General features: G+C 47.0%; 1 protein-coding gene across 2 annotated transcripts; it reads left to right on the top strand.

Annotated features, from left to right (window-relative positions):
• Positions 1–18,645: 18,645 nt before the first annotated feature.
• Positions 18,646–58,948, top strand: LOC119977849 (transmembrane protein 272-like). Of its 2 annotated transcripts, XM_038819096.1 has the most exons (6): positions 18,646–19,077; positions 39,523–39,590; positions 44,202–44,290; positions 51,965–52,024; positions 56,561–56,643; positions 57,667–58,948. In XM_038819096.1, exons 3-6 carry the CDS (start codon positions 44,233–44,235, stop codon positions 58,027–58,029), a joined length of 564 nt encoding a protein of 187 aa, XP_038675024.1. In that variant the 5' UTR covers positions 18,646–19,077; positions 39,523–39,590; positions 44,202–44,232; the 3' UTR covers positions 58,030–58,948. The 2 variants fall into 2 exon arrangements, with proteins under 2 accessions (XP_038675024.1, XP_038675025.1); XM_038819097.1 differs by lacking the exon at positions 39,523–39,590.
• Positions 58,949–72,089: the final 13,141 nt, after the last annotated feature.

The raw sequence follows: 72,089 nt of genomic DNA, 5'->3' as shown, positions 1-72,089 counted from the left end.
CAGGAAAACAAGCTGCATAACTCTCATTAGATCATTGATTGACTGCCTAAACTACGATCAGTTCCACGTGAGGCTATCATTTCTAGTTGTACTAAAAGGCAGAAATTGATTACAACAGGTATGTGTGAAAGCGTTAAATAGTCTCACAGAATAACATTTAAGTGTTGTTCTGTTCTTTAAATATTGCATTCAGAACAATTCAATTCAATGACTTCTCAGCTTCAAGTAGATACAATGGTTTCCTCCTGATTCCTTTCCTTCCTCTTACAAGATAATTACTTCAATATCAACCGGTGACAGTTTGAAGCTATAATTTTCTTTTCAAACAGCCAGAGAGAGATGAATAATTGAAAATCGGTCAATGCACATGTGTGTCTGTGCGTGGGTGTCTGTGGGAGGGGGCTGGAGTGGTCACCTTTTATGAAATACTGCTTTGACAAACAAAAGCTTTGAATTCTGAATAGAGCTATCATTGCCACATAAATAGATTGCAGCAGCAACGGTAGAGTTATTGTTTGACTAAAAGAGCTAATGAACATAATCCTTGAGCAATGAAGCAAGAAACACCACATTTGTGCTTTGCAATGTGTTACATTTCAATAGTACTTTTGCATACATCCCAAAATATATAAAATACATCCAAAAGTACGCCATGGGATGCAGGAAAAATGTGGATCTTGGGTGTTATGCTTTAAGTCTTTGAGATATGCAGAGATGATACACCAACTTCTATGTCAAACAAGACTTTTATTCAATGGTTTGAGGTGTCCAGTCTCTCATGCTTACAGCAGCTTGCTCAATCAATTTAGTTTGTTTTTCTAAATGGCCATACCCAGGCTTAACTAATCAGTCATAGTGAGCAAGTAACAGTCAACAGACACATGTAATCAAACACCAAACAATTGAACACTACACCAAGTGTGGGGGAAAACATGGAAATATGAAAGGTTGGGAGAGGTGGAGACTTGTTCAAAAGGAAATAAATACAGCTAGATGGATTTTTGGACTTTAGGAAAATCAAGACTCATGAAGTTCATGTGGGAAAGTGGAGCTGAGACCAACCATGATCTTATTGAATGATGGAGGGGCTCGAGGGTCTGTAAGACCTACTCCTACTCTTAGTTTTTTATGCCCTTAGAAAAGGTTTTCAAGAAATCTCTGGATATAAAGAGGGACGTGGTAGGAAGGAGTCGTGGTAGGAGTTTCCAAATGAGCATCAGAGCGCTGAAAGAGTAGCAATCAAGGGGGAGCATGGTGAGAGGAAAACCAGGAAAAAGCCAGTGTCAGAGACTGTGTGTAGAGATGCAAAGCTGGAGAAGATTTTGAGGCAGATGGAGAAAGGTCATAGAGGAATGTGAATGTCGAGATATGAATCTTGAAAACACTGCTAGGAGACAATGGAGTTTGAAAGAACGGAAAGTGCAGGATTGAAAACACATAGTGAATAAATTGTGATTTATGAAGGATGACAATTGTTGTCAGATTATGAGCAACACTGTCCAGGCCAGTGGCGGACTGGGTCTAAAAATATTGGTTGCCAGGAGACAAAGGGGGCCCACCCACAACTACAATGCTATCATTTAATTTTTCATAACGAATAAATAAAATTTTCCAAAAATACATATGGAAAAAAGGGTACAATTAAAATTTTTGTGGAAAAAATGTGTATTTCTTAGTAATTACAGTGTACATGTACTTTACATATTACTGGCAGTAGATACCAAATGTAAATACAGAATGTTATAATTGAATTATTTATTTATTTTTTAAAATTTTAAGTAATTGGTTGATATTTTTAAATAGTTTACTGCACAATTTACACATTAACAGATAGTTCAAAAGCACAATAGAGCATTGCATGCAGTCCACTAAATTAAGATCAATCGTTTGTGTTCGCTAGATGATTGTGTGAATCTGCCAATAATTGCTTCTGCATCCAATTCATCTAACAATTCCTTTTCAATGGATAGCAACATGTATGATTCCAAATTCTCCTCAGACAGCAAATTTCTTAACCTTGTCTTTATGATCTTTAGCTTTGAAAATGTCCTCTCACATTGGACTTGAGTAATTGATAGTGTGCAGATGACTTTATAAAGTTCATAAAGGTTATCATATGCCTTGTCATGAAGTCTGTTGGATGCCAGAATTTTTAGTACACACGGTGGGCAAGTGCTGCAAATTTTACAATTGTTGCAACTGGAATCCATATTCTCACCATCATTAAGCAATAGCTTTCATACATCAAAGTTTGAAGCAAAAGAAAACAATTCTAATATTACTTGATCTTTGCTGATTTGTGGAAACAGCTTAATAATACCTTCCAATGTTTCATCTTCAAGGCCCTTCTCTGCAATAGTTTTAAACTTTGCTGGGTCCAAGCAGGACAAATTTTTATACAACTGTTTGTGTTGTACAAAGGGTGATTCTAGTGACTGGACAATGCGATCCATTATTAGGTTAAACACATTTACTTGAAAATCAGCTAGAGAATCTGAGGAATTTCTTTCATCATCAATAAGCTCATCTGCCATTCTTTTCTTCTTTCTCTGCCTCTTAACTGGCAATGCTGTTTCCAACGCATCAATTTCCAATGTTTGATTTTCATCCATATTCATCTGTGAAATCCTGTCATTACATTTATTTACAAATTCCAAAGCCTTGCTGTGAACGTTATCAAATGTTCTTGTCTGTTCCTTCAACTTTGTTGTAGCTGGATCTACCAAACTCCATGCAGTAAACATATCTAAACCACTTGTCTGTAGATAACTTGATAACGGGGTTGTAGTTTCAAATATATACAAGTAAGTAAATGCTGTCAATATGGTTTCAAACTTTAGAAGACTTTGAAGTAAAACATTTACTTCATGTTTTGTTTTTGCATCAAATTTTTCTGAATCTTGTATCATTGATAAGCATGTCAATAGATTTACAAAAGTACTGGCAGCGGCATCATCAAAACGTCCAAATATAGTTGTTGCTGCATTGGATTTTCCTGACCATCTGGTCTCACCAATTAGCTTTAATCATTTCATTTTTTTCTTGTCCTAGATGTTTTCAACAACTTCTATCCATACAGCCATTCTCTTGTATGATGCTTTCACAAAAGTTGCTATATTCTGGAGCAAATTGAAAAAAGAACCTGCAGGCACACAACATTTTGTTGTTTCAGTTATCACCAAATTCAAGACATGGGCATAGCACCATATATGAACATGTTGATCAGCCACATCAGCAATTTAACTTTGTAAACCATTATACTGGCCATGGTAGCTTGCAGCGCCATCTGTGCTATCAGATAAACATTTTTGGGGGTCAATTTTAAGATGCTGTAATGTTTCAATCAATAGATCAAAAAGTCCCTGTCCTGTACCATCATTACTTGGCACAACTGAAAGTAGTCGCTCACAGATAATACCTTCAAGCACATACCGAATAATAATGCTAAACTGATCGATGGATGAATTATCTTGTGTTGAATCAACCTGAATAGAATAATATTTTGCTTGAGAAACTTCATGACTAATTCTTTCTTGTATCATATTCTTCATAATTTTGATTAACATGTTTATAGTTGTTTTACTCAGGTATGTAACAAGTCCACCACGGCCTTTACTTTGAGCCTTTCCTTGTTGCTCTAATCGTTTGATTCTTTGTTTAGACTTGTTTTGCACTGCAGAAACGTGAGCTGCCATAATGGGGTCATATTTTGCCATCAACTGCACTGTAGCTAAAAAGTTGCCATGATTCAGAACCTCATTATCTAGAGTGTAGGCCGATTCATTTATGTGACCTCGAAAAGGAAGTGCTTGCTTGCCTAACATCTTTATGATGTCTATAATCCTCATGACAATACTTCTCTGCTTCAATACATCTTATTTCCTTTTAATTAGTGATGCTGCAAAAAATGTATCTAAGGTGCCATCATTAACCACACTGATATATTGCTGAGCATTTCTGACATGTGTTGTTGTCGATTCATGTAAAGTCAAGTTCTGGCTAATACGCCTGTAGTTACTAAAGCCACGTACAAAGGGTGATGGATTACAAGTGATGGGAAACTCAAAGGCTAAGCAGTATGAACAATATAAGCATCTATTTTCTTTGTTATATGTTAGCCATTTTATTGGGACTGAGTCATTCATAATTTTCCTCTCAGACAAACGAGCATCAAATGGCAGATCATCAAGTGGCTGAAGTGGATGTTCAGCAAAAAACTGTTTTAGCTTTGCTCGTGATAGATATTGGAAGATTCCAGTAATTGATCTTTCATTTTCTTGCGTAGGTTCATTTACAGGATGTTCTTCAGAAACCAAATCATTTATGCTTGAAGGAATATCTGATTCCCTGTCACTAGTTGAAGCTATGTGTTCAGATGTTGCAACTACAGGCAGTACAGATACCGGAACAAGGAAGCCAGAAGAAATATTGGGCCTGGGTTGATTAGTAATGGATGCACTTGTATTTGTCTCTACATTCAAAGTCGCTCTTCTCTGTTCTTGTAACTCGCATGTCATTGCATCATCACCATGAGCATTGTTTCTCACTTCTTGATTATTTGTTGCAGAACTGGATATTGATGTGGATTGTGCTTGTGGTATTATAAACTCTGTAATAGGCCTGCATCGCTTGGCTGATTCCTTCCTTTCTGCTTCTTTTTGCTCTTTGCGTTTTAGTGACGCAGATTTATGCTTTTTCTTTTCCATGCTGGTAGGGGTAAGATTTCTGAAATAAAAACTTAATTAAAAATAGCCCACATTGGGAAAAATGAATATTGATGATTGCAAGAATAACTTGAAGGAACGCCAGATAAACCGCTACTTGATAAAAAATATCAAATAACTTACTTACACTTCAATAGGCTATGTTCATTAGTCAATACTACTGTGGCCTATGCAGCTTCAGAAAAGGAGACAATCCACTGTCCAGTGTTCACACCAGCAAGCAACTGAGACAACTGTTGAAACTTAGAAGTTTGGTCCGACTATAGTAGGACATTAAGAATGGTCCCACGACCAAAGTTAACATGTCCAGTTTGATACCAGTGTAGTGTTACAAGTCGCAACCCTTTGAGTTTACCGATCATGGCTTATCACTTCAATATCTTTGACCTCATGATTCACGGTCAAAGGTACCGCTTCTCCTTTTCGGTGACCTCACGACCGTATGTACTGCTTGATATCCTTTCAAGTTGCCGACCATCTCAAATCACGAACTGTAACTTTATCTTTAAATTCACACACTCTTGCTGAAAACGTGGATTTCCAACTATGTCCGACCCGGGTGAACCAGCCCCCCTCCACTCCTTTTCACATCCGTTTAACACTGCTTCGTTCCTTCATACACTGAGTGATTATTTGTTTGTTTCTTCATTGCATTTTTATTTGGTATTGCTCTTTTTAAAAACAATTATATTTTATTAAGTTAGAATACAAATCTCAGGAAAGAAGTTGGAGATTTATTTATCTAATTAATTATAATTTTTAAGGGCCCTTCAGAGATTCATGGGCCTCTTCTTGGCTCTCCGGGCCCCGGGCCGATGTACCGGCTGAACCAAGACTACTGCTTGATATCCTTTGAAGTTGCCGACCATCTCAAATCACGAATTGTAACTTTATCTTTAAATTCACACACTCTTGCTGAAAACATGGAATTTCCTTAATTATGCTCGACCCGGGCCCCCCTATTCCACATCCTTCCACTACCTCCCCTGCTTCGTTCCTTTTCATGCACTGCTTATTTGTGTCCTGTTCTCTTTTTTTCTTATTCCTTTTTATTACTAAAACAGTTGTCTGTGTTTGTTTCTTATTGCATTTTTATTTGATATAAGGGGCCCACTTCATCAGGGGCCCACTTGCCATCGGGCAAGCTGACACCCTGGCCAGTCCGCCACTGGTCCAGGCTATTCATTTATCCTGCCATTGGTCCACTGGATGTTAAAGGAAAGTTGTAACAATGAAACGGGTATCTATAGGTATAATGGGAATAATTTAACACCCAAGCTCAGATGCGTTTAGATTGGTTCTGGCGTTTTGAGAGATTTCACGTGATGTGACCATAGGAACGGTTGTGTTTTCCCGAGCTCCGACTCTGCCCACCTTTTAATCCATCTTTTTATCCTTGTGCACATTCCTTTTTTGTCTTTTCTTGGGTTACATGGTTTATACCATGCTACGAGAGTTGTTCATCGATGTTTCTACTTGACGGGCAGAGTCAGAATATTTAAATCCTCACTTGTTCGTGGTGGCTGGAAGGAGTTGAGGTGGGGCCCTGCCTTTAGTTGCTTTTGAGCAGGCTCCCGCCCTGATGGTGCGCTATGCTTCGATGGATGATGGCTGCCAATGAAGATGCTGTTCTGGCTGAAGATCTCAGCTCTGCTGTACAGCTCGCCCGGACCCAATTCCCGCAGTTGCGGGGTGTTTTCATGGAGTCGCATGAGGATGTCCTTGCATTAGTGGAATTTGATGGAGCAGATATAATCCTGACTTTGAGGCCTGAGGTTGGTGTGGCCTTCCGACCACTGGTCCTGTGTTGCCCTTTTCCAGCTGTGGGTTGAGAGGGGTTGGAGGTTAGGCGTGGCTGAGCCGGTCGAGGAATTCCCCCTCTCGATTGTTATCCTGGATTTTGGTCCCTGTTGATCACGTTGTTGTCTGCTTGATGTTGTCAATTGTTTCTGTCGACAGAGAAATAAATAATGTTGGTGTGATGGTCTGTACTGTTGAGTATCCTGATTTAACAAGATTATATCATGTCAAGCCGAATGTTGATTGTGGGACTTATGCGCAGTTTTAATCCTAAAGTTCAGATCTCTGTCCTTTCAAGGAGATGTTGAAGATCCCATGGCACTATTTGAACGAAGAGCGGAGACGTTATCCCTGGTGACCTGGCCAATATTGTTCTTCAATTGACATCAACAAAACATATTATCAGGTCATTATCATATCATATCAGCTCTTGCTTTGTGCAAATTGGCAACTAGGTACAATTCCTAGAGGGCGATTCCAGGGCAGCACGGTAGCACAGTGGTTAGCACTGTAGCTTCACAGCGCCAGGGTCCCAGGTTTGATTCCTGGCTTGGTCACTGTCTGTGCGGAGTCTGCATGTTCTCCCTGTGTCTGCGTGGGTTTCCTCTGGGTGCTCCGGTTTCCTCCCAGAATTCCCGAAAAACGTGCTGTTAGGTAATTTGGACATTCTGAATTCTCTCTCTATGTACCCGAACAGGCGCCCGAATGTGACGACTAAGGCCTTTTCACAGTAACTTCATTGCAGTGTTAATGTAAACCTACTTGTGACAGTAAAGATTATTATTATTATTACAATGGTGACTATACTTCAAAAGTACCTCACAGGGTTTGGGACCTGAGATTGTAAAAGGTGCTACATAAATGCACATTTTTTTAAAAACAAAGTTCTGGTCACTTTGGAAGCCCAACACCTCAATATGCAATTTCTGAACTCCATTGTGGTTAGGCCAGGGGGCTTTTGTCAGGGCCGGGGGGAGTAGTGGAGGGTGGCCAGGAGGTGGGCTGTGGGGTCAGGGTGGGCGAGTATGCAATACTATTACAACAGGCGGCAAGGCAGCCATGCAGCTGCGCATGCTTCCGACAGTCTGCTTTAAACCCGGTGCCCTGGGCATTATAGGTGACCCCCGGTGCCCTCTGGTCCCAGCCAGCCCATCAGCTGTATGGGCGTTCCAGCACAACCTGTCCCATCTTTTCGTCCCGATCAGTGTGTGTGTGGTGGATATATGTTTATGCGCGGCTGCAGCTTGCAGCCCTGTGAGTGTTCATCACGGACCCGGCGAATCCCGCACCATTTTTCATAGGATTCGATGGTGTTCCACGCAGCGCCGGTGCTAGCACCACACCGGCCGTGGAATTGGTGCAGGTATGGCGCCGATCTTCCTGTCGTAGACGTCCACGGATTCTCCGTTGGCGACAACACTTAGTCGCAGAAATAGAAAATACAGCCTAAAGTCTTTTAAATGCATGGTTTGCTACATTGCACTGTCCCATTCCCCTTGACAATGCTTTGCATCATCTGAGAATACAACTTTTAAAAATTACAGTTAGGTTATTGATTTAAGACACTTCAATGAGCTAAATCTGCAAATTCTCATTTCAGTCCATCACTGAAAGGTCACTCAATGATCTATAAATTGGGAATCCTCAACAATCATTTACCGTCCATCGCCAAATTAATGCCTTTTCATGTTGTCGATGACAACATAGTATTGATGGAAAGCCAACAGAAAAATTGAATGCTTTTCTGCAAAGTACAAAATAAAAATTCAGCAATGAATTGCAGTACTAAATCTTAAATATAATACTAGGGATGTTGTTATTAACTGAACTAAGCCCATTCCGAGTTCATGCAAGCAATGCATCTTTATCAGGTCTGCAACGTACTGCACTAAAAGTAAAACACAAAAACAATACAGACCATTCAACCACAATGAAAGTTCAGGCTATTTGTTTTGGTATGGTTATTCAACAAGCCAAATCTGAGAAAATGTTCACGATTAAATATTCACCAGAAAATGTTCAACATTGGTAAACAAAATCTGACAACAAGCCACATAAGGAGGCATCAAGACAGAAAGCCAAATGCTATATCAAAGCAAGGGTGGTTTTTACATGGGCTGGTTTAGCACAGGGCTAAATCGCTGGCTTTGAAAGCAGACCAAGGCAGGCCATCAGCATGGGTTCACTTCCCATACCAGCCTCCCCGAACAGGTGCTGGAATGTAGCGACTAGGGGCTTTTCACAGTAACTTCATTTGAAGCCTACTTGTGACAACAAGCAATTTTCATTTCATTTAAGGAACATGATAATGGTGCAGAGCAGCTGAGAGAGGAAATTTCAGAACTTAGGACCCAGACAATGGTTGAGTAATTAAAAATGGGGGATAAACAAGAGAGTAGAATTGGGTTACTGCTGAAATCTTGGAGGGATTCAGACCAGGAGAAAGTTACAGAACTGGAGCAGGTTACAGAGACCACTTCTAAAATCCCCTCCAAATTTGCAACATTCTATCTTGGACATATCTCTCACATCCATTGCTGCTGGAACCAAATCCTGGAACTTCATATCCAATAATTAATGTATCATCACCATAATGTTTTACCGAGGTGAGCCATCATCTTTAAGGACAATCAGGGCTTTAAGGAGAAATGCTTTGCTGTGGTTTTTTTTTAGCAACTCCTGTATGAAAAGTAGTGTTTTTAAAAATTCCACTTCAGTCTATGCAAAAATTATTTCTTCCATTCATTGCTTTAGAATGTACACTCTATAGTATGTGTTATACAGAGTATTACTTAATATTTACATTGGCAAAGCGGCACAGTGGTTAGCACTGCTGCCTCACAGTGGCAGGGACCCGGGTTCGATTCCGGCCTTGGGTGACTGTATGGAGTTTGCACGTTCTCCCATGTCTGAGGGGGTTTCCTCCGTATTGCTCCCACAGATGTGTAGGTTATGTGGATTGGTCATGCTAAATTGCCCCTTAATGTCCAGGGATGTGTGGGTTAGGTGTGGTTGCTGAGTTACAGGGATAAGGTGGAAGCCTGTTAGGGTGCTCTTTCAGAGGGTTGGTGCAGACCCGATGGGCCGAGTGGCCTCCTTCTGCGCATAATTATTGTGTTCTGTTGTCTTGCTGTTGCAATGATGCTCACAGAACTGTTGGTGACTTATTTCGAATGAAGATTTATTAGTTAACACATGGAAGGATAACATACAGAATGCTATACAGACTAGAATGCTCTGGAACTACCCGATGTGCGACTATCAGCGTGTACGCTTTACAAAAACTGGTGAGTCTGCCACATCACATGACCAAGGTCTGACGCCACCAGCTGGTTGGAGGTTGCATTACTAACTACACACAGTCTTATTCACAGACATATCACCACAGTAACTATTCGATGAGATATATAACACTGATTTTTAAAAAAGAACACTTCTGCTAAACAAAGGACACTGGCCTACAGCAGGTAATATGTTGTACTTGTGGAGGGCACAAGCTGCTTTATGGAGACACAGACTCTAAGGGGATCTCAGAGACAAAATAAACCCAGATTGAAAGCAGAGAGAGGTCATGTGACCCAGTTCTTGGGTGAAACATGGATTTGAGCTAACAGTGAGGGTCTGCCACAGGGATAGAAGGGGGGGGGGGGGGGGGGGCAACAGCCCTCTCTCTTCTTGGGAAACCTCTCGCATCCAAGCTGAACAGTTTGTGATTTAGTAACCTACCAAAATATCTCATTGCCACAAAATGAGAGTTCCACCACTGCCTCCAAGAGAGAAAGAGAATCAACCAACTACGACTGGAGCCTGGCTGCTCCAGTGAGAAACCCCAGCACCAGCAGCTACCATGGAAATTGATCCTTCAGCTGCAAACAAGCATTCGGACAAGCCGGGAATAAATTCCTGCTGACTTTATTTTTTACTTGGCCAAGTTTTAAGTTCTGATGCTCGGTAAAGCTTTATTTCTTTTTGTGCATGCTTGAGGGAGTTGTGTGCATCTGTGGTTTTTGCATTAGTGGGTATTTAATATACTTAGACATTTTAAACCTTTTTGTTAATTTTTGCATCTTTACCTGAGTGAGATTTAGCAATAAAACTACCTTCTTAATCGTTAACTTATGCAATCCGGCTGGTTTATTTCTTGCACTGATCTACACACAGTTACGTTTATGTATTCCATTGGCAAGCTTGTTAAATTCAAACTATGTTCTATGCAACTCCATGCGAGGAGTTAGTTTTCCCCTTCTAACTTGGTCATAAGAGAATACTTGTGGGTTAGCATTGCTAATAATATTTGTAGAAGATTAAAGGACCAACAGAACAAAGTTGTAACTTTTGTCAATTTGGCAGGGTCAATACTATATGTGGGTTTTATGCTTTATTACAGCTGGAAACGTCAGTGGTTTATTTCACTCCCATGAACTATACGACATTTTGAAGTTATAATTGTCTGCAAATCCATTAGAACCACATTATAAATAAACAATCAAAGTGAGGATACTAAAGAACAGAGCAGGGAGGGATTTTAAAACATCAAAGGTCAAAGATGTGTCGGAAAGTATTTCTGTACAATAGGTTATGCACAAAAACACAGCCAGCCAAACAGGAAATTAATCGAAACATGGCTGAAACAGCGCAAAGCCTCAGGATATTGACTTCTCCTTTAATAGGGAATGGCTCTTGACATGTTTCACTTCAATACAATTTGCCGCTTGCTATTAAACTTTCACAATTATTCTGACTGAAAAAAATGGCATTTTACTTCTCTCAGTAATTGTATTGAAACTCTGCTTGTCCGCATATATTGTGGCAGCTAATCAGAAAAACGAAATGGCAGGAAGACTAATGATCTGCTTTGTATTTTAGCTATGGATCACACTGTATAAGTTGCTTGTCAGTTATCCTGAATTTCTCAGTGATTTTATTAAGTGCTATAGTTATAGCCTTGGATCATTCTACATTTCTAAAAATTCATTTACGGGATGTGGCCGTCGCTGTTTAGGCCAGCGTTTGTTGCCCATCCCTAGTTGCCTTTCAGGAGGTGGTGGTGAGCTGCCTTCTTGAACTGCTGTAGTCCATGAGGTGTTGAGACAACCACAGTGCTAATAGGGAGGGAGTTCCAGGATTTAGACCCAGTGATGGTGATGAAACAATTATATATTTCCAAGTCAGGGTGGTGAGGGACTTGGATGGGAACGTCCAGGTGGTGGAGTTCGCAGGTATCTGCTGCTCTTGTCCTTCTAGAAGGTCATAGGTTTGGAAGGTGCTGCCTAAGGAACCTTGGTGAGTTACTGCAGTGCATCTTGGAGATGATACACATGGCTGTAACTTTGTCACAGTTCATCGATTGGAAGGATTGAATGTTTGTGGAAGGAGGAGCAATCAAGTGGGCTGCTTTGTCCTGGATGGTGTCGAGCTTGAGTGTTGTTGAAGCTGCACTCATCCAGACATAACTTCTCTAATTATGTCACCAATATAATTCCCTACGCACACTTTGATCGAATCTGGTTTGAATGTCTTGTGTTTAATTCAATTGAGGTCTCAGTCTGATTTCTCTTTCTACCTTTTTGTATTTTATTTGTCTTATCTTCCGACCATAAACGATTTCCACACTTTCTAAACCACATCAATAGTCTTCTGTTTCTCATTTACATTTTTGATGTTCTTTCACATTACTGAATATTTTAGAACCGATCAATTCATTTCGGAAAAGCAGTTCATTCATTCCCTGCTTTATTAGGTGGGAGGTTGGGCAAAACAGTGACGGCAAATTATTAATGGTTCATTGCCTGATATCGCAAAAACACATCAGAACGGCAATCAAATCTGAAGCTTCTGTTCTGTACATCAGAGTGCAACATCCAGTCCTGCCCACTTTAATGAATACAGCATGGGAAAGGTGGTGGTGCAGAGGTATTGACACTGGACTAGTAGTCCATGGCTCTGGGAACCCGGGTTCGAATCCTGCCACAACAGATGGTGAAATTTGAATCCAATAAACAATCTGGAATTAAAAGTCTAACATTGCTGATTGTCATTGGGCAGCACGGTGGCCTAGTGGTTAGCACAACCGCCTCACGGCGCTGAGGTCCCAGGTTCGATCCCGGCTCTGGGTCACTGTCTGTGTGGAGTTTGCACATTCTCCCCGTGTCTGCGTGGGTTTCGCCCCCACAACCCAAAAATGCGCAGAGTAGGTGGATTGGCCACACTAAATTGCCCCTTAATTGGAAAAAATAATTGGGTAATCTAAATTTTAATAAAAATTGTTGATTGTCATTGCCCATTGAATTTTGAAGATATTTCTAAATGTAGGCTGGACTGGGCAGAAACTCTCCAAGGCCCAAAAAAGTGTGGTTGAATAGCGGTGAGAATCTCACCCAAAAAGCCTGCGAGAAACACCCCACCAAACTCACCCAAAATGACACTTTGGGCTGGAATCTTCAGCCCAGCCCGCTGCAATATCGTCATGGATGGACGGGACCATGCAAAGGTTCGTTGACCTCAGACGGGAATTTCCAGTCGCCAGGCGGGCGGCGAAAAATCCTGCCCTTAGAAATGTTTTGGTTGAATCGTGCCCCATGTCTTTTGTCTTGTAGCACCATCAGGCATAATTTGGTTGAATTGCTGCTCCGACGACAAAAATAACGAATGTTCGCTGATGATCAGAGGTGGCAGGGTGGCGCATTAGTTAGCACTGTTGCCTCACGGCACTGAGGACCCGGATTTGATCCTGACCCCGGGTCATTGTCCGTGTGGTGTTTTCACATTCTCCCCGTGTGTGCGTGGATCTCAACTCCACAACCCAAACATGTGCAGGGTAGTTGGACTGGCCACACTAAATTGCCCCTTAATTGGAAAACAATAATTGGGTACTCTAAATTTATTGAAAGAAAAATTTTTGCTGCTGATCCAAATCTAAGTGGAAAGGTAAACTCTGGACACAGAGAGGCTGCAAAAAGATATAGGGCGCAAGTTAACCATTGCGTTGCGCAAGGTGTGGATTTGGGCACACGGGTTAAATAGTAGGAAAGGCCAAAATTGAGATTTGCGCTGGCCGCAAATCATTTTGATATCTAACTGGCCTGCTCCCGAAAGCAACTTCCGGATCACAACTAAATACGGTGAGCATATCATCAAACCTTATTTGCATTAATTTCCATCTCATTAGTGAGGTTGAAGTCGAATGTAACAGCCTCCTGGGAATTAACCGGCTCCTGGGCGACAAATCACACTGGTGCCGTTTAATACTTCATTTTATGGGCATGAAGCTAGTGCAAGGGCTGCTGAGGGGAACTGAGCAGTTGAGTAGCCATTTCCTTTTTTCGGGCATTTACTTCTCCAGGAGGTCAGAACCACCCTTCTGGAGCTTGGTCAGGGACTGAAGCATTCTAGGTCGGGGTCAACCCTGGCTGGGGGGGGGGGGGGGGGGGGGTCGTTGAGGGCTTTGAGACTGTAAGGCCTTAAAGCCATCCATCTGTAAATATTGTCAGTACCCATAACAGGGGCAACTACAGCTGCTGTCTGTCTATCCTACCAAATACTTCCAGGACAGAGCCCTGCTCTTGGTTCTATGCTGAAATTCACTTTAACTCTCTTTGATTGTGAGCAGCCTCAAGCTTCACAGTTGAAGGCTATTGCTAATGAGGAATTAGCCTTGTTAGTTGTGAGAGCGCGTTCATGCAGGTTGTAAATACTGCTTGCTTCGGCCGGTGGCTGCCAATGCCTGGAGGCTGCTGTTGCTGTTTCCTTCCTTTCCTGTAGCTGGAAAGAAGGACACTTTTTTCTAAGATACCTGGGTCCCGGAACACCAAGCTCACGGGGACATATGAGTCCAGAAGACAATCTGGTTTGAAGCAACAAGATGCTGCGGGACCTGGTGCACAACATTGATCCAAATGGGCCACCTGATGATGCCATTAACTAGCACGTCACCGCGAGTTAAACACATTGAAAGTCAAAATTGTTCCACTGCACCTTGAGTTCCAATGGAATATGTGGATTGGTTTAGGCGAGAATTAGCTGTGTGGAAGGCTCGGCACATCTGCGGCTCCTGGACGGAGAATGGCACTGATACATGGAACAAGTCACACATTGATGGGCAGATCATTTATACGACAAAGTTCTGCACATGATAACACATTCTCAGAGTTAGCCTCCATTTTTGTTGAGGAATCTGCGAGGGATGATTCTATGTGTTTATTTTTTTGTGAAAATTAGCTGATATAGCTTTATATTAGTACCAATCAGAAACGGTAAAGTTTCCTTATTGTTCAATGGTTAGTTTGATATGTGCAATGTTAAGTAGTAGATTTTCACATCTTTGTTACTGTTGACCGTTTAATAAACAAAATATTCTCAAGTGGCTTCTTGTTGTTGCATATGCCTTGTCTCGGACAATGATTTTTTTTTCATTGCATTTCAATCAAACTTCGAAGCCTGGAAAGTGTGTCTTGAACATGAGAAGCATCAGCACCATAGAGGCAGCAGCCAACAATCAAAAACCCAAGGGCCGGGTCCAGCATTATGGATCTTCTCGCGCCCCAAGGATGAGTGTGTGGATCAGGGAAGGGCCCCATGAGCACGGTCTCCCTAATGTTCCTGGCAGGGTTCTGGGGTCTAGGGGCTCCTGCTGTGGCTGGGGGTGAGTGTGCAGAGTGAGGGTTTCCAGCATAACTGGCTCGTTGGATGGCAGTCTGAGAGAAGGCAGGACACGTAATGGTGGGGCAGACTTGGGGGATTTGAGTGTCCCGGGGTAAAGCCCTAACTGATTGTCGGTCTCCCTGCTTCTACAATTCCTTACAGATATATCAATAGGGTTATCTATGTCGGTCCCACAGAGGCTGCCCAAGCGGCGGGGGCCAGATGCTGGAGAAGGTGACAGCAGCATCGACACAAGCTAGAGGTGGCACCCCATGTGCAGGGGGCTGCTGCACACCCTGAAGACCCGGCCACCCATCAGGCCAAGGAGGAACCCAGGGATGTTCTGCCAAGGTACACAGGTGCTTGGTCTTTCAAGGTGATTACAGCATGTGCTGTAAGAGACTCCATCTCAATAAAGAGACAGCATGACATCGTGTGGAGGAGGAGGAACCCACACCCGCTGGCCCGCAGCCCTGAAGGTTTATGCAACCGGTTCATTCCAGGGCTCGAGTGGAAAATTGTCTGACATTTCCAAAGCTACAGTCCAGAAGTGCATCTGTGAGGTCACTGGTGCCCTGGTGTGCCCGGGCATTAGACTTTGTCAAATTTGAGCTGGACCAGGCCCGCCAAGATGCTTGGGCTGCAAGATTCTCTGGCACTGCCGGGATGCCCCAGGTCCAGGGGGTAATTGATGGCATGCATGTTGCCTACATGCACCAGGACATCAGGAAGTTCCCTTCATCAGGGCAGCACGGTGGCTCAATGGTTAGTGCTGCTGCCTCACAGCGCCGAGATCCCAGGTTCGATCACGGCTCTAGGTCACTGTGCGTGTGGAGTTTGCACATTCTCCCCGTGTTTGCATGGGTTTTGCCCCCACAACCCAAAAGATGTGCAGGGTAGGTGAATTGGCCACACTAAATTGCCCCTTAATTGGAAGAAATGAATTGGGTACTCTAAATTTATAAAGAAAAAGAAAATGAAGTTCCCTTCATCAACATGAAGAGGTTCCACTCCCTGAATGTTTGGCATGTGTGTTTGTACAAGGAATGCAGAAATTAATATGGAAGTACAGCAAGCAAATAAGAAGGTAAATGAAATGTTGGCATTTATTGCAAGGAGATTGGAGTATAGAATTAAAGATGTTCTGTTAGGGTTTTAGTGAGACCACATCTGGAGTAGTGTGTGCAGTTTTGGTCTTCACATTCAAGAAAGGATATATGTGTATTGGAAGTGGTACAGCAAAGGTTCACTAAATTTGGATGAGCGGTTTGTCCTATAGTGAGAGCCTGAATAAATTGATCTTATTTTCTCTGGAGTTTAAAAGAATGAGAGGTGAAATAATTGACACATAAGATTTTATAGAATGGACAGTGAGAGGTTGTTTCCACTGACTAGGGAATCTAAAACATGGGGTTACAGTGTCAGGGTAAGGATCCAGTCTTTTAGGACTGAGATGAGAAGAAATCACTTCATGCAAAGGGTTGTGAGCCTTTGGGATCCTCTACCCCATGAGTCCCCCTTGTTGAATACATAAAGACTGGGATAACAGACCTTTGATCTCAGGGAATCAAGGGATATGGAGAATATGTAGGAATTGGAACCTAAGATCAGGCATGATCATACTGAAGACCATGTGATATATTCCTCCTCCTATCTCTCATGTTTTTATGACCAATCAAAGCCAACTTGCCAACTAATCAGCACCCGTTTTCTCATGCAGTCTAAATTATTGTTCCCTTTGGAATTTGGCATTCTTGCATCTGTCCAAGATGAAAAGCTTTGATAACATGTCTCTTTTGTCAGCAAAATTGTTTGTCAAATAGTTGTTGAGTTACGTATTTCCCTCTGACTGTCTAAGTGGGTAGATTTGGAATGAGTTCAAACCTTACCCATTGTGCCACATTTTGTAGTGCGGCATGTATATTTAGTCCTATACGTTTGGATAATGTCCAACCATCACAGCAGGAAAATGAGAAAATGCTTCAATTTTTACAGGGAAGATGCTACAAGCACTGTAGAACAATCAGAAGTGGAAGCTTTCCAAATGTAGTGAGTGACAATCCATCATTTGGGTTAGATTGCCAGTAATTTGCATTTTAGTGTGTCTCATTGAACTTTAATTTTACAACATGGCCTTCACTATAGTTGCCTTACAGTAAATAGTCAGTACTAGTCACTGACATAGTTTGTATTGTATGAAAACTAGAGATATTGCAGTAATAGGAAATACACGTAGATAGATAAAGAATTCAAATAGAAGCAGAGTATCACACATTAGATCACGATTGAGGCACACAATGCATATTCATTTTTAGCTGATGAGTTTCTCAATGTTCTCATTTAATTTCTTTGTGAAGAAAGCAGAGACTAAATGAATAGATTTCAAATCAGGAGAGGCGGGTTACATAACTTCCTGAATTATTTGGATAATGTCCCCTTCCACTCTATTAAGGGATGCAAAGTGCCTCTATCTTTTTTCTTTGCTTGATTAGCTTTTGAATTGGGATGTCAACTCACTGTCAGCGGCAGGTTCATGTGCAATTAAGGACTGCAGTTTGAGAAGGAAATGATGTGGTGTGTAACCGTCTCACATTGCGAAGTTGACAAATGGTGGAGCATTACTCTAGTGAGGTGTGAAGTCATGTACAAAAAGATGTCAGTCTGGGCTCCCTGGGCACATTCTAAACTTCCTTCAAAGTGTTTCTAATGTGAAAAAACAAACATTGTAACCATGCACAAAATATATTAAAATGCATGGGCTGGCAAGTGGAGTCCTGCTTATGTGTGATACTAAGCAAGTGTCATGGTCGAGTGTGATTCACAGCTCACAATAGAGTCCAGTTCTTACATTACTAGTGCAGTGTTACTGCTAGTGTCAGATTGTAACTGTTCAAATTAATTGAGGGCACTGATTTTTCTTAGAAGACCCAGAGAGAAGTCAGGGTGAAATTGTATTTTGCACAAGCTAAGGGTCACCCCACAGTCACAGTTGAGGTGCCCACCAATTTTCCAGCAGCTGCTGTTACCGTTTCTAAATCTAATAACATTGGAACGATCTTAAAACACTCCTAATTTTTGATAGTTCAAGTGTCCACGTGATGGGCGGCACGGTGGCACAGTGGTTAGCCCTGCTGCCTCACGGCACCGAGGACCCAGGTTCGATCCCAGCTCCGAGTCACTGTCCGTGTGGAGTTTGCACATTCTCCCTGTGTCTGCTTGGGTCTCACCCCCACATGTGCAGGGAAGATGAATTGGCCCCGTTAAACTTCCCCTTAAATGGAAAAAAAAGAATAGGGTACTCTCGATTTATTTTTAAAAGTATCCACGTGATTATTCCACTTCCATAATGCAAACAATCATTTGGGAACGTTCTGACTATTTAATACTATATGGGAATATAAAACCACAAAAGATAAAAAGGGAAGAAAGAATTCTGATGCTAAAGCAGAAAGCTGCCCTCAGGGTATGTTCTCCCATGCTACCCTCTCATGGCACCGCGCTGGCTACTGATTGGAGCAGAGCATTGGCAGTACACATCCCAGCTCAGTGTTTTGCAACCACGACTCTTTATCAACCAGAGAAATATTTGCAACAATTGCAGCCCTGTGCAAAAAAGAAAAATCAGACAACACCGAGTTGGAGGAGGGGGGTGGAGGCAGCAAGCGGAGCTGCAATAGCAATGTGAGGTCTGGAGGGCGAGATTGGAGAATTTAAGGGGACCTCCACCTTCTCGACGATGGGGGGAAGTTCTTGAGCCACTTCCCGTTGAAATGTGAAGCAAGGGCAGCTACAGCAAAACAGGCATCTCCAGTTATCGGAATCGTTGTGGATTACCTTTTTTAAAAAGAAAAACAATACCCCCGCCGCGTTTTGCCTGCAGTTTAAACTGGGAGCCAGTGAAACGTTCATTGAGGTAAGCTTTCTGATTCCAACAAGGCGCAAGAGGCTACAACGTTCCACACCGTTTGTTAACAAAACACAATTTTTACCTCAAGTTAACTTTTTAAAAAGCACGGGGACACCGTTAAACACGAGCAGATCGAAATAAGCGACTGGGTCCATAAATGTCTTGTACCTTCTCTTGCGCGCGTTTCTCTCGGTTTTTGAATGTGTTTCCATCATTGCAAATCCCAAAATCGCCAGCGCCAATGATTTGATTAAAAAAAAGAATGCAGCGTGTGTGTTTTTGCATTGCGAGGATCTCAATCCCTGTAAAGATAAGTTAATAGAAAAAAAAGGTTTCTGGATTTTTAATTCCAAAAAATGTTCCGCATTACTCTGCAGTGAGAGTGGATTGGAAGAACTTCATCTCAATTGGTATTTCCCAGCCCGCTTGTAGTCGGTGTTCATTCTGAAAGTCAACTCCTGATATTTAGAGGAACGCTGAACGTGTCCTCTCTGCCCCTCATGTACAACTGGGAAAGGAATTCCGCACGGGAAGCTCTGCCGAGGGGGTGGAATTAATTGTCCGGTTGATAGCTGCGATTGTGGTCACTTTGGTGTGTTTCACGCGGCTATGTCCCTTCAGCCGGGAGCAACACCAAGGGGCCTGCCCTCTCCCTCTGACATCTCTCAGCTCTCAAATCGATAAACCCTCAAGTGCTTGTTGAGAATAATCTGGGACAGACTACCGCAAGGCAGCCTGTCACCACAGCGCTGCACTAAAAGCTTTTCCACTGGTGTACTTGGCACACCGAGTTCCCCCGTGTCGCGGTGCTTGTTTGAATTTGCCAAGTGCAACCAGCAGAGCGCTGATTCAGAAGCGCCGGAACCAAGGTGCACACACACACACACCTTTAGCAGAGAACCGCGATTTCATTCACTTGCATCACCCTCCGGGTGTTAATCAGCGAGGATCATCCAAATACCCCTTTGTTTCTGGGTGAAAATGAAGTTGGGACTGAAGAATTTCCAGGACGCAATTTCCCGTGTTCTGTCCTCTTAGATTTTTTTTGGTTATAGCAAATGTTTTTGTATCTTTGCTGTTTTTGTATCTTTGCTGGTCTACATCATCCATATTAAATAGATTGTCTATTGCTTTTCCATATTTTCATAGTAACTTCATTGCAGTGTTCATGTAAGCCTACTTGTGACACGAATAAAGATTATTATTATTTTGGAGAATGTGACTAAGTGTACAAAGTCATGTGTAGAGCTTTTATTTACCCCCTACCCTCAACAAATTTCACTAAAAAAGCAGAAGATGCAACTGGTACAGTCATAACAAAGGGTAATCAAAGGGTGGGTATTGTGATGGGCCAGATTCTACAGTGGAGATAATGGTGAGACGTTATTGAAGTATCAATTGGGCGGCAGTTTCCAGCAACTGCACATCCGTTCAATGCATAAATTAGGAAGTGACTGCTGGAGCTGACCTGCTCCTACAGAAGCTGTGCAAGAATGGCATTTCACCAAGGGGCTCATGTGAAATTGCTGTATTGACAGCCCAGTTGGACGGTGTGGGTGTTACGGGAGGTGCTGGGCTAGGCCAAGTCCGGTGCTGTAGCTGGTGTCTTCTTACTCCCTGGGGTTTGGGATGTCCCTTCTTGAAGGCACCTATTGGGGATGTCCTGGGAGGCTTGGTATTGCTTCTTTGGTGCACTGAGTCCTGTATTTTGGTTGATATCCTGTTTTTGGGGGTGGGGGGGGGGGGGGGGGGGTGGTGATGCTTGGTTGAAAGAGCAGCTTGTTCTCTTCCTCATTAGTGGGTGATCAGTGTGCGCCAGGGAAATATAGAACCATGGTTGATCCTTTGGTTTTAAAAAATTTTGTTCAGACATTTGTAATTTTAAAAACAATTTCAAAAGCAAATATAACGCAGTGAATAGCACCCCCCCCCCCCCCCCCCCCCAACACCCATACCCAGCCAACATGGCTTACACACACACAGTTCCTCCTCCTCCACTCGCTGATCCCGGTTAAGCTATCTTCCTCCTACCCTCCCTAACCCCCCCGCCTCCCACCTTATCATTTCTGCCGACAGCTTCATTTTCTCCAAAGAAGTCGATAAGGGGCTGGTTTAGCTCACTGGGCTAAATCGCTGGCTTTTAAAACAGACCAAGCAGGCCAGCAGCACGGTTCGATTCCCGTACCAGCCTTCCCGGACAGGCGCCGGAATGTGGCGACTAGGGGCTTTTCACAATAACTTAATTGAAGCCTACTCATGACAATAAGCGATTTTCATTTTCATTCATTTCATAAACAGCTGCCACCTCCGGGCGAACCCTAACATTGATCCTCTCAGGCCGAACTTGATCTTCTCAAGCCTGAGAAACCCAGCCCTGCCACTAACCCATACCCCTACTTTCGGGGGCTCCGAGTCCCTCCATGCCAATAAGATCCATCTCCGGGCTACCAGGGAGGCAAAGGCCAAAACGTCAGCCTCTCTCGCCCCCTGGCCCCCGGGTCTTCCGACACTTCAAAAATCGCCACCTCTGGACTTGGTGCCACCTTTGTCTTTAGTACCGTGGACATGACATCGGCCAATCCTTGCCAGAATCCCCTAAGCTTTAGACATGCGCAGAACACGTGGACATGATTCGCGGGCCCACCCACACACCACCCACACCTATCCTCCACCCCTTAAAAGAACCTGCTCATCCGGGCCACTGCCATGTGTGCCCGGTGGACCACCTTAAATTGTATCAGGCTGAGCCTGGCACACAAGGGCGCGTTGACTCCACAGACCTGCTTCTCGTTCCTTGCCAAGCTCATCCTCCCATTTAAGCTTTACCTCCCCTATCTGGGTTCCCTCCCACTCCATGAGCTCTTTATAAATTTCAGAGACCTTCCCCTCACCCAGTCCTGATCCTCTGTTAACCTGTAGTTTATGTCTGGTAGCTCTAGCTCTTTTCTTTCTCTCTGTTTTTCTTGGGAGGCCCTGAGACTTGATCATAAACTGAACATGTTGCCGGTTCAAATATATGGATTGACGTTGGTTCTGTACAGGGCTTGAGACTGGGGTTAAGTTGCATTGTGTAGTATACATGTAACTCCCCTTTAGAACTGGTTTTTCGCTTATTTTATTTGTTTTCTTTTGTAAAGGTGGATATAAAGAATCCGTGATTGGTTCCTGTATGAGTGCAGATGGGGTTGGTATCCGAGGAGATGTGGCTGTCATTGGTGTATCATTGGTGCCTTTGGTACTGCTAGAGTTTTTAAACAAAATTTGTATTAACCTCTGATGCGCGGTCAATAACTACTGAAATGAAGGAGTAGTCCGAATTGAAGGCTTTAATCAACAAGATGTTTCCCCAGCAGCTCGAGTACATAAAGAGGCCGGTTGCTGGAGAACACGGGTTCTTATACCCCGCCTCACTGGGCGGAGCTACCTTACATTCTGACCAATGAAATGCAAACATTTGGGCCAATGAGCAGCGAGCCTTCTCCACCAATGGTAGCTCACACTCCCAGGTACCGTAGTACCTCTAGTCCTACCGTAACCTCCTTTTTCAATTTCAATTCAATTCTCGAAAGTGCACAATGAATAACGCCCATGAATTGTAGAACCCCTACATTCTTCCCCTCAGTTCAAATATGACCGTTTCAAGCGTCAAGAATTCCAGCAGGACCCCCCGCTACGCCAGGGCACAGGGTGGAGAGGTTGATCTCCACCCTAACAGGATCCGCCTTCAGGCGATCAACGAGGCGAAGGCTACAACATCTGCCTCCGCGCCCGTTTCCAACCCCGGCTGGTCCGACACACCGAATATGGCCTCCCGAGGGCCTGGGTCCAGTTTCACATGCACCACTTTAGAGATTATCCTACAAACCTCCTTTCAGTAATCCTCCAGCTTTGGACAGGACCAAAACATGTGAACGTGTTCCTTCCTCCTCCTCAAAGAGCCGGTTCATCCTCGCCCTCTTGAGGTGTGCTCTATATACCACCGTCAGCTTTATCAGCCCCAACCTCACGCACGAGGTGGAGGCGTTCACGCTCCAAAGCACCTCACACCAGAACCCCTCCTCCATACCCTCTCCCAACTCTTCCTCCCACTTTGCTTTGATGGTACTGCTAGAGTTGAGCAAGATATATATTGGTGCGCACCCATCATGGCGTGGTAAACTTACCCTAAACTCTCGTGGTAATTGCAAGTTGACATGTCGTGGAAGGGTGTGCACCATTTTACCATGTTTCCATGGCTTCATCCGGTTTCTCCCCTAGTCTGTGGTGGGGCTTATAGAGGCATCCAGCTATGTCTAATGATTGTATTGAGCCAGTGATAATGTTGTTCTACTGTTCTCCTCTGTATTCATGCATGTTGAGCTGTTTTTTTGCTTGTTTATGATGTATGTATTTTGTAAATCTGTTGCGTTGTTTTCAAAAATGTTTTTGTTTTTCCCTCTTTTATCTTAATCTAGTCTTTCTTTCATTCTCTTTATTTCACTTTCTGTACCATATTTTTAGGGGGTTCACTATTCTAACTGAATGGTTTGCTTCAGATTCTGCAATGTTTATGAATGATTCTTCAGTCTGATTGGTTAAGGGGATACACAGTTACTTGTCCTCTTTAGATAGGTCCCAGATGATGTGTAGAGAGTGTAGAACTTTTCTAATAATCAGAGATGCAAGGGCCATAAAAAGTCTGCAGACAAGTGCAAGTGTGGCAATGGCATTTGCCACTGTCTGCAAAATTGGGCCCTTAAATCTATGAGCTGTTGTGAATTTGGTGTGCATTATACTGAGCTGCGTAGCTGCAACAGCCCAAATCTAATAATAGATCCTCAGATAATGAAGCAGAACAAATGCAGCAAGACCTGGACAATATCCAGGCTTGGGCTGACAAGTGGCAAGTTACATTCGCGCAACACAAGTGCCAGGCAATGACCATCTCCTACAAAAGAGGATCTAACCACCGCCCCTTGACATTCAATGGTATTACCATCACTGAATCCCAAGAATCAACATCTTGGGGGTTACCAGGGGCTTTTCACAGTAACTTCATTGAAGCCTACTCGTGACAATAAGCGATTTTCATTTCATTGATCAGAAACTGAACTAGACTAATATTGTGGCTACCAGGGCAGGTCAAAAGCTAGGAATCCTATGGCGAGTAACTCATTTCCTGACCCCGCCCCCCCCCCCCCCCCCCCAAAGCCTGTCCAACATCTGCAAAGCACAAGTCAGGAGTGTAATGGAATACTCTCCACTTGCCTGGATGAGTGCAGCTCCAGCAACACTCAAGAAGCTAAACACCATCCAGGACAAAGCAGCCCGCTTGATTGCTCCTCCTTCCACAAACATTCAAACCCTCCACCACCAATGAACAGTGGAAGCCCTGTGTACCATCTATAAGATGCCCTGCAGTAACTCACCAAGGTTCCTTAGACAGCACCTTCCAAACCCAAGACCACTAACATCGAGAAGGACAAGAGCAGCAGATACCTGGGAACCCCAACACCTGGAGGTTCCCGTCCAAGTCACTCACCATCCTGACTTGGAAATATATTGCCGCTCCTTCACTGTCACCTACACCACAAGGACTGCAGCAGTTCAAGAAGGCAACTCACCACCACCTTCTGAAGTGCAACTAGGGATGGGTAATAAATGCTTGCCTAACCAGCGACGCACACATACTATAAATTATTTTTTAAGAAACATAGGCTCTGGAGTTCATCCTTGTCCCATGGTTATTCAATATGTAGTTTTCAAAATTTCTGATGAGCCTTATACTTGAGTTAGATTCTGTGGAACGAGACACAGAGTTAATGCTTCAGATGTCCTTTCATAGAGGGGATGTCAGAGGTAGGTTCTTTACCCAGAGAGTAGTGGGGGCATGGAATGCACTGCCTGTGGAAGTAGTTGAGTCGGAAACATTAGGGACCTTCAAGCGGCTATTGGATAGGTACATGGATTACGGTAGAATGATGGGGTGTAGATTAATTTGTTCTTAATCTAGGACAAAGGTTCGGCACAACATCGTGGGCCAAAGGGCCTGTTCTGTGCTGTATTTTTCTATGTTCTATTACAGCATTTCCTGTCTTTATTTCCGATTTTAGTATCTGCAGTATTTTGATTTTGACTTCGAGTTAGCTTGTGCCAAGCCGTTGAAAAATTGTTTGGAGTCAGAACTAGAACAGAATGGCCTTTCATCCATTAACTGTGGAAAGGGAGCAAATGGGAATGGACCCATCAGCTAAGTTGTTTTTCAATGAATGATCTTGGCTAACTTTTTCCTTCATTTCAGTTGTTGCAACCACATGTCATAAATTAGAGTAATATAGCAGGGACCAACTTATTCAGGTAATGAAAATCCTGTAACTCTCCCGGCAGGCTGAAGCAATTTCCTGCAGTTTTAGGTGAAAAATAAATGTTGAACTGCTATAAATCTCACATAATCCTATAAATCCTTTCTGGTGCAAAAACACAAGAAAAGTGACCCAACCATGACCAGCAAAAGAAATTAAGGGTCGTATTGATCCAAATTCATATAGAGTTGCTAGAAAAAGTAGCAAACCTGGGGATTGGGAATAGTTTAGAATCCAGCAAAGGAGATCTAAGAGATTGGTTGAGAGGGGGAAATGAGAGAATGGGAGTATATATGAACAGAGCAAGAGAAGGCCATTCAGCCCCTCGATTTAATAAGATCATGGCTGATCTGACCGTAAACTTGCAAGCAACATGAAAGTGGACTGGAAAAATTAAAAACCAGGTTTAAAAAAACTATCAGGGTGTTGGGGCACAGTGTGGGAGTCAGCAGAAAAAGACTAAGTGTGGCCTTGGCAGAGAGAATCTCCGGCAAAGTGCCATTGAATAGCTGGATGTTTCTCAGTGCTGCAGTTACCAAGAAACGCCCCACTAAATGTGGCCAAAGTCAGCCATAGATTCTCTTCTGCTTAAGTCACACCCTAAAGGCATCAAGAGATATGGGGATATCGTCAGTATTCCCGAATCATGGGGCTGGTCTCCTGGGCACCACTGTTGCAAGCTGGCTGGGTTGGCTGAGCAAGTGCTGTTTAAGTGCTGCTTGACCTTGTTCGTGAGGGGCTGGTGAGCGTGGTCCCAGCGAGATCAGTTGGCGAGCCTTCATTTGCGACGAGAAGCCAACTAATGTTGAATTGCGTTGTCGGTGTCATTGGGCTGAGTGCCGGGATGCTCATGGTAATTCCCGCTCACTACCACACTTGGAAATTTTTCCGGAGTATTGCGCCCATTGGCTGGAATCTCCGGCCATTGCGATTCACTTTTCCTGTCAGCTGCGCACCCACGCCCGCGGGTGTCCCGGCCTCGTGGGGGCGTCTTCAATGGGAAATCCCATTGACAAGCAGCGGGAAGAGGGAATCCTGCTGTCAGTGAACGGCACGGAGCCGAGAATCACGCAGCGGAGAATCCAGCCCTTTGTCATTTTGTGGGTGAATCGTGCCCTATGTTTCAATGAATTCATACCTCAAGCTACTGAAAAAACTTATGTGGCAGTGCTGTTAAAGGCAGCATCAATTTAGAAAAAATTGTGATTGCTGGTGATTTTAACGGGAGCAGGTTTCTGATGAACGTGCCACCATTTCTCTGAAGTTAACAGTAAAGTCGCAGGAAATTAGGGGGAAGGAGTAATTGCGCAATCCACTTACATCACCTTTTCTCTGTAAAATGGACACTACAGTGGTGATGGGTCAATTAAATAGTGCAAGCTCTCCAGGAAACTCTATGCCATTTCAATTCCATTTGTCCAGCAAATGAATATAGACTTTAAATAATAGAATGATTAATGTATTTCCCTGATGACCAACGTAGTAAGCTCCAGGGCAGCACGGTGGCACAGTGGTTAGTGCTGCTGCCTCACGGCGCCGAGGTCCCAGGTTCGATCCCAGGTCTTGTGTGGAGTTTGCACATTCTCTCCGTGTTTGCGTGGGTTTCACCCCCACAGCCCAAAAGATGTGCAGGGTAGGTGGATTGGCCACGCTAAATTGCCCCTTAATTGGCAAAAATGAATTGGGTACTCTAAATTTATTTTTAAAAATGTAGTGAGCTCTAATGCACCACGCCATGTAGATGTGAGATACAAAATGTTATGTGAAGCCTGTCTATTATAACTGTTTTGAAATGAGGATGGATGGTTGAATTTCCATGGAGAGGAAGCAGTGGGTACACGGAATCTGTGCAGCAAAATCAATTTTCAGTAACTTAGCAGGGTACCTTTATAACAACCTAAAAAAAATAATGTGCAGAATAAAAATGTACTGGCAATTGTGTGTTAACATAAATGAAGAGAAAAATGTACTTTAAAAAAAATTAGCACTCTTGCTCTTCCTTATGGAGGACATCAAATTGAAGCTGAATACAACAGCCTGCTGGGAGGCATGGTGGTTAGCACTGCTGCCTCACAGCACCAACGTGCCGAGTTTGAGTCTGACCACAGCTGACTCTGTGGAGTTTGCACATTCTTCCCACGTCGGCATGGGTTTACTCCGGTTTCCTCCCACAGTCCAAAGATGTGCTAGGTAGGTAGATTGGCCTAGCTAAATTTGGCCTTAGTGTCCACAGATTAGGTGGGATTGGGCCTAGGTAGGTGCTCTTTCGGAGGGTTGGTGCAGACTCGATGGGCCGAATGGCCTCCTTCTGCACTGTAGGGATTCTAACTTTTATACTAGAAATGGCTCAGGTTTTTTTGGAGAATGGGTACATGCCATAGAATTTCAGTGCAGTTTATTACGGTCCCGGACCAGACCTCAACAGTTGCTAGGATACCAGGCAGAAACCCCAATGTTTTATTTGATTTGTTAGACTGTGTGGAAAGGCTACTTCACTCCAGGAGTGATTCCACGCCCAAATATGGTATATTAAAACAAACTTAATTATTAACACAGGATTAAACTAACTTTAACATCATACAAGAAATAGCTTCAATTATCGGTTAAACAATGCTTAACAATAAAATTAAACACTTTAACTCCCAGCTGTTATCTTTTTATCTCCAATTAAACAAACCCGCCTCAGGTCTAAACTGACTTTTAACTGGAGGTAGCAGACACAGGATTACTTGCCAAACATTGGCGAGAGATCTTTTGAGCCTGCTTGAAGAGAGATCTGACACGCTGCCAGAATAATGCAGCATCTCTGGCTCTATTCCTCAGAAACTGCCTCTCCACTCAAGCCTTCCAGCCAAAAAAACTAAAACTGAAAACTCCACGTCTGACTGTTTCAGCACCTGGCTACTCCCAATAACTACATCTTCTTCATCCCACGAACTGGGGCATGAAAGCTTACAAAGGATGGATGCGATTCAGTGGACTTAAAACAAAGTCCGCTTTCGGGCATGTTTGGCGGGATTCTCAGCAGCTGCTGTGCCAGGAAACACTCCACTATGTTTTGTTTTTGGAGATTCTCCCCTCCGAGGCCAGACGTATAGAGATGTCCTGTTGGTGCGTTGACCTCGTCAGCATGAATGGATGCTCGCAGATCGGGCGCCATTTTGATTGTCAGACCTGACTTTCTCTCTCCCCACCGCCGCCCCCACCCACCCCCCGGTCCTCCCTCACTTTTCACTCTTCTAGCTTGTCCTGGCAATTTTATCTCTGGCTACTTATTTATTGATGTGTTGTCCACAAACAGGTCTCGTGACAGTCGGGTGAATGGCTCCCATGTTTTGTGGAAGTTGTCTTCCGACCCACGGATGGCATCAGTTCTGTTCTTTTTTTTAATAAACAATCTTATTGAGGTATTTTTGGCATTGTAAACAGTTACAGTGTACAGTAATGTGCAAATATCAACACCAAGCAAAAACATAGTGCAAAAGACCACTCCTCTATCAGTTCTGTTCTTACTGTTCTCGGTGAAATGGAGATTGAAACACCTGAGACACCCTCTGGGGATGAAACCAAAACACTTTGAAGATTTAAAATAAAAACAGAAATGCTGGAGATACATACTACATCAGTCAGCATTAATAAAAAACAGAAGATGAGTTACATGTCGCGATTCAACGGAAACATTTATAAGTTGATTTGTGGCGGGACTTTTAGAGAGTTTCCCGCAGGCTCTACCAGTGAGGTCCCCACCGCTATTCACTGACACTGTGGGCGCGATCCTCCGGTCACACTGTGCCAGAAAAGCAGCTCCCCACGGCGCAGTGTGGCCAGTGAAAGCCGGGAGACCCTGCTCCCGGGATCTACCCGGCTCGCAACGCCTCGTGAGACTCAATGCAGTCTCGCGAGACATTGCAAGGGGCATCCCGCCCACAAGGGAGGGATCACCTTTTAGCAAATTTTTATATTAGAGCTAGGCAGTACTCTAATGCACAGATTCCTGAAGTACCTGAGGCTTTGGGATTCAATCCCTTCACCTCGGGCGATGTCAGGCAAACGCAGTTTGGTATTGGTCCCCACAAAAGGGGACCAGACGGAACAGCACTCGTGGGGATCGAGGGCTTGCAGCTGCATAACCTTTGGGCAGGGTGGTGCCCTGGCACTGCTGATGCCATCTAGGTACCCTGGCACTACCAGCCTGACACCCTGGCTGTATCTATCTGCCTCCCTGGAAGTGCCATGTGGGTGCTGCCAGGCACTGCCAAGGTTCAAGGCTGGCATTAATTTGCACCTGCATTATTGGTCTGGGGCTGCCCAGTGAGGGTGTTGGGTGTGAGAGTGGGGGGGAGGTTGCTGGGGGACCCTCCCATGTTCCGTTCGGCTGGCGGGGGGAGGTCAGGATTTTTTGGGGGGCCTCGGAGATAAATGACATCCCGATCTCTCACTACAATGGGCAGTTCCAGCAAACGGAGCTCCCCATTTTAAAAAATAGGGCTATGTGCGGCATTAGCCGTACGTTCCCTGTGCAGGCCGCTTATTCAAAGTGAGTCACATATTCCCGGTGTTCGGCCCAGCGAGGTCAGCAACGCTATTCAACGATAATTGGTCCACTTAACGAGGCCTCACGAGCTTCTCACCGAAAATTAAGCATTGCCAGCTGATCCGCCGGGACCACGCTCGCCAGCCCCCGCTAACAAGATTGAGCTGCACTTGCTCAGCCAGCTCGCAACAATGGCTCCGATGATAACAGCCCTAAGATTCGAATACGCTGAACTGGGGAGGCTCCTAGACGCAGCGGAGGACAGGAGTTATTCCTGTTCCCTCGAGGGTCCTGAAAGGGGAACCACAGGGTACCCAGTGCTGCCTTGGACGAGGTGGCAGCAGCTGTGAGCTCGGGGCCTGTGGCCAGGAGGACTGACCTCCAGTACCGAACAAACGCCAACGACCTATGCCGGGCAGCACAAGTGAGTAGACACAAACGCCCCCCCCCCCCCCCCCCCCCCCCCCCCCCATCCCCAAGGGAGCATCCACCCACAAACTCCCCATGCAACCCCCACTTCTCCCTCCAAACCCCTCCCCCCCCCCCTTCCCACCACTTTGAATGGTTAACGAGGCCCTCTCTGTGTCTCGAGGGCCCAGACTGTCGGAGGGGTGGGGTACAAGACTTAAGAATCCTCACTCCTTCAAGGAGCCTGCCCTGGAGGAGGTGACTGGGGTAGCCGAGGCCAGATCGGTCACCCTGGCGGAGGCTGGTGGACGCCGCAGTGGTGAGGAACCACCAGGCTCCACCTGGGGGACCTGTCAAATGTGAATTGTTATTGCCGTACTGACTGCCCATCCTTCCCACTGACCAGATGTCCATTATCCCGCAGTTTCTCCAGCTGAAGGTGCCCCATCTCGGGCGGCCCCTCTCCTGACCACAAGGAGAACAGCTTGGAGGAGAGTTCCGAGGATGCAACTATTATAGTTGCGGCACAGCTGTCATTTCCACCATCTACTAGCATAGATACACCTCGGTGGGGCATGTTAGTGGACGGATTTCGGGGACACAATCTGGTGAGCACTACTAATGATCTACACCCCAGGATCCAGGGTTGCCTGGCATGGGTGTTGGGGGTTGCATTCGGGCTGGGGGGGCAGGTCGGGTATTTTGTCAAGGCCTCGGAGATGGCGGGTCCTGATCACTCACTACAAGAGGGAGATCCGAAGAACGGAGCTCCCTGTAATGATATCTGGTATATCATCTTTGTGTGCATGAATAATGTAGAATAGTGTGTAAACGGGATGGCATGTGGCGCAGTGGTTAGCACTGGGACTGCGGTGTTGAGGACCCGGGTTCGAATCCCGGCCCTAGGTCACTGTCCATGTGGAGTTTGAACATTCTCCCCATGTCTGCGTGGGTTTCACCCCCACAACCCAAAGATGTATAGGTTAAGTGGATTGATCACGCTAAATTGCCCCTTAATTGGAAAAAAAATAATTGTCTACTCTAAATTTATTTTGAAAAAAGAATATTGTCTAATTACAGCATCCAGCCACTAGATGTCGTAAGACCACATCTCAGTACCACACGTTGGTCCATGTGACCTTGGGAGTGAGTGAGTAGAGAGGGTTGGAGACAGTCGTGTTTTTTAGTAGTTCTGTGTATTGTAGTCATTTGATTTAATACTTAGCTTTTTCGGCATACTTAAGAATTCACAATTTATAGCGTAGTGTAAATAAATTGGTTTTGATTTAGTACAAAGTCTGCATGTTCTTTGTAGCAAAATTACAATCGTAGTAATATTAATTCAAACAAACAAAGGACATTGTAAAAAATGGCGCTAAGTGCGGCCTTGGCTGCGTGCTCCCCGATTAGGCACCTTACTCAAAGTGAGTCGCATTGAACAGCCATATGTTTCTCGGCACCGCGAGTGCCGGGAAGCATGTGGCTAAATGCGATTGCTCGGGGACTTTCCCTTTTGGGACGATCACGGCCGTAGGGTGCGATCCATCGGTCACGCTGTGCCCAAAAAGCAGCTCACGCAGCGTGGCCGGTGAAAACTAGGAGACCCTGCTCCCGGGATCCACCCGGTTCACCATGCCTCATTGCCGGCTTCATACCATAAATGAAGGCTCGCCAGCCGATTTGCCGGGATTTGGATTTGGATTTTGTTTATTGTCACATGTACCAAGGTACAGTGAAAAGTATTTTTCTGCGAGCAGGTCAACAGATCATTAAGTACATGAAAAGAAAAAGAAATTCGGCATGTCTGCATCGACTCTCACAAACTTCTACAGATGTGCCATAGAGAGCATCCTATCGGGCTGCATCACAGCCTGGTATGGCAACTGCTCGGTCCAAGATCGCAAGAAACTGCAGAGTGTGATGAACTCAGCCCAGCATATCACATAAGGTTGCCACCCCCACATTGATTCTGTCTACACCTCCTGCTGCCTCAGGAAAGCTGACAGCATTATCAGAGACCCCTTCCATCCAGGCTTTTCCTTCTTCCAGACCGATCCATCAGGCAGAAGATACAGATGTCTGAAGACCTGCACATCCAGACATAGGAACGGCTTCTTCCCCACAGCTACTAGACTCCTCAACGATTCTCCCTTGGACTGATCTGTTCCCTGCAAGAACACTATTCATGACGCCCTATGCTGCTCTTGCTCCTGATTGTTTGGCCTCTTGTTCCACACTGCAGCCAATTACTGTTTGTCAATATACCATTTGTCAATGTACTCTGTTGATTATTCTTTTTGTCTACTATGTACGTACCGTGTGCATCCCCTTGGTGCAAAAAAATACTTCACTGTACTTCGGTACGTGTGACAAGGCATGGGATTCAGGGCGATTTAGCAGTTTGGATCAGAAATTGGCTAGCTGGAAGAAGACAAAGGGTGGTGGTTGATGGGAAATGTTCAGACTGGAGTCGAGTTACTAGTGGTGTACCACAAGGATCTGTTTTGGGGCCACTGCTGTTTGTCATTTTTATAAATGACCTGGAGGAGGGCGTAGAAGCATGGGTGAGTAAATTTGCAGATGACACTAAAGTCGGTGGAGTTGTGGACAGTGCGGAAGGATGTTACAAGTTACAGAGGGACATAGATAAGCTGCAGTGCTGGGATGAGAGGTGGCAAATGGAGTTTAATGCAGAAAAGTGTGAGGTGATTCATTTTGGAAGGAATAACAGGAAGATAGAGTACTGGGCTAATGGTAAGATTCTTGGTAGTGTGGATGAGCAGAGAGATCTCGGTGTCCATGCACATAGATCCCTGAAAGTTGCCACCCAGGTTGAGACGGTTGTTAAGAAGGCGTACGGTGTGTTAGCTTTTATTGGTAGAGGGATTGAGTTTCGGAGCCATGAGGTCATGTTGCAGCTGTACAAAACTCTGGTGCAGCTGCATTTGGAGTATTGCGTGCAGTTCTGGTCACTGCATTATAGGAAGATGTGGAAGCATTGGAAAGGGTACAGAGGAGATTTACCAGAATGTTGCCCGGTATGGAGGGAAGATCTTATGAGGGAAGGCTGAGGGACTTGAGGCTGTTTTTGTTAGAGAGAAGAAGTTAAGATGTGACTTAATTGAGGCATACAAGATGATCAGAGGATTAGATAGGGTGGACAGTGAGAGCTTTTTTCCTCGGATGGTGATGTCTGGCACGAGGGGACATAGCTATAAATTGAGGGGAGATAGACATAGGACAGATGACAGGGGTAGGTTCTTTATTCAGAAAGTAGTAAGGGCGTGGAATGCCCTGCCTGCAACAGTAGTGGACTCGCCAACACTAAGGGCATTCAAATGGTCATTGGATAGGCATATGGACGATAAGGGAATAGTGTAGATGGGATTTAGAGTGGTTTCACAGGTCGGCGCAACATCGAGGGCCGAAAGGCCTGTACTGCGCTGTAATGTTCTATGTTCTATGTAATAAATCAAATAAATAAATAAAGCAAGGAAGCACAGAGATATGGAGGTAGAGGGACTTAAGGAGAGAATTGTAGAGCTTAGGGCTTAGATGACTGAAGCTAAAGATGTTAATGGTGGAGGGAAGATGCGAGAGCCTGGCAGATGTTTGAGAGGCAGAGTTCTGGAAGGGTTGTGGAGGACTGGAGAAGATAACAGAGGCAAAGGGTTTGAACGCAATGGTGAGGTGGGGTGTGGGAGTTAAAAATATATCTGAGGTGTTTATGAACTGGGATGCTATAAAGTTCAGAAAGCACGGCAGTGATGGCTTTGGTGCAAGTTAGGATGCAGGCAGTAGAATTTTGGATGAATTGCAGTTTATGGAGCGTGGAAGATGGAAGCTCGTCGGGAGAGCATTGAGCTGGTTGAGTCTGGAGATGACTGAGTCATGCATGAGGGTTTCAACAGCAGAAAGGTTTGGGTGGGGAAAATATTGCCGGGTACAAGTAAGTGCTCCTGACGAGGAAAAGGGGCGAATGCTCCAAACAAAATCAAATAGCATGCTGAGTTTGCAAATCGCTGGTTTAGTCTTAGACAGGGGCTGGCAGAGAGATGTAACTATTGGCATCGAGATGGAGTTTGTTGACAATTGGCTTCCGTTTTTGCAATATTTAATTGGACGGAATTGTGGCTCATTGAGGGCTAATGTGAACAAACAAAATGGCAGCACAAAGGAGGTGATGTCAATGTTAACTATAATACATGTGGATGTTCACATCATGGGCTGGATTCCCCGATTCGCAGACTAAGTGCTGCCGCCGGTGTGGGATCAGTGGCGTTTTACGACAGAAAAAAAACGGCGGAATAGCTGGACCGATCCTCCGTCCAGTGGGGGGGGGGGGGGGTGGGGGGGGGCTAGCTGCCGCGCAGCGTAAAGTCCCCAGCTTTACCTGCGGATGCGGCCAGAGAATAATTGCCGGGTCTGAGGCTGTCTGTATGGCATGCTCCATACTCCCCAAGCACGCCGTTTATGAAGGTGCGGAGCATTGCAAAAGAGGCGGCAGCCCTGATTTTGGCGCAAATGGGGATTCTCTGGCTGATCGCCGAACGCGGGTTTGGGGGGTCGGTGACTGGAGAATCCCGCCCCATGAAATCGGATGATGTTGATAAGGCCAGCAAGAAGATGAGAAATAGGATGGGGCACTCTATCTGGGAGACTGTAAGGGAGTGTTAGACTTAATCATTTAGCCTGGCTTATGCAGCTAAATACTTGCTTGAGATCCAAAACTGCTATAACTAAAATGAAACAATTTTGTTTAGATCGGGCTTGGTGCCTGGCCACTTAATTCCAGTCACAAAGCCAGTAACAATTAAATTTCATGCCCTGACCTAGATTGATACAAATTATTTTGATTTAATTGGAATTATTATTGTCACATGTATTAGTATACAAAGTATTGTTTCTTGCATGCTGTACAAACAATGCATACCGTACATAGGGAAGGAAGGAGAGACTGCTGAATATAATGTTACAGTTATAGCAAGATGTAGAGAAAAGATCAACTTAATATGAGGTAGGTCCATTCAAAAGTCTGATGGCAGCAGGGAAGAAGCTGTTCTTGAGTCGGTTGGTACGTGACCTCAAACTTTGGTATCTTTTTCCTGATGGAAGAAGGTGGAAGAGAGTATACCTGGGGTGTGTGGGGTCCTTAATTATGCGGCTGCCTTTCCGAGGCAGCGGAAATTACAGATAGAGTCACCAGATGGGAGGCTGGTTTGCATGATGGATTGGGCTACATTCAAAGATGAACAAATCAAGTTAATTAGTTAGTTAGGACTGTTGAATTATGTTGTCTATATTGACAATTTATTGGTCTACAGTAGTGGTTCCCAGTCTTTAACACCCCGTGAAGCTCTTTCATGAAAATGAAACAAATCATCGCTTCTCGGCTTATTGACTAAGATGAGCGTGAGGTCAGGTGTAGTGCCTGGATCTGGTATGTCTCCCTTGTGGGGATCATAAATTGGATTCAATTTGAATTGGTTTTTTGAGCAGGCAAGGAGCTGGATTAGGGGTTTGCCCCTGTCCACACTCTTGAGCTCTGGCTTTGTAACGCTGATAAAGGAATACATTTTTTTTTAAACAAAAATGAAACAAATCAGTAATTACGTTTCTGCTTATGGATGGGGAGAGGAGAAGTTAGTGCTGTTTAAATTAACCCCCCCCTTCGTATCTGTGACACTTTATTATACACATCCTCCCTCCCTGCTCCTGTCACCCCTTTAACCCTTCACTTATCAATTCACCAAACAATGATGGAAAGTTTCTAGCAAAACAATGGGCGCGATTCTCCGCACTCACGACGGGGCCGAGAATAGCGGGCGGCGCAAATTTTTACGGCGACGCTGGTCCGACGCCCTCCCGCTATTCCCCCCCCCCTCCCCCCACGCCCGCCCCCCGACACGAATCGCTGCTCGCCGTTTTTTTACGGCAAGCAGCGATTCTCCCCTGGCCGATGGGCCGATTTCCAAGGCCTTTACGGCCGTTTTTACGAATTTGAATACACCTGCTATACCAGTTCGTGAAAACGGCCGCAAAGTGCCGTTCTGCACAACCATGCCACCGATTGGCATGGCCGCACCACGGCCGTGCCAAGGGTGGCATGGGCCCGCGATCGGTGCCCACCGATTGCGGGCAGCGGGTACTTACCCCGCGCACTCTTTGTTACTCCGCCGCCCCGCTGGATCAGTCCGCGGGGCGGCTGAGGGGCATTACATAAGAACATAAGAACATAAGAACATAAGAACTAGGAGCAGGAGTAGGCCATCTGGCCCCTCGAGCCTGCTCCGCCATTCAATTAGATCATGGCTGATCTTTTGTGGACTCAGCTCCACTTTCCGGCCCGAACACCATAACCCTTAATCCCTTTATTCTTCAAAAAACTATCTATCTTTACCTTAAAAACATGTAATGAAGGAGCCTCAACTGCTTCACTGGGCAAGGAATTCCATAGATTCACAACCCTTTGGGTGAAGAAGTTCCTCCTAAACTCAGTCCTAAATCTACTTCCCCTTATTTTGAGGCTATGTCCCCTAGTTCTGCTGTCACCCGCCAGTGGAAACAACCTGCCCGCATCTATCCTATCTATTCCCTTCATAATTTTAAATGTTTCTATAAGATCCCCCCTCATCCTTCTAAATTCCAACGAGTACAGTCCCAGTCTACTCAATGAATTACGGACCGCGCATGCGCGGGTCTGACGCATATGCGCGGATGACGTCATCCGCGCATGCGCGGGTTGGAGTCGTCCAATCCGCGCATGCGCGGCTGACGTCATCATATGCGTCAGCCGTCGCTAACTTTGGCGCGCGTGCTTAGCGAAATTCGTTAAGCCCTTGATGCCGTAGTTCACGGGGCCGCGATGCTAGCCCCGACCGGGGAGCTGAATCGGGTCCCGGGCGGGGGCGCGGAGGCTGCCGTGAAACACGGCCGTTTTCATGGCAGCCTTCACGACTCTCCGCATTTGCGGAGAATCGTGCCCAATAACTCCCACTGTTGGCATCTAATTACAAATGTCATCCAAATATATATGCAGCATGGGTCCTTAATATTAACAGCAGCAATGATATAAGGCAGTGTTAATTTGTGTAAACCCTCTAGATGATCCCACCACAACTATTAAACAAACCAGAGAATACAAATTTTACTTCAACAACATCATGAAATATTATTAATTTGAGTGGAAAATATCCCATTAGTTATTTATAATACTGTGCAGTTGATAACATTGGTTTTGATGACTACCTCAGCCCTCATTAAAATGCCCTGCACGTTGCAGTATCTGTACAGTATTTAATTTTGTGGATATAAACCTTAAAAGTGACCCCCCTCCAACTTCCACTCCTCCACCTCCGCACACACCTCCACCACCATAACAGCCACACACCCCAACCCCTCGCCTCAATCCACACACCTCCACCCCTCACTCCATCTCCCTCGCCATCCCCCATTTAGAACAGATCCTTAATCAAGGACGCTCTCAGTTGTCCCCTCTGACTTTTGGGCACTTTGTGGCTTTTTTGGCGGGCTTTTCAAAATCAGAACCACAAAGCTGCTTGCAGGTCACAAGCAGCAGCTCAAGTAAGCTGAAAAAAACAATGTTTTTAAAAATCGGAATGATCAAGCTGATGGTTCTGATTTTTTTTTTAAAGTCTTTCTGGTCTGGTTTCTCAGTCTGGCTGCCATTACAACTGTTCTAGACACCTGGTCAGCTCTGAACAATAGATAAGAGACTAAACCAGAATTGCAACATTGTAAAGTTTTAAAACATTGCGGAAAGATCAATTTGTTCCAGGAGTGATAATATACGAAATCGGTCTTGGTTATTTTATAAACAAACTTTATTAAAACAAAAGAAAAGAAAGCAATATTTAAACTTTTAACTTCAACTCTAACAATAGCAGATCACATGTAGTTTCTTAACCTGAACACAATAGTTCCCATTAAACAGCACTTTAGAGAACATGCAGCTCTAATTCCACTTACACAAACAGGCAAAGACAATACTTGCATTTACAAAACAATTTCTCTTCTGTTAGCGACATACGTTCTGAACCCTTTTCCAAAGCCTGCCTTGGTGGCAACTTTCATGACCTACTCGGTCAATTTCTAAAGCCTTCTCTTCTGTAACTGTTCAGAACAGCATTCTCTAAGCTCCGTCTAGCCCCTCAAATAAAGGTCCTCTGATGGGGTTTGAACCCATCAGAGTTCTGGTGGCTGTTTGATTGCCCACTCCTGTCTATACAATAGAACACAGCCATGCTATTGATATGCAACCAACCTCCCATTAATGGACAAAGAGGCCACCAAACTCTGTAATGGGCTAATAGCTGATCAGACAGGAGTGTCCCGAAGAACAATGAATATGGGTCACCCTGTATGTTTCCACTAACGAGTTTAAGTCTGACCGGGACAATGTAACTCGGCCAGGTTTGGGCGTATCCCTCTGATTCTGTTCTAGCAGCCTTTTTTCCTCAGTCTGTTTAACTCCTAAACTGCCTGCTGCACTGGGGTCTCAGTTCTGAATCCAATTTCCTAATATCTCCCTCACGTAACACAACACTGAGCCCAAACCCCAGCACCTGGTGATGTGTTAGGCAGGTTGGTTCGACGTTGACTGCAACTGGATGCAGGGAAGCTAGAAACAAACGTCTGACACAGGATATGATCCAACACTGTTTTATTTAACTTGTGGACTGCTGTACATGTTCAGCTGTGGGTTGACACTCTACTAATCCAACTGATGACCTCTTACTGGCTTGACCAGACTTACTAGCTACCGCATGGTAATAGTGCTCACTAACATGTGCACTCTGACTGTCTCAGTAGCTGGGTCCTGAGAGAGGGAGAGTCTTAATGCCCTGTGGGCTTTATAGTGGTGGTGTCCTGTCTGGTGATTGGCTGTTCTGTGTTGTGTGTTCATTGATCATCCTGTGTGTCAGTCACTGCCTGTCTGCATCTCATTATATATATGAGTGGCTATTATGGCACCTGGGTCCTGGTGTTTGCCGCCATCTGCACCCCCACCATGAGCCCTGATCAAAGGCAGTCCATTCTTCTCACCTAACCTTCAGGATTTTAGACAAGTGGTTGGAAAGCGATGGGGAACACAGAAAACAGTAAAATTAAAATGCAGGTACTAACCTGTGAGCTCTACTTCCACAGGCACAAACTCCAAAGCAGAAGAGACAGCACACCACCGACGACTCTCCAGCTCCAGCTCCTGTCACGAGGTGCGAGATGAGGCGTTATTCAGGATAACAGCAATCACTAGCTAAGCAGCCTGTCAATCTGGATGCTTTACATTCCTGATTAGCTGCTTTGGACATTGACCATACTGAGTGACAAGCTACTACTCAAACCTATAGTTGAGATTAATTCTGGTGGGCAAACACTTCTGCGCCCGTCATTACAGGATTTTTCCCTTGAACCTCCTGAAACATTTTGCGAATCCCAGTTTGGGAACCATTAGTCTGCAGCGATTCTTAGGCAGACCATGTGGAAAACTCTGGGGAAATATTTCACAAATTAGAAAAAACTGACTTATTAAAAAATATATTTTTATTCTCCTTTTTCACATTTTTTTCCAAATTTACACCCACCAACAAACAATGAACAGTAACAAATACATTGTCAATCCCCTTATCAATAACAACAATCCCATCTTCCCATCAAACCCCCCAAACAACAGCCCACATGTTAACATAAGCAAAAAACAAGAAGGCTTTGGGAAACACCCATTGTCACCATTAACACATTCAGTTCGTTCCCCCAACCCCCATCAACTCTCCCAATCCCCCACCCCTAATGTTTGATGTAATCCAATTCTTGAAAGTGCATAATGAATAACAGCCATGAATTGTGGAACCCCACCATCCTTCCTCTCAGTTCAAACTTAACCTTCTCATGAGTTAAGAATTCCAACAGGTCCCCTCGCCACGCCAGGGCACAGGGCAGGGAGGTTGATCTCCATCTCAACAGGATGCGCCTTCGGGCGATCAATGAGGCGAAGGCTACAACATCTGCCTCCGCACCCATTTCCAACCCCACAAAAAACTGACTTAGTGATAGAATCAGAATCAGAGAAATACACAGTGCAGAAGAGGCCCTTCAGCCTGTCGAGTCTGCACCAACAAATGAAAAACACCTGACCTAAATATCTAATCCCACTTGCCAGAACTTGGCCCATAGTCTTGAATGGTGCGATGTGCCAAGTTCTCATTCAGGTACTTCTTAAAGTATGTGAGGCAACCCACCTCTACACCATCCCACGCAGTGCACTTCAGACCGTCACCACCCTCTGGGTAAAAATGTTCCTACCTCACATTCCCCCCCACCCCAAACCTCCTGCCCCTCACCTGGAACTTGTGTCCCCTTGTGACTAACTCTTCAACTAAAGGGAACAGCTGCTCCCTATTCACCCGGTCCATGTCCCTCAAAATCTTGTACACCTCGATCAGGTCACCCCTCAGTCATCTCTGCTCCAACGAAAACAACCCAAGCCTATCCAACCTCTCTTCGTAACATAAATGTTCCATCCCAGGCAACATCCTGCTCCAGTACAATCACTCCTTCCTATAATGTGGCGACCAGAATTGCATATTAAAAATATAAATTTCGTGAAAGTGAATTTGCCAAGGCCAGGGTCACTTATTTAGGACAGCCTGTGGGGCAAAGTCGAATGTTGCCTAGAGAAGCTAAATTTCAAGGGGTTATGGACTTTCTTGACCCTAAAACCAAACGTGGATTGTTGCAGTTCCTCAATATGTGTATTTTACAGGAAGTTTATTCAGAATTTCAGCACAGCAGCTGCTCTGTGAACAAAGTTAAGTATGGCTGGACATTGTCTTGTGAAAAATGAAATGAAAATCGCTTATTGTCACGAGTAGACTTCAATGAAGTTACTGTGAAAAGCCCCTAGTCGCCACATTCCGGCGTCTGTCCGGGGAGGCTGGTACGGGAATCGAACCGTGCTGCTGGCCTGCTTGGTCTGCTTTAAAAGCCAGCGATTTAGCCTTGTGAGCTAAACCAGCCCCTTGTCAGACTACCCTCAACAGATTCAAGACTGACTTTATAAATAAGCCTGTGTTAACTGCTCCAGATTTCAACAAATTATTCAAGGTAGCAGTTGATGTCAGTGATGTGGATACCAGAGCCATGTTGTTACCAGATGATGATACTAACATAGAGTGCCCAGTCAGTTATTTCTCTAGAAAACTTAATCCTTGTCAACAAAAATAGCCCATAATAAAGTCATTGGCCGCTTCTAGGGTTTCAAAGTAGTATTCCTGGCCCTCGTAAGTCACCCATAGTTCTGCTGGGGAGAGCACCCCAAGCCTGATCTGCCGTCGATACAGCACCACCTTGGCCCCATTGAATCTTGCACGCGTTTTGCCAGTTCAGCTCCAATGTCCTGATATATTCGGACATTGTTCCCCTCGCTTTTGCAGTTCTGCTTCTCACTGGTCCAATGCAGGGTTTTCTCTTTTTCCACAAACTTGTGGAGTCATACGACCACCGCCCTTGGCGGCTCCCCAGCTCTTGGCTTCTGCCTCAGAGACTGTGTGTTCTATTCACCTCTGGGGCCTTGTGCAGCACCCCCTACGCCACCAACTCGCCACCATCCTCGAGACATACATCATGGCACTCGTGCCTTCCACTCCTTCCAGCAGACCGACGATGCACAGGTCTGCCTTCTCATCCTATTTTTTTGCTCTTCCTCCTTTGCTCTCAGCGTCTTGCAAAGGTCTCCTAAGAGCCCCATCCCTGCCTCCAATGCCACCACTCAATCGCTGTGGTACGACATCACCCTTTCTATCTCTTGGACCTGTAACCCCTATACTTCCAAATACTTTTCAACCCTTCCTATCGAGCCCTTCAGGGGTGCCACAGCCCTTTCGATGGCCTTCGATCTGTCCTCCTGCATCTCTTTTTCCTTTGTTGACAGAACTCCTCCCTGATGAAAGCCTGCTCCATCTGGGGCCTTCGAGCTTGCACTGTCCCTTCCCCCCTCCGCCATCTTTCCAATAGCTGCTGTGTCACAGGTCTCTTCCAACTCCTTGGCCAGGTCTTTCACCTTCTTCTGCCAGGTTCTGGTAATCAGCTGACATGCCAGACACGGGGGTGGGGACACTTCTCCGACCTTCAGCTACACTTTTCCGTTGAAGTTTTTCCCATTTTCGGGTAAAAAAGAGCTCTTTTCTGTGCCTTCAAGCAGGAGTTACCCTGTGTGCGACCACTCACACCATGGCCGCCAACGAAAGTCGTAGCCAATCGTTGAAAAGGAAGCATTAAGCCTTAGTTTTGATTCTTTAACTGCTTGGAATATATATTTCCAGAAACTGTGATCTACATGGACTATTATCCATGGGCAGCACGGTAGCTCAGCGGTTAGCACAGTTGCTCCAGGGCCCGAGGTTCGATTCCCGACTTGGGTCACTGTCTGTGTGGAGTTTGCAGTTTCTCCCCTTGCCTGCGTGGGTTTCCTCCGGGTGCTTCGGTTTCCTCCGATTGGCCATGCTAAATTGCCCTTAGTATCCGAAAAGGTGAGGTGGGGTTTCAGGGATGGGGACAGGGTGGATTTGTTGTCTTAAGTGGGGTGCTCTTTCCAAGGGCCGATGCAGACTTGATGGGCCGAATGGCCTCCTGCACTGTAAATTCTATGATTCTACGATTCACTAGTTTTTCAAAGTAGTATTCCTGACCCTCGTAAGTCACCCATAGTTATGCTGGGGAGAGCACCCCAAGCCTGATCACCATTGATACAGCACCACCTTGGCCCCATTGAATCCTGCACGCGTTACGGGGATGGGGACAGGGTGGATTTGTGGGCTTAAGTGGGGTGCTCTTTCCAAGGGCCGATGCAGACCTGATGGGCCGAATGGCCTCCTTCTGCACTGTAAATTCTATGATTCACTAGTTTTTCTGGAGTTTTTGGAGAAATTCTAGACCAGATTCTCCTCTTCTGTTGTTGGAGTGTGATGCTGCAAACACTTGCTTTAAAAGTTTTTCATGTTGCAGGGAGGGATAACATAATTGGGTTCACTTTATCCAGAGTGTGAGTATTCATTTAAGCAACTCATATCTCTTTTTAAAAAATTGTTATTTTGTTATTTATCCAGCTCAGCATAAACTAATGATGGAGGTCGGAATTTTCCTGCCATTGGGATTCCCTTTTTCTGCAGGCAGGGTACCCCGGCCAACAGGTTTCCCGGTGGCATGGAGTGGATTGAATGGAAAATCCCGTTGACATGGGGCGGGAAGAGAATCCCACCACCAATGAAAGGCCAGAGAATTCCGGCCATAAATTCTGGAGTAAGAATGGTAGAATAGTAGAATGGGCAGCGTGGTAGCATTGTGGATAGCACAATCGCTTCACAGCTCCAGGGTCCCAGGTTCGATTCCGGCTTGGGTCACTGTCTGTGTGGAGTCTGCACATCCTCCCCGTGTGTGTGTGAGTTTCCTCCGGGTGCTCCGGTTTCCTCCCACAGTACAAAGATGTGCAGGTTATGTGGATTGGCCATGATAAATTTCCCTTAGTGTCCAAAATTGCCGTTAGTGTTGGGTGGGGTTACTGGGTTATGGGGATAGGGTGGAGGTGTTGACCTTGGATAGGGCGCTCTTTCCTAGAGCCGGTGCAGACCTGATGGGCCGAATGGCCTCCTTCTGCACTGTAAATTCTATGATAGTGCAAAAACCTTACACCCAACACATACTGATCCAGATGCAGGGGTGCGACCATTTATTTAAAATTCTTCAGCTGTGGTTTTAATTTAAATTTGCTAACTGCAAGATTTAAAATCCCTATGAGGCGAACAACAATTCTTTATATTGTTTTGTTTCAGAGATACCCTAGACCAGAGAAAGGGGAGAAAAATGTCTGCTGGTGTGGAAAAGGCTTGCCATCGATGTATTTCAAAAATTGCCAGCAATGGTAAGTAACATGTGGAGCTTGAATCTCCGTGGGGGAGACTATGGGCGGGATTCTCCGTTACCCGACTCTAAAACTCGGGAACAGCGATCGGGCAGAGAATGGCTCCCGGTGCCAAAATCATGGAAGACACCGGTTTGACACCGGGTTATGATGCTCCACCCCCTCCAAATCGGCATCATCGAGATGCGCGCAGTCATTTGAATATCATTAATGGGCCCCTCCGCAATGCTCCGCCTCCGATGGTGCAGGCCACATGTGGTCTCAGCGGTCATGGGCCTGCGGACAGATAGAGGGGGCGTGCGGGCAGTGTCCAGCACCTACATACTCCGCCGAGAGCCGAGCAGTTGCCCTTGGACTTGTGCCAGGGCTGGGGTAGTGGGGGGGTGGTGGCCAGGAAGTGAGCTGTGGGGTTGGGGTGGCCCGGCATGCGGTCCAGCACAACCAACGCCATCTTTTACGGCGTGATCGGTGCGTATGTTGGGGGTGTAGGCGTACGTACGGCTGCAGGTTGTCAGCCTTGCTCATGTCCAGCATGGACCCAGCGATTCTCCTGCATGTTGTACGGGTGTTTCACGCGCCACCGGTGATAGCCCCTCACCGGCAGCGGAATCGGTGTGGATGTGGTACCGACGTTTCTGCCACGGATCCTCCATTGGCGTCAGCACTTAGACGCAGGAACGGAGGATCTAGCTCTATATTCTCCCACTGGAAGTGAATCATGTGAAATTCATGCTTCCACTAGGAGTGCCGTGCAGTAAAAATTTGGTGATGCAAATGTGCCAGCACCCTGCCTACGTGAAACGCAAGTGATTCCTGGACCTGTTGGCGTCTGATTCGCTGGGGCCAGGATTCGTGTTAAAGTGCCTGACAAGCTGGAGCTTCTTATCAGCGCTCCACTCACCATAGACGGTCATTCCAGCCAAGAAGATGGTTGCACAGAAACCTGCCCCCCCCCCCCCCCCCGATTCGAGGAGTCTGAGATTTACTGAATGCTGGATGCCATTGAGGAGTGTGGGGCAGAGACTCAGGCCCGCCCTACTCAACAGTGCCTGGGAGGAGGTGGCAAAGGCTGTCAGTGCTGACAGCATCACCAGGAACACTGGCACGCAATGCCGAAAGAAAATGAATGACCTCATTAGGAAAGCTTGGGTGAGTCACTACCTCTGTGCCACTGGCATCACTCCCATTCCTCACTCCTCACATCAGCCCCCCCAATCCCAGAGAGGCCAAAACACCCCACCTGCTCGTATCTCTCTTACAACCCACTCTCCACCAAACCCCAACACATGTATTGCCCTTTTTGGACAGAAGCTTTGCACACGCATGCCACCAGCTACAGACCCCCCATAGAACTCGCCATCCAGCATCTCACGAACCCCTTTCTGTGTCCCCAAGATGGGATGGGGAATCGCATTCAGGTCCGGACTCCTCTGCGGAGACCACCCTGCAACACCCCTGGGGGGCTGAGGAGAGGACAGTAGCTGCGATGGAGCTCGGTAGGCGGCAAACGAGTGAGAGCCCAATGCAATGCAGATGCATGTGAGTCACTCCTCTCCCCAGACCAGTCCTTCCCAAGGTCTCACCCCACATCTTTTGCTTGCAGGCTCATCATCAGTCAACGCAGGGCTGTCCTAGGATGCTGCCTCCATCCACTTCCTCAGAACAGCACCACTGCAAGGAAGACACTTACGATTTGACACTGCTGCCACTGCTGCCACCTGCACTATCTACCATCACAGAGACTGTCACCTCAGTCTCCTGGGTCACCCTCTGGTGAACACCACACAATGCTGCAGCACATCAAGTGGAGAAAGGGACTCCCGAGGGTGTGGACGTTCGGAGGTCTGCCCCCACCTAAGGAAAAGCTGTCATCCAGGCAGGTGTCGCGCTTCTGAAAAGTGTGATCCCATCACTGGTGCAGATGCAGACACATAGCTAGAATCTATAGGAGGGGGTATCAGCGACTTTCCGGTCTCTGCAGGTATAGCTGGAGGAGTCCAACTGGCTTCAGCTACAGATTGTGCCAAAAATGCATGGTACCCAGGCCAACATTGAATGGGTGGCATCCACGGCGGAAGGCCTGGGAAAGACATCAGAGCCATGTGTCAGGACGGCCAGGTCTGGGGGCACACTGTGCTCTCCATGGCTGAGGCGCAGGACAGGAGAGCCTAGGCACAGGTGGGCATGGTCCAGTTGCATTGCTGCGGCACTCCAGAGCTTGGCACAGTCACAAAGGGTCATGTCTGAGGGAGCACCGGCTGGGTGCTGCAGGACCATGACTGGACACAGAGGGACATGGCCAAGACACTGAGGGGCATGACCGAGACAGTGAAAGACATGACTCACCCGCTGAGAAGCATTGCTCAGTCTCAGCATACCTTGGCTGAGGACATTGAGACCATGGTGAAGATGAGCGCTGGCCTCCAGGCCTGGCAACGCCAGGTGGCCTCTGGAGATCACCCTGGTCTCCCCACCATCATCTGGGGGTTAGCGAGCACCCCGAGGAAGGAAGAAGTGATGGGGCCCATGCCGGCACCTCCTGCAGAGGAGATGTTGGAACACCTCAGCCTTTCCGAATTCCGCCCCACCTGATACTTCCGCATCTGCTGGGCAGGCTGACACGTCGCCACCTGAAAGTTGGCCAGGCATCGGAACCATGGTGATTCTAGGCCTATCTAGATCCACCAACCACCCCACCCCCAACATGAGAAGGAATCGCCAGTGTACTTGCTGGGATCACCATGGGGGGTGGGGGGGGGGGGGGGGGGAACAGTAGACTGCGATCTTAGAGACAGGAGTCCGACTTTGTCAGATAATGAGGAACACCAGAGCTCATCTCACAGCAAGTCACCATCAGAATCCGTGCCGCTGCCGACACTGCCAACACAACGCCAACACCCTATGGTGATGCTGATATCACCCTAGGAGTTTGGAGGGGAAGTTGTTTTAGTGGGAAGGAGTGAAAGGCTAGGGTGAAGGTGGGGTGAAGGACTAACGGAGAGAGAAAAGATGAGAAGCTCAGTGAGAGGTGAATTCTGGGTGGGGGCGTGTTGAGGTTGGAGGGATCGGTCGAAAAGGTAGGACAGAGTGGCGGAGCTGTCATGGGCCTTGCCTTCTAGTTGGTAAATCAGGAGGTTTTGAGTTTGTCCCGTATGTGGTGGCGGCCTGGATTACATGTTGGGCGGCCTGGCAAGCCAGCTCAGGCTCCACAACCGGTCTTTCTGGACATGCTCCTCGTCAGCTGAGACCTGCCGTTCTTCGTCTTCTTTCAGCATGTCGCCCCTTTGATGCTGAATGTTATGGAGCATGCAGCATGCTGCCACGATGCTCACAACCATCTGGGAGCTATATTAGAGAGCCCCACCAGAGCGGTCTAGGCATCGGAACTGCACCGTACTCGATGACACTCCTGGTTGCTGTGTGAGCATCATTATAATGGTTCTCCACAACAGTCTGGGGCCTCCAGACAGGAAACATTAGCCATGACATCAACTGTCAAGCCTTGCTGCCCACTAGCCAATCCCTCACCCAAGAGAGCGTTTTGAGCATGGTGAGGTAGAACTCAAGATCATCTGGATAGAGTGAATACTGTCCACTTGCCTAGATGCGTCCAGCTCCAACAACACTCAAGAACCTCAACACCATCTAGGATAAAGCAGACCGTTTTAATACTCCCTATTCCACAAACATCCAAACCCTCCTCCTCCGACGAACAGTGTCAGCTGTGTGTACCATCTACAAGATGCACTATAGTAATTCACCAAGGTTCCTTAGACAGCACCTTCCAAACCTATGACTACTACTATCTAGAAGGACAAGAGCAGCAGATACCTGGGAACCTCGCCACCTGGAGGTTCCCCTCCAAGTCAATCACCACCCTTACTTGGAAATATATCACTGTTGCTGGGGCAACATGCTGGAACTCCCTCCCTAACAGCACAGCATGTGTACCTACACCTCAAGGACTGCAACGGTTCATAAGGTAACTCACCTCCACCTTCTGAAGGGCAAATAGGGATGGCCAATAAATGCTGGCCTAACCAGCGATGCCCACATCCCATAAAAATGAATTTAAAAAAGCTGCCGGCAAGCAATGTTGCTGAGGAGCATCATGTGACCAAGGAAGAGGATGTGTAAGAGGATAGGTCTTTGGGGATGATGAGGAATGGGAAGATAAATCATTTCTAGAGATGCACTAGCTGCATTCAGGTAGGTAGAAGTGGAACTATACAAAGGCTGCTCATGGTTGATGGAGGAGAGGAGAATTGAAAACCATGGAGAGGTCAGAAAGGCCACCATCTTTTGGGAAACTAGTCGATCATAATATAGCAAACAATGAGTGAGATGTGATTATATTAAATATTCATTCCTACAAACTGGAAACTTCGAATCTAAAAGACTATTTATTCCAGGGATGGATATAAGCTTAGAGACAGGTTCATGTCCAGACAAATCCTGTGGGTGGTTTCCTTATCAAATTCTCTGTTTCCTGAAACTAGTATCTGTCTGCAACCACATGTTCTGACTCTTAAGCTTGTACGGTTTGATGGATGTCGGGTGAACATGAGGAAGTTTAGCACTGTCCCAGTCAAGAAAAGACTTCCCATTTTTGGGATGCGTGTGCCGCGATGACGTTGTTTTGGAGGGGGCGGAGCATACAAATCCTACCTCAAACAGGCGCCGCCCCCGATTTTGGCAGCAAAAGGGATTCTCCACCCGATCGCCAATTACGAAATCGGTGCAGGGAATGAAGAATCCCGCCCCCTATTTCTTCAAAAGAAGAACTTGTTCTCAGCAACCACCTGCAAAATAATCTCTACCTTTGCTCTTCACAGCAGCAGCTATTTCTGTCTCCTTGTCCCATCCGCTTGGTCTAGAAAAACAGCTGCCCCTCTGTGTCAAAGTGTGCAAATCACTGGGGCTGGGTTAGCACAGTGGGCTAAACAGCTGGATTGTAATGCAGAATAAGGCAGCAGCGCGGGTTCAATTCCCATACCGGCCTCCCCGAACAGGCGCCGGAATGTGGCGACTAGGGGCTTTTCACAGTAACTTCATTGAAGCCTACTTGTGACAGTAGGTGATTATTATTATTAAATGGTCGCTTGATTTTCAATAGGTTTTGGTTTCTAATCATATGGACTGCCTCTGGGCACAATTCGTATGGTCACCAAACCCTCTCCAGGCCTTTCTATTTGTCCTTAAATTTAAAAAGAGAGTTTGCAACATGACAGTCTTAGAAAAATCTCACATTCATAACAATTGTTACACCACTCTGGGCAAGTGTGTGGTCAATCCACAGTTCAAAGATGTGCAAGTTAGGTGGATTGGCCATGATAAATTGCTCCTTACTGAGGTTAGGTGGGGTTACGGGGTTTGGTTGGAGGTGTAGGCCTAGGTAGGGTACTCTTTCCTATGGTCGGTGTGGACTCGATAGGCTGAATGATCTCCATCTGCACTGTAGGGATTCTATGATTCTACGATTGAGGTAAAATCTTTGGTAGCACAGTGGTTAGCACTGCTGCATCACAGCTCCAGGGTCCCAGGTTCAATTCCAGCCTTGGGTCACTGTCTGTGCGGAGTCTGCACGTTCTCCCCGTGTATGCGTGGGTTCCCTCCGGGTACTCCGGTTTCCTCCCATAGTTCAAAGATGTGCAGGTTAGGTGGATTGGCTATGCTAAATTGCCCCTTAGTGTCCAAAAGGTTAGGTGGGGTTATGGGGATGGGGTGGAGTTGTGGGCTTAAGTAGGGTGCTATTCCCAAGGGCCAGTGCAGATGCGATGGGCTGAATGGCCTCCTTCTGCACTGTAAATTCTATAATTCCAGACCCATGTGCCCCGGAGTCGCACCTCAAGTGAATTAACAAATAATTCTTGTAAAAATTCCCAAAGTCTTTGGCCGTTAGCTGCTCAATGATTACAATCACCAGGTTTGTAAGTTGAAACACGATTACTGTTTATTTATAAAATATTAATGGTGGAATACACGGCAGATACAGTTGGTTGAATATTAATATGTACCTAACTCTTACTGTAACTGGACTTCCCTCACCTTCTACACACACAGACAACTCAGACAAACACCGAAGGGGAGAAGGAGGAGAAACAAGTGAATGAAAGAGAAAAGAGTCTTTGCTTCCGGTGATGGATCTTTTCAGGCTTTCTCCACAGTAAGCTTGAGAATCACAGTCATTGTTTTGCAGCCGGTACTCACAATGTGCCTGCTGAGACAGAGTTCCAGCTTCATCAGACTTTGCTCTCAGTTTGTGGCCTGCCTTCAGGCTCTGCTTTCAGGAATTCAACACCCGCAAGCTTATAAACAAGAAGGAACATGAAGGACCCTTACACAAAATAGACACCACTGTGGTTGAACTTTGAGCGGCCTTGTGACAAACATGGACCACTACACTTGCTCCCAGGATCCATGAGGAAAGGGTGGCAGATACAAAATGCTACTTTTTAGAGAACAGTTCCTTAGGCCCTAGAATAGGAAGCAGCGATTTGAGAATTTGAGAGGCTTAGAGAATTGTGAATTGCGAACATTTTAATTGTTGCAATAATTAGTCACATGTGGGAAAACATCAGGTCAACTTGCAATTTGCAACTATTTAATTGATAGATTTGATGAGAGATGTTTGAGAGTGTTTTGAAAAACTTAGACATTATTTAAAAACAATTAGGATTTCAGGAACTCCCTGGCTTACAGAATTTGTGTCTGTTGTGTGTTACGGATTGGAAGCATGCCTGATCATGTGTCCTATATTGTGTGAATGCTTGAATTATGTTTTTTAAAAATATTTTCCCCTTCTGGAACCCACCTTGACTCTAATTCCAATCTATTGGAATAGAGAGTGAATATCCAAGAGGTGTTACCTGAGCTGTATAGAATTCTATTCAGAGTAAAGTGTGACTCTCTTACCTATTGGCATGTTTATTCACACTGTGAGATGATGATGGATAATATAATGATGGGATCAGCTACAATAAAACAATGGATCAGAGAACGAGCAGGGAAGGAAGATAACTGTGTTGTATCCTTTACTTATGGCTAAAGTATTTGAATATTTTAAAATTTAAAGTACCCAATTCGTTTTTTTTCCAATTAAGGAGCAATTTAGCATGGCCAGTCCACCTTCCTGCACATCTTTGGGTTGTGGGGTTGAGACCCATGCACACACGGACAGTGACCCGGGGCTGGGATCGAACCCTGGTGCCGTGAGGCAACAGTGCTAACCACCATGTTGCTCCCAAAGTATTTGTAAATTTTAATCTTGTTTGAAACAGGTTCAAAAATCACCTAAAATCCGGTGGTACGAATGTGAAATTCAAAAGTTTCCAGTCGGCTCTAAGAACACACCAGGAGATGGCACAATTTTGAAGTATATGTGTTCAAATTTGTTGCCTGGGTGTCTACAATCAGCTACCAATGCTTCTTCTGTTCTGATAACTGAAGCATTTCAGACTCACAACCTGTGAGTAGGATCTGCCCAAATTATATATTATCATTTTCAACTAATGTTAAGTAGAATCACGAGTGATGTCAGCTGCTCGTTGCTTTAATGAGCCTGTTTGTTTATAGGAAATGATGCAGCGTTTACTGCTCCTCATATCCTGCTCATTTTATTTTCAGTATGGTGAAAACAAAGAATTTTACTTCTTTATCTATTTATGTGCACAGCTTGCTTTATCTTCGGGCTGCTTGCCTTCCTTGCATTGCCGCTGTCAATGGCCTTTGTGGGTGAGAAACTTTATTTTCATCAAATATTGTATAGAATGAATAAAGTATACATGTTTTAGCAATGCCAACTGTTGTATTATAGGTGAACGTTTTGTTTTTAAATGAGCAGTATACTTGATTTAAAGTAATTTATTTGCATTTTCATTCAAAGCTGCTGTCATTTCATCTCAGTTTATCTCCTCAGTTTATGAGTTTGTTAGAGTTGCTATTTCTTGGGGTTTTTTTGTCGTAAATGTAATGCGATATGCCTCGACCTCAGTTACACGATTAGACTTATCTCTACGTGCATATTTTTACTGCAGAACTACCTCACACAGACAGAGGTGTACAGCTCACCAGGCACATGAACACATGCTTGACATCTGCTTGCAGGGCAATATTGCTACTGATACTTGAGAGTTACTGCAATCTTCTGAGGTACCAGTAGACACTTCTCCAGAAATGTCTTTGATCTTTGGAAGCAGCAGAGCATCTTGTTTCGAAACATAGAAAATAGAAGCAGGAGGAGGCCATTCTGCCCCTCAAGCCTGCTCCACCATTCATTATGATCATGGCTGATCATCAAATTCAATACCCTGATCCCACCTTTTCTCCCATATATAATATATATAATCACTTATTGCCACAAGTAGGCTTCAGTGAAGGTACTGTGAAAAGCTCCTAGTTGCCACTGGGGCTGGTACGGGAATTGAATCCCTGCTGCTGCCTTGTTCAGCCTTACAAGCCAGCTACTCAGCCAAGTGTACTAAACTTATTGCTCCCATATCTATTGATCCTTTAGCCCCAAGAGCTATATCTAATTCTTTCTTGAAATTAAACAATGTTTTGGCCTCAGCTACCTTCTGTGGTACCGAATTCTGTAGATTCACCATTCTCTGGGCTAAGACATCTCTCCTCACCTCAGTCCTAAAAGGTTGACCCCTTATCTTCAAACTATGACTCCTAGTTCTGGACTCCTCCACTATCGGGAACATTCTTTCTGAATCTACCCTCTTAGAATTTTGTACTATGAGATCCCCTCTCACTCTTCTAAACTCCAATGAATATAATCCTAACTGACTTAGTCTCTCCCCATATGACAGCATGGTTAACCTTTGCTGCACTCCCTCCATAGCAAGAACAACCTTCCTCAGGTAAAACTCCACGCAATGCTCGGTGTTTTAAGTGCACAGTCTGTTGTTGAAGTCACATTCACTGCTGATGATAGCGATTTAGCTCTATGTTGTCTCGGGCTTTGACCCTTGGGTTTTATGATGTCAGTATGAGTAAAGCAGAACAGCTGTTCACACTAAATCCTATTGGAAAACAGTTTAGGGTTTTATCTGTGGACCTAGAAATATTAAGGGTTGGATTTCCTGCACCTGTTTTAGATATTAGCTGAGGTGACTGATTAAGGAAAATTAGCGATTTAGACATCAGGCCGGGAATTCTCCGTTCCCTGCCGCTAAGACCGGGAATCCCGATTGGGCGGAGAATCCCACTTCGGGCCAAAAATAGGGTTGGCGTCGGGCGGCAAGCCTGTCCCCAGTCTCTGCTCTTGCCCTGCTGGCCATAGTGGGCTTCCTGTCCCACATGGGAACATGCAAAACAGCTGATTTTCACTCATTAAAATGTAATTAATGGGTTGGAAGCCTGAATCTCCACACACCCTCCCACCCCCTCCCCCCCAACGTGCATCATGCTCCAACTCCCACAGCGGGAATTCCACCGGGTAGGCTTTGATGTAAGTATTGCTAAGTGCAGTCATGGAACCCGAGGGGGGGTCAAGGGGATCGGCCTATTGTTCATGTGCTCCTCTCCTGCTGCAAGGCTGCAGAGCCCCCCCCCCCCTCCCCAAGGGTCCTGAGTGGGTAAGCAGCTGTCCCAGGAACCTTCTCCGGGATGGGTGTCACATGCCCCTTCCAGCCCTAGGCAACCTGAAAAACACTCTTGGTATGGTAATCACAGACAGGTCTCTGTTCAAGATCTTCTTCCTGGTCCGATCTCTTTGAACTCTGAAGTGGCCTTCTCAATCTGAACTGCTGTGTCTGGCAGCTGATTGGCAGACCAGACAGTTCAGTGAAGAATCAAGCAGCTAAGTGGTCTCACTTCCTCTATTTTAACCGCAGAAAGTACATAGCATTGTTGAAGTGGTCAGCAGCTGTTATTCATAACAAGAATGTTTATAAACATTGCAGTTAGAATCAAGAGGGTTACTTCAGATACATTCAAGCATGAAGGGAAAGATAAATAATCAAACCTCCTGGCAGCTGTGTTTAAACCAGTAAGTTGTCAATCAAAGGCAATTATTTTTTATTTGTTCATGGGATGTGGGTGTCTCTGGGCCAGCATTTATTGCCCAACACAGAGGGCATTTATGAGTCAACAACATTGCACATTGCTGTGGGTCTGGAGTCATTGTATGCCAGATCAGGCTCTGGGTCTTTGGATTACTAGTCCAGCAACAATACCACTGCACTGTGAAGTTGAATGAATGCTCAGCATTTCAAAGGTCCTCAGGATTTCAAGCCTTTTCAAATGTGGGCTTTCAAGGAAGGATCAAACATTTCAAAAAGCAACAGATTCAAAAGCAAAGGGCTAAGGAGCAGATGTGAGGAAAAGATGTTGCTGGAAAAGTGTTCCTGGCTTGATTCATCGCTGACCTGTGTGGTCTGCTTATCAGCTGTCAGGAAGTGCAGTTTGAAGTGAGAAGACAACTTCAAAGTTAAACAGGTCAGTCCAGGATGAAGATCTTGAACTGAGGACTGCCTGAGATCATCATGCCAAGAGTGATCTTCAGGTTGCCCAGGGCTTGAAGGGGCAGTCCAGACATGGGAACCCCATCCTGTGGGAAGGTCCTGGAGTCAATCCCTTACCCACAGCTGGAGACCACTCAACTCCCAGAAACCTTGGGAGACACCCCCTCTGCAGCTGTGCAGCGGCAAAGGAGCACACGATCAATGGGCTGACATGACCCCCCCTCGGGGTCCATCACAAAACAATCTTTATTAGTGTCACAAGTAGGCTTATATTAACACTGCAATGAAGTTACTGTGAAAATCCCCTAGTTGCCACATTCCGGTGTCTGTTTGGGTACACAGAGGAAGAATTCAGAATGTCCAATTCACCTAACAGTACGTCCTTCGGGACTTGTGGGAGGAAAAAAGAGCGCCCGGAAGTAACCCACGCAGACACGGGGAGAGCGTGCATACTCCACACAGACAGTGATCCAAGCAGGAAATCGAACCCGGGCCCCTTTGTGCTGTGAAGCAACAGTGCTAACCACGTGCTACTGCACTGCCCTCCAGGCTACTGAATCCGCCCACCAGGCTACGGAATCACTGCCAAGGTGTCAGTGCCATGGTACTGGGGACAGTGAATCATTGGCAATGTCAGGGGGCAGGGACTGAAGGAAAGGGCCTGGGGCCACCATCATGTGTGCGTGGTGTGGGGTATGACCTGTTATTCCCGTGGTGTGGGGGAGGATGCTCCTCCTTGATGAGGGGTTGAGGGTGCTCCATGTCAACGAGGGGTTAACATTTGCATTGTAGGGGGCTTGTCCCTGGCAATGCGTCTACCAATCAGAGTTCACTTCCAACCAATTTGCAACATCTTCTCATGAACTTTGTATATTGCTGTCCCCATTACATTTGATATTCTAGTGAATTGTTCTGATGAGTGCAAGGTGAAAAGCTTCGGCAACATGTATTCTTTTTCAATTTTCTAAAGCAATTTTAATGTGTTTTTTACAATTCATTTTTAGGGGATGTGTTTTTCACTGGCTAGGCCAGCATTCGTTGCCCATCCGTATTACCCTTGAGAATCATAAGATCATAGAATTTACAGTGCAGAAGGAGGTCATTCAGCCCATCGAATCTGCACCGGCCCTTGGAAAGAGCACCCTACCTAAGCTTAAGCCCCCACCCTATTCCTGTAAACTAGTATTCACACCTAACCTTTTGGACACTAAGGGACAATTTAGCATGGCCATTCCACCTAACCTGCACATCTTTGGACTGTGAGAGGAGACTGGAGCACACGGAGCAAACACACACACACACACACGGGGAGAATGTGCAAACTCCACACAGACAGTCACCAGAGGCCGGAATTGAACCCTGGAGCTGTGAGGCAACAGTGCTAACCGCACCAAGCGGCACGGTGGACTCGAACTGCGGAGGCAGGGGGAAAATGTAGGCCTCCCCGAAGGGCCAGCCGGAAGCGGAGAGTCGCTGGGCAGGCTTCTGGCAATGGCCCACCAGCCACGCAGAGCGCGAACATGCTGATTCTCGGGTCCCGGAGAATCGCTGGGCCCGATTTCAGCGTGAAAGTTGATTCTCCGCCCCTGCACCAAACGGGATTTTGGCAGGGGGCTGCGGAGAATCCAGCCTAAGGTTTTCCAACAAACAGTGAACAGTGAACACTCACAATTTTCCATACACATTTTTATTGTTGCGACATTAGCAATAAGCAAAATTTTCATCTTGTGCTTTGTGCCTGTTCTCACTTGTATACAAACCTGTGTTCATGTAGACTTATCCCAATTGCATATTTCAGGAATGAAGTTCCTGGATAGTTGCCCAATTCAGCCATTGATTCCATTGTATTTGCTGGTTGGAGGAATAATCGGCAGTTTAAAGGTAGGGCAGCACTATTAAACTAACTGTATGTCAACATTTATCAATAACTTTGTAAAGAACTTGCAATTCAAGCTGGTCCGCAATTGTTGAAGTGAAATACAACTTAGTTTTAGCTTGGTATAATATTTTGCCCCATTTGTGAATTGTTCCCCTATATTCAAATAGAAGCAGGCTTTAAAATCTACGGTTTTGGGGTTAGAATTATAGAATCACTACAGTGCAGATGGAGGCCATACAGCCCATCGAGTCCGCACCGACACTCTGAAAGAGCCCCGGCGTCCACAACCTATAACCGTATCCCAGTGACCCCACCTAATCTTTTGGACACTAAGCGGCAAATTAACATCGCCAATCCACCTAACCTGCACATCCCTGGACGCTAATGGGCAATTCAGAATGACCAATTCACCTAACCCACACATCTTCGGACTGTGGGAGGGAACCAGAACACCCGGAGGTAACCCACACAGTCACAGGGAGAACGTGCAAACTCCACACAGACAGTGACCCAACGCTGGATTTGAACTCAGGTCACTGGCGCTGTGAGGTAGCGGTGCTAACCGCCCTGTTGTTGAAAAGCCAGCACCAAGTGCCTTATATAGTGAGGATACAAATATTTGTTTAGATGACCTTAAGGGGTTTGACAGGATAGATGATGGGTGGATGTTTCCCCTGGCTGGAAAATCTAGAACTCGAGTTCGCAGCCTTCGAATAAAGGGTTGGTCATTTAGTACTGAGATTAGGAGAATTTACTTCACTCAAAAACTTGTGAATGTTTGAAATTCTCTACCCCAGAGAGTTTGCGGATGCTCAATCGTTGAACATGTTCACAGCAGAGATGGATAGATTTTGGGATACTAAGTAAATCAAGGGATAGTATGGGCAGGTTGAGTTAAGGTTGGAAGTCAGCCATGATCTTAGTGAATGGTGGAGCAGGCTTGGAGGGCCAAATGGCCTACTCCTGCTCCTGTTTCTTATGTTCATCTGACCTTGAATACTTCTTTTGTTGTGCCAATTACACAGGTCACCCTCCTGCTCTATGATTCTGCGAAAATGAGACAACTTCTGTCCAAGTCCGTCATGATCGGTGATGATGATGATGACGAATATCCCTGGCGACAAAATCTGCACCGATATTACATCCACGTCACCCTCAGTCTGTTCCTCTTTGTGTGGTTTATACTGGGGAACTACTGGGTATTCTCCACATATCTGCCCAATTTCATTCCCCCTTTTCACCAGCCTCAGGATTACTGCGATAAAACCGTGTACATATTCTCAGTTGTTGTTCTTGTCATAAGCCACACAGTTTTGGGCCTTTTGGTACTGTGCAGTTGCTGCTTATTCTCCTTCTCTAAGCAAAGCAATGATTCAGAAGAAGAATGAAAAATCAGGCTGAAAATTAAGACTAAAACGGGAAGTTCCCGTTTAAACTGCACCGTTTCAAGAAGTCAGAACTGGTTCAGCCGCGTCAGTTATATGTAACTGTCTTCTCTTCTGTGCCGTATTGCACAGTGTCTACTTGTACATCTGAATGAAAATATCGGGCTAGATTTTAGGCATGTACAGCCCTGCATCAAGCATCTTTGTGCATTTTCCACCCCTGTTTGGAGTTTCTCAGTGTTTGCATGTTTTTTCAGTGATAGATCCAATGATTTGGCTCAAAATGAGTCTAGGCACGTGGGGGAACTGATGCATCAATTTTTTTGAGACAGATGAGAACACAGGTTCTGATTTATACAGTCTGGCTTCTGGTAAGCGAAACGTATATTGGACTCAGAAATTACCAATTTAAGGCTTCAGGCGCATCCCGAAAACCCTTCACCTCAATAGTGGAGGCTTTGACTTCAAACTTTTAGGCCCTAAAACTAAACCTCTCCGCCTTCGTCTTCCCTCATTTGAGACTCTCTTTAGAACCAAGCAGACAGTCACTCTGCTAATATCCCCTTCTTTGTTGGTCTCCAGTGTTCATTTTGACTTTATTACATTTCTTTGAAATGCCTTGACACGCCTCTTTGTTAACGTTGGCAACAAAATGCTCGTTGGTAACGAAATGCAAGTTGTTGCTGTTGGGATATCTCCACAAGTAGCTGGACTGGGTCACCAGGTCTTGTTGCACAGACTACAGGAGAATTTATTAGAAAGAAATAATTTTGCAAGACGTTCAAAAGAGAGGATGGCTTTAACATCTCACGTTCCTGGTAAGCATGCAACTGGTCCCCATCACTTTGCTAAACAGATACTGTTTGAACAGTTCATTGGGTTTGAAAGCAGCTGTATTTGAATGAAATGGCTTGCAATATGATTACAGAATCAGATCATTCATTCTATCTGGGCTGAGAAATATCTTGAGTGGTCAACATGGCAGTTAGGTTTACAGAGCGAGCTGTGCAGTCTGCTGTGCCTACCTACAAACAAAACTGCCCAATATGACAATAGTGCTCCCTCAAAACACATTTTCAGTATGGATGAGGTGCACAATGCTATACTATAAGTGGACTAAAGAGGTCTTATCCCGAGGCTAGTGTGGCACTGCTACCACTTGTACACTCCATTAACTTGAAATCAATGAAAAGAAGATGACAAGCAACCCCATTAACTTGAAATGGCCTCTAATATCAAATAACCATAGCTAGTGGGGCAGCAGGGTGCCGCAGTGGTTAGCACTGCTGCCTCACGGCGCCGAGGGTCCCAGGGTCGTTCCCGGCTCTGGGCCACTGTCCGTGTGGAGTTTGTACATTCTCCCCGTGTTTGCGTGGGTTTCGCCCCCACAACCCACGATGTGCAGGGTAGGTGGATTGGCCACACTAAATTGCCCCTTAATTAGGGGGAGAAAAAAGGAATTGGGTACTCTAAATTTATAAAGAAATGTAGCTACAGCTATTGATGGCGAAAACTGCAACAGTAAGGAAATGTTTTGTTTGATTTTCCCGATACGGTTGGAATTTGAAGTCATTCTTAAACACAGTTTCAATTCTGTTCAACTTGGCCAATATAAATACTACAATTTTGGATGATGGTTGATGAGGACAGGTGGTGTACATGGGGCGAGATTTTCCGAGCCTGACCGGGTCAGAGAATATCCGGGGGGCTGCACGAATCGCGCCATGCCGCTCTGACGCCGGGACGCGATTCTCCAAGGCGGATAAAAATGGGCAGCGCGCGCATGGTGCCCCGCCACACAGAGAATCGCGGCAAGTGGTCGTAACGGCTATTCTCCGGTGGCCCAGCGATTTCCCCGGCCTGAATGGGCCGAAGTCCCACCAGTATGGCGGCGCCATTCTAATCTGCTGTACAAAAGCGGCATGCTGGCTGACGCTGAGGAGGGAGGTGGGTGACAGCATTGGGATGCCCCTGTGGGGGGGGGGGGGTTGATGGCAATTGGGGGGAGGTGGACTCCCGGGGGAGCGGCACGGCTTTGGCTGCGGCTGGGGGAGGCCACGGTGAGGGGGGGGGAGTTGGCGAAGGAGCGGTGCCCCCCCCAAGCTGGAGGCACCCACCAGTAGATAGGTCCACAATAGCCCCCCAGTAAGGGCAATGCCACCAGATCCTGGTTCTAATAGGGGGGACACAGCCGACAGGTGTCAGTGCACCGAGGGGGCGGGTTTGGGGTGCGTGCTGGCAACCGGGTCTGGCCAAGTAGCCCATGTCATCTGGTTGTGGATGGGTGTATGCCAATGATGAAACCCTGTCTACACCCACCCGCTGCAGATCGTATAATGTTTAGCCATCTTCCAGTGTTGTTGGCCACCGTGGCGGGGCCACTGCCCTGCATGAGGCCCAGTGGGAGCTGGAGTAGGGGCGTGACAAGCAGGTGGCAGAGCCTGCTGTAGTGGGCTGCAGTGGGGCGCGTGCAAGCCGCCCAGGCCGCAGGGCCACACGCCCGAGAGGCGCAGGAGGAGCAGCACAACGTGGGGAAGACACAGCACGAGGATACCGAGGAGGAGGAGGGTGTTCCACGGCCATGAAGGTGTCCGATGAGGCCTCATATTTGCCGGCGCCGCATGTCCTTCGAGGACTTCCCGGACAGGGCGTGCAGGAGGAGACTCCGGGTGAGCCAGGAGACTGTCGCCCACATCTGCCAACTTATAGCACACCTGGCACCATGTGGGACTACACCCGGAGGCCGTCAAGGTGACGGTCGCCCTAAACCTCTACGAGACGGGGTCGTTCCAATCGCCAAGTGGGTCCTGTCTGGCATCTCGCAGCCATCGATGTCACTGATGCCCTGTATAACATAGCGGACCGATACATACAGTTCCCTGTGGACCGGGCCCACCAGGATGTCTGCGCGGAGGGTTTCGCCGTTGTTGCTCGGATACCCATGGTCCAGGGGGCAATCGATGGAGTGCACATCGCCATGTGGCCCACATCGGATGAAAGGGACATGTGCATGTACAGGAAGGGTACGTACTCAATAAACGTGCAGGTGATCTGTGACCACAGGATGATGATCATGCATGTCTGCGCCAGGTACCCTGACAGTGTGCATGACGCTTTTATATTGGCCCAATTGTTCATCCCCCCCCCCCCCCCCCCCCGGCTGCGGGGCTCGTTGCTGAGCAACAGGGGTTAGCCGTTGCAGTCGTGGCTGATGACGCCCATACGGAGGCCACAGACCATCGCGGAGCACCACTACAATGCTGCCCATAGTGTGACCAGGGTGTGGTCGAGAGGTTTGGGCTGCTCAAGTTGCGATTCAGGTGCTTGTACCACTCCGGAGGGGCCCTCCAGTACCGGGTCGGCTGCATCGTTGTGGTCTGCTGCATCCTGCACAACATAATCCAGCAGAGGGGCGATGTGCTGGAGGGGGAGGATCAGGACAACGGGCACTCCTCTCCAGATGAGGGGGGGGCGATGCATGGGACATTGGGGATGGACGGCAACGGGAGGTTGATGGTGTAAGTCGGTCTGGTACAAGGCATGGAGGATGATGATAGTCCGCTCTGCGATGGGCTCCGAGCTCTACATCCTTTGGCGATTTCTGACTCATGGCCACATCAGGGGCTGGTTTAGCTCACAAGGCTAAATCGCTGGCTTATAAAGCAGACCAAGCAGGCCAGCAGCACGGTTCGATTCCCGTACCAGCCTCCCCGGACAGGCGCCGGAATGTGGCGACTAGGGGCTTTTCACAGTAACTTCATTGAAGCCTACTCGTGACAATAAGCGATTTTCATTTTTTTTCATTTCAAGACCCTCCACCTGGGTGGACCCTGCACGCGGCCCAGACACTGCATCTCAGGGCCCTGTCGTACGGCTGGGGGCGGGTTGGCATGGGAGAACCGTGGGGTTGGGGACGGCGCGGGGCCCCACATCACACTCACCAGAGAACATTCCATTGCGTCACCCCTCACCAACACTGGCGCCCAGTCCCCGCCCCACCCCCGCACACATCGGACAGAGCACAGAGGCAGCTTACATAGGTGTGAAATGTGTTTAATAACGGGCGTCCTGTACATGTGCCCTAGCCCATTTGACTATTCTGTGCCCTGCACCGGTGCCAACTTACTCAGTGTCTATATTTCTGGCCTTACGGGCCCTATATACTCGATCTAGGTGTTCCCCCAGACGGTACAGCAGTACTGGAGGCTGCCTCCTGTGATCCCTGCCCTGTGACTAGGGTCCCTTCGGCAGCCGTTTCCTGGGGCGGCCCGGCCTGGATGGGTCAGGCTGCACCTCGGGCAATTGGGATGGCATGGTGTCCCCCGTTCTACTCATCAGATGCACCAGGGACGGTAGGGGGCGAGTCTGAGATGGCGCGGAGGTCCGGGTACTCCCCTCCAGGGGACCCGGAACGGACCGCATCACCTCCTGCTCCCTCGGGGTGCCCGGTGGCCCCTGGCGCTCTCCATGGGATGGGGGTGTGAGCGGATCCAGCACCTGGGGCACCCCTGTCACCTGGCGCTGTCAGTCCTGGAGGCCCACGCTGGTATCGACCAGGGTCTGAACGTTGGCAGCCATGGAGCTCAGGGAGTTGGCCATCCCTGTCTGGCTCTGTACAACGCCAGCCATCACCCGGGCAATGGTGTCGATGCTCTCAGCGATGGCCTGCTGGGACTGGGCCATTGACTGCTGAGACCGCGGCCAGGTTGTTGAGTGCCTCTGCGATGTTCAGCTGGTTCTGGCTCATGGCTGCCTGTGAGAGGGCAGCCCTGTCCTGGGCCGCAGAGGACCCGTGCACAGATAGCCCCAGGCCTTGCAAACTTAGACCATTGCAACCGTTGCCCCCACCATTGCGGATGCCACCCGTGCAGTGTTGGCCTGTGTGGCACTCAGGACCGGCACCATTTCCTGCTCCTGGTAGCGGATGCATTCCTCCACCTGCAGGTGCTGGAAACCGGCCGTAACCCCCTTCTCATGCCCCTGAGTCCTGACTGCATCGGGTCTCTGGGTGGGACGGAATTCCAGGAACCCGGGACCTGTCTGGGCGGCAGCTGTTTGCTGGACTGGTCTGCCCTCCAACCGTCCGGACTCTCAGCTGCTCCTACCTCCACCTGCTGTGTGGTGCGCGCCAGTTAGTGTCCCAGAAGCCTCATCACTAAAATGACCAACCGAGGTGAGAGTCTCTGCGGTGGCGAAGGGTGGTGGAGATAGCTGTGACACAACCTCAGTGTCCTCAACGGACCTGTAGTCGGGGTCCCCTGGGGTGCGGTGTCCTGTCTATCCGTCCCCTCTGTGTTGATGTTGTGTTCTGTTCTTTCATGTCTGTCTGTCCCCTGTGTGCTGGTGTCCTGTGTAGTCGTGTCGTGTCTGTCTGTCCCCTGTGTGCTGGTGTCCTGTGTAGTTGTGTTGTGTCCATCTGTCCCCTGTGTGCTAGTGTCCTATGTAGTTGTGTCGTGTCTGTCTGTCCCCTGTGTGCTGCTGTCATGGATATTGTTCTCGTCGCAGGACTGGGCCGGAGGGCTGTTGTTGGAGCTGCCCTCCCCGTCGCTGCTGGAGTCCCTGTGGGCTGCCCGCTCAACTTGTTGGGGCGGTGTAAGCCTGATGGGCCCGGTCGACCTGTGTCAGCTGCCCGCCGAGGCGCTTGCCGCGGGCTGTGTCTGCCTGGTGGGCCGTCTTGATTGCCACGTGGCCCTACAGGACACTACACCATCATGGTTAGGCAGGTGGACGGGGATGTGGGTCGTGGTAAGGGTGAGGGGAGAGGGCTGAGGGGAGAGGGCTGAGGGGAGAGGGCTGAGGGGAGAGGGCTGGGGGGAGAGGGCTGGGGGGAGAGGGCTGGGGGGAGAGGGCTGGGGGGGAGAGAGCTTAGGGGAGAGAGAGCTTAGGGGAGAGAGAGCTTAGGGGAGAGAGAGCTTAGGGGAGAGAGAGCTTAGGGGAGAGAGTGCTTAGGGGAGAGAGTGCTGGGGGGGAGAGAGGGCTGGGGGGGAGAGAGGGCTGGGGGGGGAGAGAGGGCTGAGGGGGAGAGAGGGCTGAGGGGGAGAGAGGGCTGAGGGGGAGAGAGGGCTGAGGGGGAGAGAGGGCTGAGGGGGAGAGAGGGCTGAGGGGGAGAGAGGGCTGGGGGGAGAGAGGGCTGGGGGGGAGAGAGGGCTGGGGGGGGAGAGAGGGCTGGGGGGGGAGAGAGGGCTGGGGGGGGAGAGAGGGCTGGGGGGGAGAGAGGGCTGGGGGGAGAGAGGGCTGGGGGGAGAGAGGGCTGGGGGGGAGAGAGGGCTGAGGGGGAGAGAGGGCTGAGGGGGAGAGAGGGCTGGGGGGGAGAGAGGGCTGGGGGGGAGAGAGGGCTGGGGGGAGAGAGGGCTGAGGGGGAGAGAGGGCTGAGGGGGAGAGAGGGCTGAGGGGGAGAGAGGGCTGAGGGGGAGAGAGGGCTGGGGGGGAGAGAGGGCTGGGGGGGAGAGAGGGCTGGGGGGGAGAGAGGGCTGGGGGGGAGAGAGGGCTGGGGGGAAAAGGGCCAGGGAGTGGGGATCTCACTTGGTGGTACGCCCCGGATCTCGGCATTGGCAATCACCCGGTCCTCGGGTGCACCAACTATGTCCAGTGCTCGTGCACGATGAGAGGCTGCAAGTCAGCTTCACTATCCGGTTTGGGCCCGCTCTCGTTGGTTATGGGTGCTCTTCTCCTTGGGGAGGGTGGCACACAAATAACAGCATTGTTAGGCGGTCTGATGCATGCAGCCCGGCAGTTGGGTCTATGTTGGCATGGGTACACAGGGCACATGGCCAACGCGGCTTGCATGGGTGGGTGCAGCCAAGTGAATCACAGCTGTGGTTGTACCGTGTGGTGAATGTATTACTGCGACCATTTACCACTGTATTACATTACATTACATTGTATGACATTGATGTTCTTGTGGGCTCCACCTATGGACCATTGTATTACATTACATTACATTGGAACATGTTGGTGCCCTTGTGGGCTCCGCCTCTGGCTCCGCCCCTTTGAGGAGGTATATAGATCTGCCACCTGCAGGCAGCGCTCAGTACAGAGCAGTCGCAGGCAGGCACAGTTCTAGCTGATTAAATTGATGCAACCACTGTTCACTTCAACTCTCTGTCTCGTGTGAATTGATCGTCGCATCATACCGTCCCCCTGGGGAGGGGGTAGATGTCACATGTATGGAGGGTATGGGGGTTGGTGCCATGGGCACATTGCTGGGTACTCACCCTGGGTGCCCTGAGCAGGTCATTGACCTTTTCGCGACACTGCTCACCAGTCCTGGGTGTCACCGCAATGGCGCTGACCACTGCCGGTCGCTCCCACCTCCCTCCACAGGCGCCGGGCCATATTGGTCCGGGTTACAGGTGCCCCTTCCTCTCCTTGAGGGCGTCCCGGTGCGTCTCCAGGTCTTGGTCCGTAATCCGGGGCGCTGCTTGGCGTGACGCCATCTTTCTGCCTCGGTGGCCTGTGCGCTTGCATCACTTTATGTGCGCCGCGTTGATTGCGTAGTGCCTCATCTCTGAGGCTGCGCCCCTGTGCTTCCCACCGCACCCGTGCTGGCCCCCATGTGGACCGGAGAATCAGGCCCCGAAACGACCGTTGACGCCGGCGTGCAATACCCCTGTTTTGAAGCCGGCGTCAACACTTAGCCCATGTATCAGAGAATCCCGCCCATTAACTTTCAAAGTTTGACAAAGTAATATAGTTGTTAGCAAAATTGAAGACTGGTATTAAAGAGGCAGTGGCTATGTGGATATGTAATTGGTTAAGGGAACAGAAAGAGGGGAATAGGGTAAACACTGTTTACTGCGCAGAAGGAAGGGGGCATAGGGATTACCTAGGGTTTATTGTTGGGATCACTGCTCTTTTTGATGTATTATATATGTTAATATTATTGATAATAATAATGTTCAATAATCTTTTAAGATTGTCACAAGTAGGCTTACATTAACACTGCAATGAAGTTACTGTGAAAATGCCCTCGTCACCACACTCCGGCGCCTGTTCGGATGCACTGAGGGAAAATTCAGAATGTCCAAATTACCAGCACGTCTTTCGGGACTTATTGTTAACATTAATTACTAAGGTGGCCTCGGGTACAATGGGCCTAAATCCAATGTTTGCAGGTGACATAAGGCTCGAAAAAAAAATAAACAATGAGGAGAAGGACAACAGATGCTGGGAGGATATAGACAGACTGGGAAAATGTGAAGACATTTGACAGATGAAATTCAATGCAGAGAAGTGTGAAGTAATTAATTTTGGATGGTAAGAATGAAGTCTGGCAATATAAATTAAGTGTTTTACAGAGGCGAAAGTCTCAGGATACAGGATAGGTCATTTAGGACTGAGATGAGGAGAAATTTCTTCATTCAGAGGGAGGTGAACCTGTGGAATTGTCGACCACATAAGGTGGTGGAGGGCAAGAAATTGAATGTCTTCAAGAAATAAATAGTTAGATTTATAGACACTACAGATGTCAAGGGGTATGGGGAGTGCACTGGAGTATGGCGTGAAGATAGAGAGCGGGATTCTCTGTCCCCGTCCTCCCGGCAACCGGAGAATACTGCCCGTGGTCAATGTGACTTCTCCATTGTCTTCGTCTCGCCCATGGCGTTCTTGTGGCGGGCGGGGCAGAAGAATTCAGCCCAGAATGTTTAGCCATGATCAGATCAAATTGTGGAACAGGCTCGAAGGGCCGAATAGCCTAGTCCTATTTTCTGTGTTTCGAAGAGGGTACAGGGACTCATTGAAGATGTCTGTGAAGGTTGCCAGGCAAGGCTGTTTTTTTGAAAATGCTATGGAATCCTTGGAGTCATAAGTGGAGGCAGAGTACAAAAGCAAAGATGTTATGTTAAACCTTTACAAAATAGAGGTTAGTCCCCGGCTGGAAGCCTGTGATCAATTAGAGCACCACACTGTAAGATGGTTGTCAAGATGTTACAATGGGTGCAATGGAGGAATTGCAAGAAGACTACCAGAATAAAAAGCTTCAATTATCTGGCGAGACCAAAGAAACTGGAGTTCTTCTCTTTGGAGCAGAGAAAAGGTGATAAAATCATCAAGGGTTTTCATAGAATCCCTACAGTTAAGGAGACCACTCGGGCCACTGAGCTCGCACTGAGCCTCCAAAATAGCACCACCCAAGCCCACTGCCCCGCCCCCTCCCAACAACCCCCTCAACCTAACCTACACATCACTGGACACTCAGGGGCATTTTAACATGGCCAATCCACCTAACCTGCACATATTTGGACTGTGGGAGGAAACAGGAGCACCGAGAAGAAACCCATTCAGACACGGGGAGAAAGTGCAAACTCCACACAGACAGTTACCCGAGGCCGGATTTGAACCCGGGTCTCTGGTGAGGCCACAGTGCTAACCACTTTGCCACCATGCAGCTGTTTTTTGAGAGGGTAATTGAGGAGAAATTGTTTCCAGTGGCAGAAAGCTCAGTCATGGAGGACACAGATCTAAATTCAGTGACTAAAGAACTAGAGGTGACATAAGGGGGTAATAAAATGCCATGGGTTGATATGGTCTAGAATGCACTGCCACAATGGTGGAAGAAGCAGATTCTATAATAACTTTCGAAAGGAAATTGAATACATATTTGAAGGAAGAAAATAGATATGGCTACGGGAAAGAGAAGGAGAATCGTGAATGAGACTAAATCAGATAGCCCTTTCAAAGTGGTCTCAGAAACAATGGGCTGAATGGCCTCATGTTCTCCATAATTATATGATTCTACATTTGAGGGATTACAAGTCAAATTTATGCAACCTTTCCTTGTAATTTAACCCTGTAAAACAACAGTATAGTTCTAATCAGCATGAAATGTCTTTGCTAAAGGTAATGGGTGGGATTTTCCGGCCTCCCAGCCGCGTGTTTCTCGGCTCTGGGAGGCGGCGAGCTGTTCGTTGGCGGCAGGATTCTCTGCGCCCGCCGTTGTCAATGGGAATTCCAATTGAAACCACCCCACACCGCCGAGAAACCTGTGGGAGGGGGTGCACTGCCGACAGGACTGGAGAATCCTGTCAGCATGAACGGCCATAGAATTCTGGCCAATGAATCCAATTTACTATGGCTACAGGTTAAAGGGCAAAGAACCGTTAAATGATGGATGGTTAGTTAGATTAACTGGTCATAATCTTATATGAAATTTGTGGGACCTTGCTGTGTGCAGTAGTTGCCTTTATATCAACAGTCACTGCACTTCAAGAACGAATCATTGTAAATGAAATATTTCTGAGGGTGTGGTAAATTCAATTGTTCCTTTAATTGTATTATGATAAAATGTTACACTTGGGCAGGACAGCATGGTGGGACAGTGGTTAGCACTGCTGCCTCACAGCGCCAGGGATTTGGGTTCAATTCCGGCCATGGTCATTGTCTAGATATGGTGTGGAGTTTGCACGTTCTCCTGTGTCATTGTGGGTTTCCTCCGGGTGCTCTGGTTTCCTCCCAAAGTCCAAAAATGTGCAGGCTAGGTGGATTAGCCATGCTAAATTGCCCTTTAGTGTCCAGAAAGATGTGTACATTAGATTAAGGGGTTAATGGATTAGAGCGGGGGAGTGAGACTGGGTGGCGTACTCTTTCAGAGGGTTAGTGCAGACTCGATAGGCCAAATGGCCTCCCTCTGCACTGTAGGGATTCTATGATTCCTTTTCTGCACTCTGTGACATTGTTTCTTTTTCTGATTCCCCCAACTTACATCTTGTCATTCAAATTCTTATTTGTAACATTGCTCCCAGCACTTCCCCTTCACCACCAGATGCTAAATATAACATAATGAAATAAGGTTGCAAATACATTTTTCTCCACTGGATTATTTATCTTTGTGTAAGTATTCAAAGTCAATGAGATATCTTTGTAGCAAAGATAGGATGGCATGTAGCACAGTGGTTAGCACGGGGACTGTGGCGCTGAGGACCCGGGTTCGAATTCTAGCCTTGGGTCACTGTCCGTGTGGAGTTTGCACATTCTCCCCATGTCTGCGTGGGTTTCACCCCCACAACCCAAAGATGTGCAGGTTAGGTGGATTGGCCACCCTAAATTGACCCTTAATTGGAAAAAAAAATAGTAATTGGGTAATCTAAATTTTTAAAAAACCATATTTGTAGCAAAGTTAGACCACATAAGACCAACGGGACATACCAGTAGTCAATTTTGATTTTGTTTATTTTTATGGTTTTTGGGACATGGATGCAACATCATTTATTGCCTATCATAGTTGCCCTGAGAAGGTGATGGTGGGCCATCTTGAACTGCAAAGATCCTTGCCTTGACTGTGCTCCCAAAATGCTGTTAGGCACTGAATTCCATGACTTTGCTCCAGTGATGATGAAGGAATGCTGATATAGGTTCAAATCAAGATGACATGTGGCTTGCGAAGAAACTTGGAACTGATGTAGTTGTCACAGCACTGTTGCTGTTGTCATACTCATGGATAAATGGGGAGGGAGATGGGAGATGCTTTTTGGGTAAGCGGGGTGAGTTGCTGCAGTGCCTCCTGCAGACAACCACATAGAATTACTTAGCATTTACAGCAGGGAAACAGGCCATTCAGCCCAGATAATCTGTGCTGGTGTCTATATATCATACACCATTTCATCTACCTTCTCTCAGTCTTTCGGTACAATCTTTATATTCATTGAATCTCTGCAGTGCAGAAAGAAGCCATTTGGCCCATCGTGTCTGCACCGACCCTCTGAAAGAGCACCCTACCGAGGCCCATTCCCCCGCGCTATTTCCGCAGCCCCAACTAACCTGTAAATCCCTGGACACTAAGGGCAATTTAGCACGGCCAATCCACCTAACCTGCACATCTTTGGACTGCGGGAGGATACCGGAGCAAACTCAAGCAGACTTGGGGAAAAAGTGCAGACTCCACACAAACAGTTACCCAAGGCTGGAATTGAACTCGGGTCCCCGGTGCTGTGAAGCAGCATTGCTAACCACTGTGCCACAATGCCACTCTTTTCTCTTTCTCTTTTCTCTTAAGTACTTGTCCAGTTCCCTTTTGAAAATATCTAAGCTATTCGCCTCAAGCACTTCCTCTGGTAGTGAAGTTCCCCATTCTAATCACACTCTCAACTTCCCCTATTCGATCTATGTCTTGCATTGAATCTAGTTTTTGATTCTGCCACAATTCGAAACACTTGGCAGGGTTATTAGGCCTCCCCCCACAGGGTGTTTCTTCCCGGTGGGAGGCAACCTGCTGTAGGCCGGCAGTGGGATCTTCTGGTCCCAATGGGATTTCCCATTGAACACACCCCCTGCCACTGGGAAGCCCGCGGTGGTGGGGCATCGCTGGAGGGTGCGGAAGATCCCATCAGATGAACAGCCACAAGGTGTCACTTCTTTTTTGTTCAACTGATTGCTAATTTAAAACAAAACTCAATCAGGTCTCCTCTAAGTCTTTCCTTTCTATTATCTTCCCCAAATCTGACTAACTGCCTTGTACCCTTACTCTATGGGCGGAATCCTACCAAAGTGTCAGTTCCGGTGAGAAAAAAATTCTCCGCAGCCTGACGTCGAAATTGCGGCCGGCGCCTGGGCAGAGAATCCCGTTTGATGCCATAACCGGGCCCGGCGCCGGTTCAGCGATTCTCCGGGCATCAAAAATCGGAGTGACCACGTAGTACGCCGCGCTGCCGGGGGGCCATTGCCAGAGGCCCACTCAGCAATCCTCCGCTCCCAACTGGCCGAGTTCCCGATGGTGTGGAACTGACCTGCTATTGACGGTCAAGATGCTTGCGTGGCGGCTGCAGACTTAGTCCGCGGCCGCCCTGGTCAGGGCAGGCACAGTCGATAGGGGGGGTCTCTTTCTTCGGTCTGGCTCCCCCATCCGAGTCTGTCATGGAGCACTCTTTGCGCATGCGCGGCCTCTGACCTGGAAATGCGGGTGTCCGTATCTGCAGCAAAAGCTGAGAGATGCACTCTGGGTCCCTGCTAGCCCCCCCCCCGAGTAAAACTCCTCCATTTTGATGCCAGCGTGGGGACATAGTCTCAACAATGGAGAACCAAGCCCAATGCAAATGATTTCTCATGGAAATTTGAGCCTCTTTGCAAAAAAAAAAGCACATGGACGTGGTTAATGCCATCACTCTGGCAGGCCTTGACCTCATAGAGCTCGGAACAGGCTCCAAACAGATTGGGGCGCCATCTTGAACCAGCACCCTGATCAGCATTGCAGTCTAACAGCCCACATCCACGGAGTATCCCCCCCCCCCGCTCCACCAATCACACATATACACAACTCCCACCACGGTCTGGCCCTGGCACCACCCCGGCACACATTGGCACTGCTAGGTGTGCTAGCCTGGCAGTGCCAATCTGCCAGGGTTAGTGGCTTGCATGTCCCTCTACCTCCCCCCCCCCCCAGCTATACATACCTCTGCACCACCGCAGGGCTCCCATCGACTGCCTCACTCTGGCCAAATCTGTTGTAAATGACCATGCTGGCGCCAGGTGAATATCCCGTGAGGCGGGAAGGTCTGGAGAGAGTGCTTGCTAATGACATACTAATGTATTATAATGAGGTTCCCGGACTCCCGTGGCACGATTCGCACAACTCCACCGGAGAGGGTCGGTGACATTTGCAAAATCCAATCACACCGGAGGAGAGTCGCATTTTTCGATTGTCTCCCGGTTTTGAGCTTGGACATTGAGAGGTGGAGAGGTTTTAACAGAGTCAGACAATGAATCACGTGATTTTTCTTTTCAAATTGGGTTGATTTAATGAAATATTGTTGAATTTCAATTTCTGGGTCGAGTACTCCAAATGCGATAAGTACAGTGATCATAACTGACAGTTGTACCTAATGTAGAAAGCCTAAATTGTGTTCTGATTTCTCAGTCGTAAAGTGCATTTTGGTGAATGTTCCTGTTTTACTGCATGATATAATCAGTTTATACAGACAGGTCACCTGCAGTGCTACAGAACAATTGTTTTTCGTTACTGTTCAAATGAGCATTATAATGTAGCACCCAGTGATCAATAAATGTCACATTCTCCTGATTCCACTGACACCACAACTTTAATACTTGGGATTGATTTACCGATACCAGCA

Source organism: Scyliorhinus canicula, chromosome 14, assembly GCF_902713615.1.
Source record: "Scyliorhinus canicula chromosome 14, sScyCan1.1, whole genome shotgun sequence".
In the NCBI taxonomy this organism is placed as follows: domain Eukaryota; kingdom Metazoa; phylum Chordata; class Chondrichthyes; order Carcharhiniformes; family Scyliorhinidae; genus Scyliorhinus; species Scyliorhinus canicula.
Note: the sequence above shows the minus strand (reverse complement) of the source record. Positions and strands in the feature narration are given on the sequence as shown.

Excerpts from the sequence above, each read along its gene's own strand:
- LOC119977849 (XM_038819097.1), top strand. The coding sequence starts at position 44,233 with ATGTCTGCTGGTGTGGAAAAGGCTTGCCATCGATGTATTTCAAAAATT. Across the intron at positions 52,025-56,560 it reads GCTGTCAATGGCCTTTGTGG|GAATGAAGTTCCTGGATAGT; the intron begins GTGAGAAACTTT and ends TGCATATTTCAG. Across the intron at positions 56,644-57,666 it reads GAATAATCGGCAGTTTAAAG|GTCACCCTCCTGCTCTATGA; the intron begins GTAGGGCAGCAC and ends CCAATTACACAG.